The 72,089-nt window shown below is 42.4% G+C and overlaps 1 protein-coding gene across 1 annotated transcript; it reads right to left on the reverse strand.

The window, feature by feature from the left end:
- Window positions 1-17,980: 17,980 nt before the first annotated feature.
- On the reverse strand, window positions 17,981-48,107 carry slc6a20 (solute carrier family 6 member 20). Its single transcript, XM_019266838.2, has 11 exons — window positions 47,871-48,107; window positions 27,206-27,346; window positions 26,698-26,789; window positions 26,359-26,586; window positions 25,394-25,504; window positions 22,692-22,933; window positions 21,319-21,481; window positions 20,845-21,046; window positions 19,230-19,389; window positions 18,953-19,118; window positions 17,981-18,320 (listed from the first exon to the last, which is right to left on the reverse strand). Exons 1-11 carry the CDS (start codon window positions 47,992-47,994, stop codon window positions 18,150-18,152), a joined length of 1,800 nt encoding a protein of 599 aa, XP_019122383.1. The 5' UTR covers window positions 47,995-48,107; the 3' UTR covers window positions 17,981-18,149.
- Window positions 48,108-72,089: the final 23,982 nt, after the last annotated feature.

Raw genomic sequence — 72,089 nt, forward strand, 5'->3', positions numbered from 1 at the left:
GCTTATAGTCCAGTAGTATGAACTCAAAGGTTATTGAAAAATGGTCGGACAGAAGAGGATTCTGTGGAAAGACTATTAGATTATCAATTTCAATGCCATATGAAAGAACAAGATCAAGAGTTTGGTTCAGACAATGAGTCGGTTTATTTACACTTTGACAAAAGCCAATTGAGTCTAATAAAGAGATAAACGCAGTACTAAGACTATCATTGTGGTTGTCCACATGAATGTTAAAATCACCTACAATAATTACTTTATCTGTTTTAAGGATCAAGCCTGATGCAAATTCTGCAAATTCAGATAAAAATTCAGAATAAGGACCAGGAGCTCGATATACTGTAACAAATAAAATTGGCTGCGATGTTTTCCAGGTTGGGTGAGTGAGGCTAAGAAGAAGACTTTCAAATGAATTATAATTTACTTTAGGTTTAGGATTTATTAATAGACTTGAGTCAAATATAGCTCCAACTCCACCACCTCGACCAGTACTTCGAGGAACATGAGTATTATAATGACTCGGAGGAGTGGATTCATTTAAGCTAACATATTCATCCTCCTGCAGTCAGGTTTCAGTGAGACAAAACAAATCAATATCATAATCAGATATTAATTCATTGACTAAGACAGATTTAGATAACAAAGACCTGATATTCAGGAGTCCACATTTAATTCTCTTATTTTGGACTGTTGGAGATGTTGATTTCATTTTTATTAAGTTTTTATGATGAACTCCTCTTCTGTTTGTTTTATCTTTAAATAATGTAGGTGGACGGGGGACAGACACAGTCTCTATACTAAAGGACTGGGTGGGCAACTGCTCTAATGGAGGCGCAGAGAAGCGTGTAAGACTGCAGCTCTGCTTCCTGGTCTCAACTCTGGGTTGTCGACATGGTTTTGGTCAGCTAATAAACTTGGCCATATTTCTAGATATGAGAGCTGCTCCATCCAAAGTGGGATGGATGCCGTCTCTCCTAATCAGACCAGGTTTTCCCCAGAAAGGTGTCCAATTGTCTATGAAGCCCACATCGTTTGCTGGACACCACCTCGACAGCCAGCGGTGAAATGACGACATGCGGCTAAACATGTCATCACTCTATTGCTCGCTTAACTTATATTGCTCACTCGTTCAAGACGATCTGGCAATCAAAGACAGTGGCTGTAAATGCTGGCATCATTGCTATACAGCAATCTCAGTTCAGGAACTCTTGCAGGCCAAGAAAACCATCATCCATGCTGTTCAAGAGGAGACATATGCTTAACAGTACGCCTGTGTAACAAAGGGGAAAAGCTTCCTAAGTCCTCTGAAAACATTGGATCCTTTTATCGTTAATGGTCTTTTGAGAGTTGGAGGTCGTATCAGAGAAGCAGAACTCCAGCCAGGAGAGAAAAACCCTCTCATCATTCTAGGGAAGCATCATATAGCAACACTTTTGGTAAGATATTACCACCACAAAACGAAACACCAGGGACGATTGTTAATCGAAGGTGCCTTATGTGCTGCAGGTCTCTGGATAGTCCGCGGAAAAAGGAGAGTGAGCAGCGTTAGCTATCGGTGTGTCACATGTCGTAAGCTTCATGGCACACCTCAGACACAGAAGATGGCAGATCTTCCCGCGGATCGCCTTTCAACTGAACCTCTGTTCACTAATGTCTGAAAGTGGCCTTGCTCAAAGTAAACGGTGGGCGGTGTTATTTACTTGTTTGAGCATACGAGCCGTTCACATTAATAATAATAATAATACATTTTATTTAAAAGCCCTTTTTAAGGTACTCAAAGACACTTTACAGAGAAGAACATTAAATCATCAAAACAATATACCAAAAACACATTAGACATTAAACATTAAAAGCAATTTTAAAAAGGTGTGTTTTTGTTAGAGATTTGAAGGTGGGCAGGTCAGTACAGTCACGGATGTGTTTGGGGAGAGAGTTCCAGAGGGAGGGGGCAGCTGCAGAGAAGGCTCTGTCGCCCCAGGTTCGGTGCTTGGTCCTAGATGGAGGAGTCAGGAGGTTTGCATCAGATGAACGGAGGCTGCGGGATGGATTGTGGCGATGGAGCAAGTCAGTGAGGTAGGAAGGGGCCTGGTTATGGAGGGCTTTGTGTGTGAGGAGGAGGATTTTGAACTGAATACGCTGTGGAACTGGGAGCCAGTGGAGTTTCTGGAGGACTGGAGTGATGTGATCACGGGTGCGGGTGTGGGTGAGCAGACGAGCAGCAGAGTTTTGGATGTACTGTAGTTTTTTTTAAAGTTTTGGATGGTGTGCCATAGAGGATGCTGTTGCAGTAGTCAATTCTGGAAGTGATGAAGGCGTGAATGAGGGTTTCAGCAGCGGGGAAGGACAGTGATGGGCGAAGTCGGGCTATGTTCTTGAGATGGAAGAAGGCAGTTCTGGTGATTTGGTTGATGTGATGTTCAAAGGAGAGGTTATTGTCAAAGATGACTCCGAGGTTGCGACTGTGAAGACAGGGTGGAGTTGTCGATGTTGAGGCGGAAGCAGTCTGCGGTTTTGGTGAGGGATTTGGGGCCGATGATGATCATGTCTGATTTGTCACAGTTTAGTTTGAGAAAGTTGGTCTGTATCCAGGATTTGATGTCGGCAAGGCAGTTGGAGAGAGTGGAGTGAGTGGTGCCGCGGGGGGTGATGGAGCTGGTGGAGATATAAAGCTGGACGTCATCAGCATAACAGTGGAAATGAAGACCATGGTGGCAAATGATGTTGCCAAGAGGGAGTAGGTAGAGTATGAAGAGGAGAGGACCAAGCACCGAACCCTGGGGGACGCCTTGGGACAGAGGAACAGTGGAGGAGGTGCAGTTGTTGATGTGGATGAATTGTCGGTCTGTGAGGTATGATTTGAGCCAGAAGAGTGCAGTGCCAGTGATGCCGAGGGAGGACTCAAGGCAAGAGAGGAGAATGGTGTGGTTTATGGTGTCGAAAGCTGCAGTGAGGTCCAGGAGGATGAGGATGATGAGGTGGCCGGAGTCTGCGGAGAGGAGGATGTCATTGGTGACTTTGAGGAGGGCTGTTTCGGTGCTGTGTTGAGGACGGAAACCGGATTGAAATGGTTCGAGCAGGTCGTTTGAGCAGAGGTGGGCTTTGAGTTGAGTGGCGACAATACGCTCCAGTATTTTAGACAGAAAGGGGAGATTGGAGATGGGCCGGAAATTCAACATGATCTCAGGGTTGAGTCCAGGTTTCTGGGGGGTGAGAGCAGCCAGTTTGAGTGAGCGGGGAACTAAGCCAGACCTGAGGGAGGAGTTGATGATTTCTGTGATGAGTGTGGAGATGGCTGGTAAAGAGTCCTTGATAAGGTGGGATGGGATGGGATCCAGGACACAGGTAGAGGTCTTCATGCCTTTCATGGTTTTGGGCAGCTCCCCTGGTGACAAGGGAGAGAACTGGGACAGAGACTGAGAGGTGAGGAGGGGTGCAGCAGGTGAAGGAGTGCAGGCCGTGGGGGCAGGAGAGGTGGACAGGTCGTTATAAATGGTGTTGATTTTTGTTTGGAAAAATGAAAGAAAGGAGTTGCATTTGTCAGTGGTGAATGAGGTGGAGGTGTTGATATTTTACTAGTAAGGGAGCCACAAAGGGCTGAAGGGGGAGATGGATTTGAGGTTTCTGAAAAATATTGTCCGTTTATCCTTAGTAGTAGGAATGGGGATGTCATGATGCTACGGCCACAGGAGCCTGTGTTCCAGATTAGGAATAAAGTCCAGCAAAACCAGTTGCTTCGTAGTTTCATTGTTCCGGGTCACTACAATATTCTTTCCATTTACGCCATTTAGCCTATGGAATGGACGAAAATGAAAAGGAGTCATTCATGTTCATGAACACACTCAAATCACAAGGCTACTGTATAGTATGCAGTACTCAAACCAGCTGCATTCTCCGCTCTGTGATCTGTGACACTGGGAGACCAAAAAGCCCATTAAGTGCAAACAGTGAGATGCTAATGAGGTTTGTATGGTTTACCTGGCCTAAAGCGTGCACTACAGTAAATACCTGCATAACAAAGGGCTTCCAAAACGCTCGTCTCTGCAGCTCTATGTCGCACAACAACAACGAGCCCTCCCCTCCAAATAAACTGTTAATTAAAAATAAACCATCGCTTGTATCTGCAGGTCTGACACACAGGCCTGGCAGCCCTGAGACGTCCGAACCGTTTTTTGTAACTTTTTTAAGGGTTAGTTTGTTGTTTACATGCAGATAAGCGAGAGAGAGGCGCGAACACAAGAGAAGAGACGCTCCTGTAATTATGCAAAGACTAGTGGTGGCCATAGATTAATGCGCCAATCGAACAGCTGATTGCGCCAATGCCGGCCGGCATTAGCGCGATCAGCTGTTTCCCAGAGTAAACAAAGGCAGCTGTCCAGGTGGAAGCGGCATTTAAAAAACATCACCAAGAAAAACCATGAGAAAAACACGACAAAAGCACAAAACTCTCTAAACTGCTATAGAGATCAGGACTCCACGGAGTTACAGTGAAGAAAACAAAAACGAACAAAAGAGAAAAAAGTCAAAAAGTAAAAAAGCGACCTGAGAGGCTGGAACAGCTTTGCGAATAGATTAATGGTGATATTTTTTTTATCGCCTGATAAGAGTCTCACGTTAACGCAGATAACGGCCCACCACTAGTAAAGACAGAACAGACTAGATGTTGTTGATTTGGTGAATGCTGACATGTTAGATATAAACACCTTAAATTTAATTTCAATTCATGTACACGCTCAAATCATACGGCTACTGTACAGTATGCAGTAGTCAAACCAGCTGCATTTTCCGCTCTGTGATCTGTGACACTGGGAGACCAATAAGCCTGTTACTGTAAGCGCAAACAAAAGGTTGAGCAACGAGAATGCTAACGAGGTGTGTAAGCTACGTCATCTCCAGGTAGAACAACTGTAAATAAGTTCTGTGAGAGAAGCGCCATCTCCTGGTCATACCCTGTAATCACATGAGTGGGTGGAGTTACAGTAAAAAATAGACACGCCCAGGAGAAGGAGGGGGGTCTCTCCGTTCACAGGACTTGGCAGGGAGCCAGCTAAAACTCAGCTGGAAGACGGCTGCCATTCAGCTGGCGTTCAGCTTGAACGGGAACTTTTAAGTTGCTACTACTGTAGGGGTATCCGGTGGGTGTGGTCTGGTTGAGTGAAAAGTAGTCCAGAGGTTTGTGCCAGGTTTCAGTAATACAGAGGAAATCCAGGTTATTGTCAGTTATGATTTCATTCAGAATGAGACTTTTATTGTTAAGTGAGCAGGTGTTGAGCAGAGCCAGTTTCAGGTGACGTTGCTTCATGACAGGTTGTGAGGACTGAGGAAGGGGGCGGAGGTTTGATAGGTGCACATGTCGTTTGTTGTGATGACAAAATGAGGAAGTTGCGGTTCGTGAGCAGGACCAGATGGATGGGAAAGAGTCAGGAGTTGAAAAGTTGTACTTGAACATATGACCAGAGCCTCTGTGTGGAGGACGGCGAAGTAGACCCGTTTCTCTGAGGATGTCGATGCAGTCTGGGCGCAGGTGGTTGTTGAGTGAGTGGAGGTTGGAGGTGGAGGCGGCATGATCCAGGTGTGGAGCGCTAGCACGGAGCTAGGGCTAGCTTGTGACCAGGAGCCGGGTGTCTGTGGAAGGAGAAGTGACGCGTACCCCAGGAGCATCCACGGGATAATCCACAGCAGAACCGCAGTAGGCAAACAGTAATCCAATAATGAGGAGAGGGGCCACCGGCCTGATAGCCCGGCGGTCCTGGTGAAGAGACAATGTTGTCGGCCCGATGTGGTGGTGGCCAGTGGAGAGGACCAGCCAAAGCCCAGAAGAACCGACCACACCGGGACGGAAAGATCCCGGGCTGATAGAGGAAATAGCAGGGAGAGTTCGCAGGAATGGGCACCCCGGTGGTGGCCGACGAAGCTCTGCCAAGAGTTAGTCCCGGGAGTCCTGAGGCTAGCAGGAGCTAGCAGGATGTCGGTCTTCACAACAGGTGGGAGGCCGGTGAAGACAACAGTGAACAGGTTTGTTCTGATAGTTAGGAGTATTGGGAGTTGGAAAACTGTTGATCCGGACAACCTGGTGAGGTGAAGCGTAGTTCGAGAGACAAAAACTTTAACGGACACTTTGTCGGAGACGGAGTGACAGTCGGAGACGGAGCGACAGTGACGGTGTGGCAGCTAAGGTGCGCCAGTGACGGTCTGCTGGATACGCTCGTTACTTTTCCCAACTGTTCCCAACATTGAGGTCATCGAGTCTCTAGATACATTAAGTTTCATTAACGCTCTTAGGCGTTTCCTCGCCATTAGGAATCCAGTGAAACACATCCGTTCTGATCGAGGAACCAGCTTTATCAGTGCATGCAAGGAGCTCAGGATTCCTTACAACATCAACAATAGTTCTGTGGAAAAGTTTCTGTTGGACCAAAGCTGCACATGAATGTTCAATCCTCCCCATGCCTCTCACATGGGTGGTTCATGGGAAAGAATGATTGGTGTAGCAAGAAAGGTCTTGGATTCTATGTTCCTGCAGCTTGGGACATCGAAGCTGACTCACGAAGCTCTCTCCACACTGATGGCGGAAGTGACCGCTATCATAAATGCCAGACCTCTTGTACCTGTGTCCACCGATCCAGATAATCCTCTCATAATTACACCGGCAACTCTCTTAACTCAGAAAGTGAGCCTCCCTTCTGCGCCAGTTTGTGATCAGGTTAAAGACCTCTATAAAAATCAGTGGCGCCAAGTCCAACATCTGGCTCAAACTTTTTGGAATAAATGGAAGCAATATCTTTTGTCACTTCAGCCACGAAGGAAGTGGCAGTCTTCCCAGCCTGACCCTTAGCGTGGAAGCATCGTGCTTCTTAAGGACGACCAACTAAAGAGGAATGAATGGCCACTGGGACTTATCACTCAAGTCTTCCCTAGCAAAGACAGCAGAGTATGCAAGGTGGAGAGATGGGATTAAAATGTTATTGCAACCTATCACCGAGATAGTCCTGCTCTTAGCTCCTGAGATTAAGCCATAGTAAATGCCATGCACTGTTGAGTAGTGGCGGTCTAATTCCGCCAGGCGGTGAGTGTTCTGGTACTATAGGTTAGATCTGCAGGAGGCAACACAGAGAACAGCGCTGCATGCTGTTTGTTAACATGAACAAATAACTGTTTACATCCTATGCTATACGGAGCATCGTCGTTTCACCCTTTTTCAAGTCAGTAAACCTGTGGATAAACTGATGTCCGTCTTCAGAGTTTTGATGAGAAGAAGGCGTTTAACTTATTGCCAAGATATATTGAGGGCAGCACAGTCAGTAAAATCAAGAAACAAGGGAAGACCTGCAGCCCCCAATGGTATCAGTTGAGAATAAACGTTGTCAAACGTTCTTGAGCAGCCTGGTATCATTAGTTGCATTTGAATTTTAAATGTTCAAATTTTTTTAATTTAATACTGTCCTCAATTCAGAAATGACTTCCTGATTCATTCCATAGTAACTACTCGTAACTAGTAACCATGCTACCTCTAACCCAACAGCTGTGAACCATTCCTGACAAACTACTTTCACTTATAATGTGGTAGAACTGACTGACTGTGAAAACTCTGACATGTTTTTACTTGCACTTGTACATCATCTTTTTAATCCAGGTCTCTTTTATTATTAGTCTGTCTTGGTGTTAGTTGTTGTCCTCATGTAAATGGTAAATGGGCTGTACTACTTCTTCCGACCCCTCAAAGCGCTTCACAGTACATATCTCATTCACCCACATTCATATACTGATGGCATTAGGTGCCAACTGCTCATCAGTTTGATGATTTCACACACTGAACCCCAAATTGCTCCCAAAGGCTGTGCCATCGGAAGGCTGTGCCATCGGGTTCAGTATCTTGCCCAAGGACACGTCGACACGCAGCCTGGAGGAGATCGAACCAGGGATTGAACTGCCGATCTTTTGATTAGTGGACGACCCACTCTACCTCCGAGGCACAAACACCTCTTCACAGTGGTTACTGTTAGCGGTTTTAATCTGGTGTTCGCTGTCAATTACACTGCTCAAAAAAATTAAAGGAACACTTTTTAATCAGAGTATAGCATCAAGTCAATTCAACTTCTGAGATATTGCTCTAGGCAGGTAAGTAGTTGGGGGGATGGTTAATCATTTTCATCTGTTTTGGTGTTAATGAAATTAACAACAGGTACACTAGAGAGGCAGCAATGAGACGACCCCGAAAACAGGAATGGTTTTACAGGTGGAGGCTGCTGACATTTTTTCCCTGCTCATCTTTTCTGACCAATTACTCATTAGTTTTGCATTTGGCTAGGGTCAGTGTCACTACAGGTAGCATGGTGCAGTACCTAGACCCTACAGAGGTTGCACAGGTAGTTCAACTCCTCCAGGGTAGCACATCAATATGTGCCATTGCCAGAAGGTTTGCTGTGTCTCCCAGTACAGTCTCAAGAGCATGGAGGAGATTCCAGGAGACAGGCAGTCACTCTAGGAGAGCTGGACAGGGACGTAGACGGCCCTTAACCCACCAGCAGGACCAGTATCTGCTCTTTTGTACAAGGAGGAACAGGATGAGCACTGCCAGAGCCCTACAAAAGACCTCCAGGAGACCACAGGTGTGAATGTCTCTGACCAAACAATCAGAAACAGACTTTATGAGGGGGGCCTGAGGGCCCAACATCCTGTAGTTCACTTTGGCCTGTAGACCAGACTGAAGTCGTACTATTTAATATATAATGTATAATATATAATAATAAGTCAAAGTTTACTGCTTACAGTTTCAGTTACCCTATCATGGTCTGGATTAGAATTATCTTAGTACGTCTCAAACTTGGTGGTATGACAAACCTCTGTGTCTTGTTTCTGGTGTCAGATGTAAATGTATTCACAGTGGTTACTGTAAGCGGTTTTAATTATGGCTGTTCACTGACAATTATATTCCATTTGACATTCAATGCCATCTGTATTTGGTTAGAACTGGGGATCAAAGTGCAGTGACTAGTGATAGATATATATTTATGATAATATATATATATATATATATATATATATATATTATATATATATATATCTATATATATAACAAGTCTGAAAAAAAGTCCTGCCTAGCTTATTTGCACAATGAAATCTGATCAGGTGTGAAGCAAAGGCCCATGAACAACATAACCAGATACCAATGTTACCGACAAGGATAAATGTGGTCAGAATGTCTGTGAATGTTCCCCACAGCTCTTACATGTAATGTCATAGTGACCCCCCTCTCTTCCACACTTTCCATCACTCTTCAGCTGTTATCTATTAAACAAAGGCTCAAAAAATATTTAAGCGCACAAACACACACACACCCACACACACACACACACAGCTAGATGTCCATTATTACATTTTCAACATTTTTCTTTATGAATACAAAATTACAAATGGTTAGATCACTACAGACCAGATGTTATGTCATGTCATGTTTATAGCACTTGGATTTAATTTTTTGACACATCAATTCATTTTTATATGCAGTTCATTGTCTATTTTAGTTACTAAGCTCTCATTTAGCCAATGGCACAAGAAATCAAAAATTGCATATTTCTTGAGATTCTAATCATCACAACACAAACTATCTCAGTTAGTCCACATTTTACACTATGTGATGATTAACAGAGCAATACAGAATAACTGTGGCACAGAAGATTCATTACTGGTTCAATAAGGCACCCCTATTTGCTCTCTGTTTGACCACGCTTCATTTGTTAAAGAGATCTAGCTTGAGGATTGTAGCAAAAGCTGTTTCAAAGAGCTAGCTAGGGATGTATTTTAAGTTCCATTATATAATTGCATCATGATATAGCAATAAGTCAAATGCTCTGAAAAGTGAAACAACCACTACCTGTGGCTGTAAGTCTATTTCCCTGTGTAGCTAAGCTACACTCATTGTGCAGGAAAAATTGGAGGAGTTCTTTGGGAGAAGGCCTTAAAACAGGGTGATTTTTTCCGCTTTGATACTTTCTCATACTGTTTCTCCACTCTTACATAGCATAAACATATATGCTATTGATTGTAAACAATCTTTAACCGGTTGTGGTCGGTTTTTCCGGGCTTTGGTGGTCCTCTCTGCTGGCCACCACACATCGGGCTAACGACATTGTTTCTCACCAGGAGCGGAGCCGGGTCTAGAAGGCCGGCGTGGCCCCTCTCCTCATCATTGGATTATGTTTGCCTAACTGCGGTTATTGTGTGGATTATCCCGTGGACTGTCCTGCGGGTAAGCTCACTTCTCCTTCCACAGACAACCGGTCCTGGTCACAAGCTAGTAGCCAGCCATGAGCATAGCACGGTCAGCAGAAGCAAGACGACACCGTAGACCTGCCACTCGCTGGTCTGGCTGGCGAGGGTAACGATAAATGTGAACAACTTCAATGCAGGTTCCCAAGCGAGCGAGAACCGGAAATCCTCATTTGGTCACACAACAAACGACATGTGCACCTATCAAAACCTTCCGCCCCCTTCTCAGTTCCTCACAACCTGTCATGAAGCAACGTCCTATAAAACTGGCTGCTCAACACACCCGCATCACTACTATAACAATAAAAGTCTCATTCTGAATGAATTCATACCTGGATTTCCTCTGTATTACTGAAACCTGGCACAAACCCTCTGGAACTACTTTTCACTCACACCTGAACTAACACACACCATGGATACACCTATATGGACAGAGCCCAAGAACTGAGGGCGGGGGAGGTGGGGTGTAGCAGGATTCTACAGAAAGGACATTTTAAAACATCCCCATCTCCATCCCTGCTGCTCCTTCTTTAGCATTCACTTTCAAAACTCTCTGGTCCCACACTCTTGGATCATGCCATCATTTACCGCCCTCCCAAACAACAAACCTCCTTTCCCTCTGATTTTTCGGACTTCCTTACCCAGTTATCTTGCACATTACACTTCCGTTTTCTTCTGGGGGAGATTTCAACATCACCTGACACTGACGCAAATCTGCCGCCACTGAATTTCGGGAACTGCCTACACTTCTTCAAACTTCACTCAGCACGTCAACTTCCCACCACAGTCGTGGCCACATCCTGGACCTGGTCTGCTCCCTGGTGTCACACATACATCACCTCTCCAGCTTCAACCTCCAAACATCTCGCATAATGACAATCCCTCTGACCTCACCAAATACCTCAATGAAACACTCTTCTTGTCTCAATCAGCATAGCCCCCATCAAAACTTAAAACCCTTCTCCTTTCACCCACTCTGCCCCCGGGTACACTCCGAAAGTGCATAAAATGAAATCACGAAAACGACAACTTGAAAGACTCCACAAGAAACCGGTTTAACTGGTCATCTACAAGCGCCTATACAGTTACCTTCAGCACGTACAAGGATCTCAGTACTGGCCCGGCAACTTACTACCCCACCTCATACACTCTGGCTCCACCAACCCCAAGGTCGCCTTCTACGGTAAATAAACTCCCAGCCCGCAACAACACTTCAACTCATCACCAGACAAATGCAACTCCTTCGCTTTTTTCCAAACAAAAAAATCAAACCTCATAAACGACCTGTCCCTCCTCTCCGCCCCCACGAGCCTGCAAAGCTGCGAAAATCCTCACCTCTCAGTTCTCCTGTCCCAGTTCTCTCCCATGGTCACCAGGGGAAACATGCCCAAAATAATGGAAAGGCCTTAAAAAGCTTGTCTTTAATTTTCTGTGGCCTGTGGCAACAAGGAGTCCTTTTTCTCTAGAAAAAAAAATTCCTTCGGTTTTCCACCGTCTCTGGATGTTTTGCTTGCAGGGCTTCAAACTTTCGTTCTCCAGTTTGTCAAGGCAAAAAAACATTCAGCTCGAACTGTATCCCTTGCGTCTAGAAAAAAAAAGGATGTAAAAGGGAGGGGGAGCACGCGCTGGCTGGGGGGGACACATTCTCCGCACGGGCAGTAAAACGGAGGAGTAGTACCAGCTTTCCCATTACTAGAAGAAGTAAGTTGTAGGCCAATCGGCGACGGCACCGAGATTGGTTAGTTAGTTTTTAGTGACTGTGGTGAGATGCGAAAAATGAATGTTAGTCACTTTAGTTAGGCTACTTTAAACAGAATAAATGTTTAATGTTGTACTTCAATGTTGTTGCTTTTTCACATATTAATGAAATGCTTTGTCATTTATTTATTATGGTTATTAAATTATGGTTATTAAAAATTAAACCCCTCAAAATCAGGAGGGCTTCGCGACCCCCCGTGGATCTTTGGCGACCCCATTATGGGGTCGCAACCCATAGGTTGGGAACCACTGCCATAAACCACACCATTCTCCTCTCTTGCCTTGAGTCCTCCCTCGGCATCACTGGCACTGCACTCTCCTGGCTCAAATCATACCTCACAGACCGACAATTCATCCACATCAACAACTGCACCTCCTCCACTGTTCCTCTGTCCCAAGGCGTCCCCCAGGGTTCGGTGCTTGGTCCTCTCCTCTTCATACTCTACCTGCTCCCTCTTGGCAACATCATTTGCCACCATGGTCTTCATTAGTGACGAGTGCCTACGACACTCGTCAACTACTCACAGAGCTAGCAAGCTCTGGGAGTAGTTGACGAGTGCCGTAGGCTCTGCGTGTTTCATGGCATTATTATTCATTTTCCGCCCTTTTTCGAAAATTAATGCGGCCCGCAGCGGTGAGAGGACCCCAACAAATTATATATCAAAACGTGCGTCTTGATCCGGAATCGAGTGCTATTACTTTTCTAAGAGATTCGCGTGTTTTTCGCGAATTTATTCTGGAAAAACTGCGAAAAATTTCCCATAGGGAATGACTGGGGAGGCCTGAAAAAAAGTACATTTCAACAGACATTTTCAACAATGAACTGCTCTGGCATACTTTCACCGAGAGACTTCGTTTGAACTTTAAAACGCAGGTATGCTTCCCTTATCTTCAGGGATTCACTACACTCATCGACAGCTTTTACCGTTTTTAAACTATCAAGGCTCAAAGTTGAGCAGGTTTTTAGTCAAATTTCTGGGTTTATAATGGGTGTGTATGTGGCGGAATGTTTGTGCTAGAGTGGATGACATCATCAGCTAGAGTGAGGAGCAGGGAGAAAAATCAGTGAAAAAATAAAACGGATTCGACTACCGTGGCCTCAAATGCCCAGCTACAGACATGATTATCCCCTCAAATGTAGGAAAATTCGAGGTGATCGCAGCGATAACACTGTTGAAGCTGTCTCTTTTATAGTTTTGGCTCCATACAGGCTAACTGATCGAGTACTCCCATCCTCAGCCTCATTCACTGCCATGTTAAAAAAAGAGGGACATTTTCTCAAGGAAGGCAGAAGTAACGTTTCTCTCTCTTGCTCTTAAGGACACATTTCTTCATTTATTGACACAAAATAACTATGTAAAACGATCAGGAAGGGCACGCGATGCCCCCAGTTATGTCGGTTCAATGATTGGAATTACGGTTTGGCCAGAGAGCCCTCCTCTTCGAGGGGTGGTCTCAGCATTTACCCTCTCTCTCTGTCAGGATTTTCAACTGGCGTTCCAACTGACAACAGTTGCAGCAGCCCAGTGGCCATTTGAGCAGTTATTGGCTTCATTTGAACTTGTCTGTGTAAAATGGCCGACAGAGACAGCAGAGCAGCTAGCACATTAGCGCTAGCTGTAAAGACATGCTAACTACTAACATTAGCAGCCAATGCTAAAATTAGTGCAAATAGTAATTGCTAGCACGTCAACGCTAGCAATTAGCATTAGCCACTAATAACCAAATACATGCTACTTGTTAAGATGCTAATGTTAAGATGCTAATGTTAATTAACATTAGCCACTAAGAATTAAATACATGATCATTGCTAACATGTTAATGTTAACATGTTAATGTTAACATGCTAATGTTAATTAGCATTAGCCACTAAGAATTGAATACATGATCATTGCTAACATGTTAATGTTAACATGTTAATGTTAACAGGCTAAGGTTAATTAGCATTAGCCACTAAGAATTAAATACATGATCATTGCTAACATGTTAATGTTAACATGTTAATGTTAACATGCTAATGTTAATTAGCATTAGCCACTAGGGATGTAACGATGCATCGTGACACGATTAAAATCGGTACAAATGCGTGACGACTCGCATCGGTTGACAGAAAAAATGAATCGCGATTCTTGGCGAATGCGAGAGAAGTAGGATATGTTGTTTTTCGTCTTTTTTTTTAATTAGAAATAGGTTACGTTGTGGCTGCAGCTTCCACTGCCGCATCTGCCTTTCTGTGTCACACACACACACACACACACACACACACCCCTACACACATGCGCAGTAGTGGTAATTGGCGTCAGGCCTGACTGTACTGTAAATGATACCATAACACAGATCCTCCAGGAATTCACGATGTTGCAATTTGCAACTTCAACGCAACTTCAGTGAATCCCCGTGAATTCAGGGGTGTTGCAATCTTAACCAATCACCGCAACTTCCGCGCAGTCTGCACGGAGGATTAAAGTCGGGTCAGGGACGGCCGCACCGTGCGGGAGGATCCCTTCGTCGGACCTCTCCCCGGCGCTGGCTGGCCCCCGCCGGGCACATTTCCTCCGAGGTGGTGCGCCGCGACCGGCTCTGCGTTTACAGCGCCCGGACCTCGCCGTTTCCCGGGGCCGTGGACTCTCATTAAAGGGTAAATGAGCTATCATCTTGTTGTTTTTATTTTCAGTTAGCTCATACTTCAAGCTGAAAGGTAATGGTCAGATCAGCTGCTTGCTGGCAGCCCTAATAAGAACACAAACTGTTTGAGAGTTTCTGTAAAGAGAGATTTTTTTCCTACAAATAAAAAGATATTTTTATTTGGTCATAATTTGTCTGTAGCTCATTTTGATTTAAAAAACATAGTGAAAAAAACGTATCGTGAACAAAAAAGCGTGACTCGAATCGAGTCGTGAGTTGAGTGTATCGTTACATCCCTATTAGCCACTAAGAATTAAATACATGATCATTGTTAACATGTTAATGTTAACCTGCTAAAGCTAATTAGTATTAGCCACTAGGAATTAAATACCTGTTAATGTTAACATGCTAATGTTAATTGCTAGCACGTCAATGCTAGTCACTCATTTTCAGTCATTAAGAATACATGCTGATGTAAACATGCTAATGTTAACATGCTAATGTTAATTGCTAGTGCGTTGTCTGTCTGAAATGATAATGACAGCAGAGCAGCTAGCGTGTTAACAATTATCATTAGCCACTAAGTATTATATACATGCCAATGCTAACATGCTAATGTTAAACTGCTAATGGTAACCTGCTAATGCTTACTACTTACTATTAGCCACTAAGAATTAAATACATGCTCATTGCCAACATGCTAATGTTAACATGCTAATGTTAAGTGCTAGCACGTCAGTGCTAGCCCATAATTTTTAGTCACTAAGAATACATGCTAATGTTAATATGGTAATATTAATTGTTACTGCGCCAAAGACAGCAGAGCAGCTACCGCGTTAGCACTAGCTGTAAAGACATGCTAACTGCTAACATTAGCGGCCAAAGCTAAAATTACTGCAAATGGTAATTGCTAGCGTGTCAATGCTAGCAATTAATATTAGCCACTAAGAATTTATTACATGACAACTGCTAACATGCTAAGCTATTTGCTAGCACGTCAACGCTAGCAATTAGCCATAGCCACTAATAACCAAATACATGCTACTTGTTAACATGCTAAAGCTAACGTGCTAATGATAATTGCTAGCGCGTTGTCTGTCTAAAATGACAGACAATGACAGCAGAGCAGCTAGCGCGTTAACAATTAACATTAGCCATTAAGTATTAAATACATGTTAATATTAACATGGTAATGCTACGCTGGTAACGGTAACCTGCCAATGCTTATTGATTACTATTAGCCACTAAGAATTAAATACATGCTCATTGCTAACATGCTAATGCTAACATGCTAATGTTAATTGCTAGCAAGTTAAGGCTAGCCACTCATTTTCACTAAGAATACATGTTAATGCTAACATGCTAATATTAATTGTTAGCGCGTCAGAGACAGCAGAGAAGCTAGCGCGTTAGCGCTAGCTGTAAAGACATGCTAATTGGTAACATTAGCGGCCAATGCTAAAATTAATGCAAATGCTAATATACTAATTAACATTAGCCACTAAAAATTAAAGACATGGTAATTGCTAACATGACGCGCTAGCAATTATCATTAGCATGTTAGCAATTGCCATGTTTTTCATTTTTAGGGGCTTAGTGGCTAATGCTGATTTAGTGGATAATTAGCCACTAAGCCACTAAAAATTAAAGACATGGTAATTGCTCCTGTGTCTAAATAAACATGTTAAAAATGACTATTTGAGGTGTGCTTTTTGACTACAGACCCCCGGTAACAGCCCACTCGTCACTCTCAAAATTTCTGCGGGAATTTTCTAGTTTCCACTGTTATGCCGATGACGTCCAGCTTTATATCTCCACCAACTCCATCACCCCTGGCTGCGCCACTCACTCCACTCTCTCCAACTGCCTCGCCGACATCAAATCCTGGATGCAGACCAACTTTCTCAAACTAAACTGCAACAAATCAGACATGATCATCAACGGCCCCAAATCCCTCACCAAAACCGCAGACTGCTTCCGCCTCAACATCGACAACTCCACCCTGTCTCCATCCGCCCACAGTCCAACCTCGGAGTCATCTTTGACAATAACCTCTCCTTTGAACATCACATAAACCAAATCACCAGAACTGCCTTCTTCCATCTCAAGAACCGACTTCGCCCATCACTGTCCTTCCCCGCTGCTGAAACCCTCATTCACGCCTTCATCACTTCCAGAATTGACTACTGCAACACCATCCAAAACTTTAAAAAAACTACAGTACATCCAAAACTCTGCTGCTCGTCTGCTCACCCACACCCATACCCATGGTCACATCACTCCAGCCCTCCAGAAACTCCACTGGCTCCCAGTTCCACAGCGTATTCAGTTCAAAATCCTCCTCCTCACACACAAAGCCCTCCATAACCAGGCCCCTTCCTACCTCACTGACTTGCTCAATCGCCACAATCCATCCCGCAGCCTCCGTTCATCTGATGAAACCTCCTGACTCCTCCATCTAGGACCAAGCACCGAACCTGGGGCAACAGAGCCTTCTCTGCAGCTGCCCCCTCCCTCTGGAACTCTCTCCCCAAACACATCCGTGACTGTACTGACCTGCCCACCTTCAAATCTCTAACAAAAACACACCTTTTCAAAATTGCTTTTAAAGTTTAATGTCTTATGTGTTTTTAGTGTAGTATCTTATATTGTTTTGATGATTTGATGTTCTTCTTTGTAAAGTGTCTTTGAGTACCTTGAAAAGCGCTTTTAAATAAAATGTATTATTATTATTTATTATTAAAGGACACACATTACCGGACTGTTTGGAAGAACTACACCTTGATCAAGCAACATATCATAATAACATAATAACACAATAATAAAACAAGTAAAGTCAAATAGATTTTTCTACAGTCAAATGTTTTGGTACCAGTGATGTAAACTTCTTAACACACATAAAAAATCCTAAAACAAGGAAAGCACTTCCTTCTACGACCCTATAATACCATTGTGGAATTTTGTATTCTTACAAATAAATCCTAACACTGAATTACAAACAGTACATCTCATTACCCACTGAGCCATTGCTACATACAGTATTTACATACATTCATCATATTATGATCACTTAGTAAAACTAGCATCATACGAAATACAGAATTACAAGTTTATTTGCTGTGAATGTCACACTATCACACTGATAATCTACAATCCTAACATGTAGCACAGTTAAGTTGTGGAAATGACTACTTGAAACTGAGTGAACACGTTATTAAGTAAAGTAAAAGTACTGATTAGAATCTCGCTTAGAAGTCTCACTTCAATACTAAGAGACATTATACAAATACATATTCAGTAAAAAGGTTTAACATGATTTTCATCTTGCCTTTAGGTTCCCATGCCTCAATTTTTCTGTTTCCTGCCACAAGAGGGCATTGTTCACGTAATAGAAGAAGTTGTCTTGTGAGAAGAAAAACTCTGAAATGCTTTTAATAATATTAAATTTGGTGAATGTAACCACTGATCATAAGCATGGTCACTCTAATATCACCATCTGGTCACTAAGCAGATACTGTGCTGACTGTATGCTCCCTCTTCTCATGGTTTCCAAGTTTCCTCTTCTTGCAGAAGACATACAGAGCTGTGAGGGGAACACAGCTAATGGAGGACACCAAAAGCAGCCCGATGAAGAGTTGGCCAAAGACAGGATATTCTGTCACCACTGATGTACCCTTAAGACACAGCAGACACAGTTAATACTTTTTACTTACTGTTAAATACTACGAAATTTTACAAGAGTTCAGTTTTGTTGCTCATATTGGCACAAAACTGCATTTGCATCAACTCTTGCTCAGACAGCCTCTTATCACAGATGCAGGGCAATAACATTATTATATTATTACTGTTTTAATTCCATTACTACTTTGATAACTTTTTATCTACTTTTTTATTCACATTACTACACAAGTGTGTTATATTCACAAATAATTAGGCTCTGTTTTTCTGAATTAAAGACTTATGATCTCATATGTCAAACCAAACCCAGATTTCATGACAAGCTACCAACATGTTCCATTGGGGCCAGGCTTGGATCTGAGCCCTCAAAGTCGGACCCAAAACCCCAACACTGGCTCTCCAGCGAGTTCCACTGGGAAGTTTTCACCCCACCACTGCACCCCAGCCCACGTTCAAGACAAAATTGTTCATATTCCTGTCATAAAAGTCTGAATTTCACTTGGAGAATCAAAATATTCTTTCTGTCATGTCAAAAGGATATTTTTCCATTTTCCAGTCACACCTATCCATAATTTATAAATGTTATATATTGGTGTTGACAATATGTTTTTCTCCCCCAGGATCTCACCAGCTCTTTGTTCCATGCTTGGTAGGTGGGCGTCCCTCCGTTGATGTATTTGACAATATAGATGATGAAAAGGAAGATGAGGAGAAGGGGACTGGTTATTGACCACATGATCTTCCAGTACCAGTTGGGACGATGACCAAGCATGTCTTCAATGTCTTTTTCAAACCTAAAATGAGTAGACAACATATGAAAATCAACATTATTTGACAGCTTGTGGGAGTCAAAGCTGAACTGATGGAATACAAATGTGGGTACTACCGCACACAAATACACAAACCTTTTAAGTCCATAGATGTAACTGACAGTTATGACCTCAATGAGGACGATGAACAGCAGGGAGAATGTGGCTCCATAGTCGTTGAATATGGTAAACCAGTAATTTCCAGATGTAGTGGTGAAGCCCAGGCCAAGCAGCAAACAGAACACACACACTAAACCTGCAAGCAAAAGAGAAGAGCTGATAAAAATATTGCTATGCACAGCTAAGACAATGGCTTCAGTTATTACTTTGCACTCAAAGTAATGAGCCTACAGCAGTAGCAGGTGGAGTGTACAAGTGTTCTGTGAACTTTTCTTTGCTTTGGTTATAATGATATGCTCTACAGAGACACAATATAATACATCATTTGATATTAAATGAACGTTGTTCACGGGGAATCATTGCCTTTCCTGAATGTATATAACTTAGTGAACAATTTTAAATATTTGCAAAATTTCCCCAAAAAGGACAAATTGCAAACCCAGTGGAAAACATTACAACATTTTATGGATTTGTGGATTCTTTAAGGAATGTCTCAAAAATCAACAAGCAAATACTTATTTTCCCAAAAGAGCTGATTACAGACTTCAGGAAAAACAAAACAAACATTGAGCCCCTTGTCATCAGCGGGGACTGTGTGGAGGCGTCTAAGTCTTCAGGTTTCTGGGTGTGCATACAGAGGGACCTCAGCTGGAACCCTAACACCAAAGAGCTGGTTAAGGGAGCACAGCAGAGACTCTACTTCCTGAAAAGCTGCTTGTGTCCTTCTACCGTTGCTCCATATAGAGCATCCCGACATACTGTATTTATGTATGGTTTGCTAGCTGCACAGTTGTAGAGAGAAAAGTGCTCCAGAGGGTCATCAACACTGGCCAGAAAATCATCAGCTGCCCCCTTCCCTCCCTGGAAGAGCTTTACAGTTCCCACTGCCTCAAAAGAGCCCAGAACATCATCAAGAACCCATCTCAGCCCGGCCACATCCTGTTTGAACAGTTACCCTCAGGCAGGCGATACAGGACAATGGACCCACACAAACAGACTAAATAACATCACAGCCCTAAATAACCACATAAAATAACTCACTTTCCATGTTTTAACTCTTTTGTCTCTGTTTTTTTAAAAGCTGCTTGATTCTTCCCTGTTTTTGTGTACTGTACTTTCTGCACTGAAGATGGCACTTAAATTTCATTATGCATTACATCAGGAAATTTATATAATGACATAATGACAATAAAGACATTCTATTCTATTCTATTCTATTCTATTCTATTCTATTCTATTCTATTCTATTCTATTCTATTCTATTCTATTCTATTCTATTCTATATATGATGATATGATATATGTAAGTTCATTTGTGCTATATTCTGATGCAACTGGTTGTAAGAACCAGGTATCGTCTGTGTTACTGTTAAGCACCTTTTTCTGAGGTAATTACAAATAAAACAAAATGCAGCCATTGGATCTGTGAGTGCTTGGCCAGTGTGTCAGGTAGACTCCTCTACTAAGCTTTAGTTTCAGACAGTTGTCTATACTGGTATTACAGTAGAGACTTGGACTACATGAACCACTAACACAGGCTGAGAGCCATAAGGATGATGATGGAAACATTTTCCATAATTCCTGGAGCTTACCATTAAACAACTCGCTGCTCATGTGGGACATAACCTTGAAGTCTCTTAGTGGAGTGATGATAGCAGTGACATTGCCCAGCATGCTGCCCATTCCCAACATCAAGAGCATGAGAAAGTACAGCACTGACCACAGCTGAGGCAATGGCATATTTTTAATGGCTTCACTGTACACTATGAAGGCCAGACCTGCCCCCTCTACTGCCTGAAACAGACAAAAGAGAAAGACAGTTTATGACTCAAGTAGATTTATTCTGAACCATGGAGTCAGAACAGTCGCAGTATTAATGAAGCACAAAAGGATGCACAAATGTTTTGTTTTTAATAGAGAGCTATCTGTAGCCAATAAGATGTCTGGATCCAGAATGCTGCAACATTTTTGATAGCACTTATAGTTGGGCTGGTTTAGGTGAATCTTGAACCATCCCTTAGTTATAGTTTACCACTGTAAGATGAGTGCAATGTTTAGGTACATACACTGCTTAGTTCCGTCTCCAGATCACATTCTTCCAGTTTGTTATTGAGTTTGGCAAACTGTTCTGGGTAGGTTGTGTTCAACTTTTCAATCCACTCAAAGACATTGTCAATGTTGATATTGTCCTCTGCAATATTAAAAGTATTCAGCAGCAGTACACGTGTCCTGCAAGAGGAAAAAAAGAGTTGTTACATTAAGGGTACATCATCTATCTAACCCTGACATTCATCCAAAATATGAAGCCCCTCATCATCTGCTTAGTATAGTTCAGTGTCAAATCCGTACCCAGCATCAACCTTGTGTCCTACTGTACAAATTATGCTTATTGATAGTCCTTGGCTAATACTGTACATGTTTTGTTTAATTGGTGAAATATAAAAAATTTAAAGACATGACTTTGGCCAATAATCAAAGAAGCACTCATTAGACTGAAATCCCATTCAGACGATTGGTGTGTTTCTATCTTACTGTAATGCAAATTTTAACTGAATTTCAAGTTGCCAAAAGAAAATGTAAATGAATGTTTGTTTCCATCCACTACTGTTGTGTGAGTATTAAGAGCTGATCTTAAGATATATCTGAGATATGCAATAGGTGGCGCCAATTCTCCAGTCAGAAAACCAGTAGATGGCACAAAGAGATACATAATTAAACAAGCTCCAACTGAACCTCCAACTATAAAAAAAAAATTCAGAAAACAAGATGAAACTTGAAAAGGGTTTACATCTCCCATTAAGAGCATTATCTCTGTCTTTAACTCACTTTTAACATTTATCTACAGGGTGATGAATAAGTACTGTTGTGGTTCAATAATGATCTTGGGTCACTTAACAAAAGGGTATTTGGGGAAAACAGTGTTTACAATAGTTTTCTCCCCTGACATGCAACACTCCGAGGACTATAAATCAAATGGAAGTTGATTCTGATCCATTATGCTACTTCAAATGAAACCATCTTGTGGCACTACGTTACTACAAAATACAGTTTGGGTGAGACATGAACACATATACACCTGCTTCAACTGTAACAGGATCTCAGTGCGGCCTGCCTGCGAACTGCCTGTCCCGTTTCTCTCAGGTTACACTGCTAACTACTAAAAGTAAAAAAGCACTTTGTTTAACACTAAATAAATCTTTTAAGTTTGCACTGCTACACACATACACCATGATTTGACCTTAAACACAAACATGGGCAGAGAGAAACTTAAAGCTACCGCTTCACATTGTAACACGTGTTTTATCTACACACACACAAAAATGCAACCCTAGAGTATACATACACAGCGCTGTATACTGTTCAAAGGCACACACATGCAGATCCACAAGCATGTATACATGTCTAAGAGTGCACTCATGTGCATGCAAAACACACACACCTTTCCAGACAGCTCTCGTAGTTGACAGTGGCCTTGAACCCATAAATGGAAAAGGTGACAATGCTGGCAAAGATGGAGGTTCCACTGTTGATCAGGGAAACAACAATGGCCTGGCGCTCGAAGTTGTTGTTATAGTGGTTGTAGCTGGCAAAAGCTATGAGTGACCCAAAACCCAAACCCAGAGAGAAAAAGATCTGAGTGGCCGCATTGATCCATGTATTAGGGTCGGCAAGGTGTTCCATCTAAAAACAGACAAATGCAAATATGGGCACAGATACAGACATAAACATATACACATCACATGGCACAGCATGGAGAGAACCATAAACGCCTCAGGGATGTAGTGTACGATCGAACAGCCATGTTACAAAAACACCTTGGGAGGCATTAATATCAAACATGGGATTTTCCATTCTGGTGTGTTTCAGGCTACAATTGTCAGCTGGGCGAGCTTGACAAGGCGTTCATTGTAACCTCTCCGAAGTACAAAAAACATCACTGTCACCAGCATCAGTGGCATTACTGCATCACTGAAGTACCGGTCTCCATCTACCAGTCCACACTCCATACTGTGTGGTCTGTGCTGGACATGAAACGGTGACACTTTGGTTACTCAATCCAACTCCCTATGGACTGATCTACTGCTGCCCCCAGTAAGTTTGACCTGTGACCAGACAAACTTTTTCAAATTCATGTCTGTTTTGTTTTGTTACCACTCAATCCATACATGCACTATAACCCAATAAGATAATTTCCATTTTTATGGATAGTTCTGTGTTGTACATGCTGTATATAACAATAGCTCACTGGTACCAATAGCTTTGCATTCGTCCCTATTTGCCTTGCTGATGCTGCCCAGGAGGTGTCACTAACATATGTACTAGGGGTTGTACAGACTTCACTACGCCACAATGACGTTTAGAGCTTGACGTCGACTAGTCGCTAATCCATAGAGGGCTGGCTCAATTCGTGGCAGTGGCAGCTAGTAGTGGCATTTCCGGTGCCAGCTGCCACCGGAGCTGGTGGAACAGCTGATCCCGGTACTGCAGCCCTTGGGTTTTTTTGTCCCAGTCCGCGACTAGTCGACGTCGACTCGACTTTCATCATATTAGTGTCGACTTTAAAAAATCTGAAGTCGTGCAACCCCTAATATGTACGTTATAATATTATAGTATAATCATTACTTTTATTGTTGCTGTGCATCTCTCTCTATGATCTGTGTGTGTCTGCCAGTTACACATGCATAAAGGCTACAGGGGCTATCCATGAGTGTATGCAAATATAAAAGGATTAGATGATCATCTCAACTTATCAGATCTGATAACATAATTACCTCTATTGGAAGAGCTCTCACCTTTGATGCAGGTGACCTGAGTCTGCTTCCCAGAGGGAAATGTAGTTTTATAATGATTTCTATTTATTGCCTTGTTTGACAAGCACACTGCCTACTGATACAGACTGCTTGGATAAAGTTTCAAAATGTGTGTCAATTCCACATATTATATGTAAATACGTGTTTAAACACAGGCAAATATTTTGAAGAGTACAGCACAAACATAATTGATACCACCAGCCAATGAGAAGCAAGCAGGTGTTGACAGGCATCTCACCCACCAAAAAAAAATGAAAATTTGAGTGTAAAATTTGTGTTGTTAATAAAAATGGAAATTAATAAATTGAGCTGAATTTGTGTTTTTGGTTTTAAAAAACTCACAGGTCATCACAGGTTTCAGTCACACCACTGATATCTTCCCTGACAGTCTCCACACACTCAGTGGTCACCTTTGACTAGGTTAAGTACACCCAAATGCATACAATGAGTACATTTGGGTTACAATTATTCCCTTGCTTTCTGCGTGTCCTGCAAGAAGAAAAAAAGATTAAGGGTACATCATCAACTATCTAACCCTGACATTCATCCAAAATATTCTTACTGTACTTATACTATATAGTACTTATATATAGTGCCTTTCTAGTCTTCCAACCACTCAAAGCTCTTTTACACTACATATCTTATTCACCCATTCATACACAGATGGCACTGGATGCCATGCAAGGTTAGGGGCTAACCATTTACACACATTCGAGAGCAATTTGGGGTTCAGTATCTTGCCCAAGGACACTTCGACATGCAGACTGGAGGAGCTGGGGATCAAACCGGTGATCATCGATGGACGACCCACTCTACCTCTGAGCCACAGCCACTCCAGCCTATTTTCACATTACCCATGTGCTATTGACACTTTCATCCACAAGCAGATGACCGGCTGACAGTATAAAGAATGGACAGTGTAAGTGTGACGTCCCCCCACAGCTTTGTAAAGAGCTGTTCTGAAGCTCAGTGTGGTGGCTCTGGATGCTCCCTTCTTGGCTGTCCTGCCTTTGCCTCTTGAAGTTGGACATTTTTGTTTACAGAGTTTAAATTGTAGTGTAACCGGCCTCAAGTGGCCACTAGTTTTTGGCAATACACTACACTGGCTTCTCCTCCTTAGTTGCAATTATCGCCTGCTTGACACGCCTCCTGAGGGATGCTACATTTCTGAGGAGTTTTTGGTTCATTTGGGTTTCCATAAATAATCCAACAAATGTATATTTCAAAAAATCATAATACACTTGTTTTAATTTTACAGTTCAGCAGAGTCTTCTCACGTGAAAATATGTTTATATATACGCCTATTACCAAATCTCCAACTCAAACTTACATTGGGAGTGAACATGAATTTGACACCATTGATGGCACCATGAAGAGTGATGCCCCGGACCAGGTAGATCAAGAGGACCGCGTATGGAAAAGTGGCTGTGAAGTATACCACCTACAGATGGAGCCAAACAGCAAAGTTATAGTCAAAGTTCAAATATAGGCGAAACATGTTTCTCCAAACCTTTAAGTAAGTGATATTTAACTGTTATGTTTATTATTATGGTTGTAGTTTGTAGTAGTGTTAAACTGGACGGCATTATATTGAAAGGTGTTTCTAATATTTTGAACACTCTTCAATATACTGCACTTTGCATCCACTCGGACCTCAGTAATAAACATAAAGTAGAATTATTACCTTTCTGACAGTGTCAGTTTTGTAGAATTTATATCAGAACTGTTGTGTTGGATGTCACATTGGATTGTATAAGTGTACCTAATGATGGCCAGTTGGTGTATACATGACAGAAACAAAGGAAAAGTATCACAAAACAAATATTAATATCTTTGTTTTGATGTAATAGCTAACATTACATGCAGTATATGCAGTCATTGATTTTTAAGCATGTACCAAGGATGTACCAGGGACTCCCCTGTGTAGGATTAGTACCATCTAGTGGTGTAGTTGCTGATTGAACACCTCACTCTGTCCTTCCTAGGGTGAAGGAGAAACTACTTTGTGTAGTTTGTCCGTTTGGCGACTGTTAGAACATAATGCTTCAGCACGTTTGACTCTGAATTCTTATATAATCATATAAAAGGCTCAATAAAAATATAACAATCCTTACTTTCAAGTGGTTACACACTAATGAAAACATACCTATGAATATTCTCTTCCATTCCATGACACACTGGACCTTTAACAGCTGTGAGCTGCAATTGGCAGCAGACTACACTTGACCCGTAGGAATAACTCACTAAGTCAATAAGTCACTATGTATGCTCCAACTTGCAATTTAGCACTCTTACCTTTCCAGTTGACTTTACTCCTCGGACAATAAACAGGTAGGTAATCACCCAGGCAAGCAGGAGGCACAGTGCCTGGCCACCATGAATGCCTCCATTCTCTTCAATAGAGGGAGCGATGTTCAATGTTTCCCTGTAGAAGAAGTACTGGGTGGGTGTAGCCTTTTCACACTCCTCTGTCGGTCCTGTGCGGTTGGAATTGATAGGGCATTCTGCCCAGGGCAAGACTGACTGGGATAGGAGTGCACACAAAATACCGTGTTACCTTACTGTCCAAATGAGATCGAACATTTTGCATCTGCTACTGGAAAAATTATAGTAGTTTGTTAATCAGCAGCTCACTTGAAATGAATGAAAGAGGTACCAGAAACTCCATGCATTGATGATGTTGTAATACAGACACAGATACAGGGATGTCACAACACTAGCAAGACCTAAAATGAAAGAATAAAACAAAAAATTAAAAATCCTTACAGACACACACACACACACGCAGGCACACACACACACACACACACATGCCATCTTAAATAGTATATAATCAAATCAAATCAATTTTATTTGTATAGCCCAAATTCACAAAGTACATTTTCCTCGGAGGGCTTTACAATCTGTACAGGGAGTGACACCCTCTGTCCTTAGACCCTCGGTTCGAGTGAGGAAAAACTTGCCCACAAAAAACCTTTAACAGGGAAAAAAGGTGGAAGAAACCTCAGGAAGAGCCACAGAGGAGGGATCCCTCTCCCAGGACGGACAGACGTGCAATAGATGTCAATATAGGAAACATCACAATGTTCTCTTTATTCTCATTCCCTCATCAGAAGTTTATCTTGGCTTAGTCAGCACTTACCCACTCCTCCCAAATAAGGGCTGATGGCAGTCCATGCCCCAATACTGCCTAGACTCATCTTCTGACCGATGGCAAGCTCTAAGTAGAATAAGGGAACACCCTCCAGGAATAGCATGATGAGGTATGGAATCAAGAAGCCCCCTGAAGTTGAAAATGGATGAAAACGGTAGTTAGGTAACTCAGAAAAACACAGACAAACAAACAAAACAAAAAAGTCACGTTGCCAATACAGACATCCTGCAATAACCCTTTTTGAAGTTTATCTTCACAAAACTAGGTTATGGACTAGTTTGACCCTGGTATGGAGCAAACACAGGTCTCATAGGCTCCCGTTTTTTTCACTTATTTTACACATTTCTATGACAACAGTATGATTATTTTGAAGTAATACAGGTTCAAATTCATCGCCCAACTAACATCACTCAGATGCAGAGCTCTGGTCGCTAAAGAAATAAAACTAGAAAATGACGGAGTACCGGGAATGCAGCCTCATGTGCTTCACGGAGACGTGGATGACTGAACTTTCTCCGGACTCGAACATTAACCTGGACGGATTCCAACTCGTCCGGGCGGACCGGAAAGTACCGGAGAGCGGTAAGAAGAAGGGAGGGGGGATCGCTGTGTTTGTGAATGATAGATGGTGCCACCCGGGACACATCAGGGTGAAGGAGCAACTCTGCACCAGAGACCTGGAGCTGTTAGCGGTCAGGTCACCAGAGAGATGGGCGGCAGTCGGAGGCAGGGACCCTGGCGGTCCGACCCCCGGTTGCAGAAGCTGGCTCTGGGGACGTGGAACGTCACCTCTCTGGCGGGGAAGGAGCCTGAGCTGGTGCACGAGGTTGAGAGGTACCGGCTAGATATAGTCGGGCTCGCCTCGACGCACAGCGTGGGTTCCGGAACCAGTTTCCTTGAGAGGGGCTGGACGCTCTACCACTCTGGAGTTGCCCCCGGCGAGAGGCGCAGAGCGGGGGTGGGACTGCTTGTTTCCCCCCGGCTCGGCGCCTGTACGTTGGGGTTCACCCCGGTGGATGAGAGGGTAGCCTCCCTTCGCCTTCGGGTGGGGGGACGGGTCCTGACTGTCATCTGTGCTTATGCACCGAATGGCAGTTCAGAGTACCCACCCTTTTTGGAGTCTTTAGAGGGGGTGCTGGAGAGCGCTCCCTCTGGGGACTCCCTCGTCCTCCTGGGGGACTTCAATGCTCACGTGGGCGGCGACAGTGAGACCTGGAGGGGTGTGATTGGGAGGAACGGCCCCCCTGATCTGAACCCGAGTGGTGTTCTGTTATTGGACTTCTGTGCTCATCATGGATTGTCCATAACGAACACCATGTTCAAGCATAAGGGTGTCCACATGTGCACTTGGCACCAGGACGCCCTCGGCCGTAGTTCGATGATCGACTTTGTGGTCGTGTCGTCGGACTTGCGGCCATATGTTTTGGACACTCGGGTGAAGAGAGGGGCGGAGCTGTCAACTCACCTGGTGGTGAGTTGGCTCCGATGGTGGGGGAGGATGGTAGTCAGACCTGGCAGGCCCAAACGTTCTGTGCGGGTTCGCTGGGAACGTCTGGCTGAATCTCCTGTCAGAAAGAGTTTCAACTCCCACCTCCGGGAGAGCTTCGCACATGTCCCGGGGGAGGCGGGGGACATTGAGTCCGAGTGGACCTTGTTCCGTTCCTCTATTGTCGAGGCGGCCGACCGGAGCTGTGGCCGTAAGGTGGTCGGTGCCTGTCGTGGCGGTGGCCCCCGAACCCGCTGGTGGACACCGGCGGTGAGGGATGCCGTCAAGCTGAAGAAGGAGGCCTACAGAACCTTTCTGGCCTGTGGGAGTCCTGAAGCAGCTGACGGGTATCGACATGCCAAGCGGAATGCGGCCTCGGCGGTTGCAGAGGCAAAAACTCGGGCGTGGGAGGAGTTCGGTGAGGCCATGGAGAGCGACTTTCGAATGGCTTCGAGGAGGTTCTGGACCACCATCCGGCGGCTCAGGCGGGGGAAGCAGTGCACTATCAACACTGTGTTTAGTGGGGATGGTGTGCTGCTGACCTCGACTGGGGACGTCTTGGGTCGGTGGAGGGAATACTTCGAGGACCTCCTCAATCCCACCAGCACGTCTTCCTTTGAGGAGGCAGAGTCTGGGGACCCCGCGGTGGTCTCGCCCATCTCTGGGGCTGAGGTCACTGAGGTAGTCAAAAAACTCCTCGGTGGCAAGGCCCCGGGGGTGGATGAGGTCCGCCCGGAGTTCCTCAAGGCTCTGGATGTTGTGGGTCTTGGTTGACACGTCTCTGCAACATCGCGTGGACATCGGGGGCAGTGCCTCTGGACTGGCAGACCGGGGTGGTGGTTCCCCTCTTAAAAAAGGGGGACCGGAGGATGTGCTCCAACTATAGGGGGATCACACTCCTCAGCCTCCCCGGGAAGGTCTTTTCGGGGGTCCTGGAGAGGAGGGTCCGCAAGATTGTCGAACCTCGGATCCAGGAGGAGCAGTGTGGTTTTCGTCCTGGCCGTGGAACTGTGGACCAGCTCTATACCCTTAGCGCGGTCCTGGAGGGTGCATGGGAGTTCGCCCAACCAGTCTACATGTGTTTTGTGGACCTGGAGAAGGCGTTCGACCGTGTCCCTTGGGGGGTCCTGTGGGGGGTGCTCCGGGAGTATGGGGTTCCGGACCAATTGATACGGGCTATCCGGTCTCTGTACTCTCGGTGCATTGGTCCGCATTGGTCCGCATTGCCGGCAGTAAGTCGGACCTGTTTCCCGTGGGAGTTGGACTCCGCCAGGGCTGCCCTTTGTCACCGGTTCTGTTCATAACTTTTATGGACAGGATTTCTAGGCGCAGCCAGGGCGTCGAGGGGCTGCGATTCGGTGGCCTCAGGATTAGGTCGCTGCTTTTTGCGGACGATCTGGTCCTGTTGGCTTCATCGGATCATGACCTTGAGCTCTCTCTGGAGCGGTTTGCAGCCGAGTGCGAAGCGGCTGGGATGAGAATCAGCACCTCTAAATCCGAGGCCATGGTTCTCAGCCGGAAAAGGGTGGAGTGCAGTCTCCGGGTCGGGGATGAGATCCTGCCTCAAGTGGAGGAGTTCAAGTATCTCAGGGTCTTGTTCACGAGTGAGGGAAGGATGGAACGGGAGATCGACCGGCGGATCGGTGTGGCTTCTGCAGTGATGCGGACTCTGCACCGGTCCATCGTGGTGAAGAAGGAGCTGAGCTGAAAGGCAAAGCTCTCGATTTACCAGTCGATCTACGTTCCTACCCTCACCTATGGTCACGAGCTTTGGGTAGTGACCGAAAGAATAAGATCGCGAATACAAGTGGCCGAAATGAGCTTCCTTCGCAGGGTGGCTGGGCTCTCCATTAGAGATAGGGTGAGAAGCTCGGCCATCCGTGAGGAGCTCAGAGTAGAACCGCTGCTCCTCCGCATTGAGAGGAACCAGCTAAGGTGGCTCGAGCATCTCGTGAGGATGCCTCCTGGACGTCTCCCTGGTGAGATGTTCCGGGCACGTCCCTCCAGGAGGCGGCCCCGGGGAAGACCCAGGACACGCTGGAGGGACTACGTCTCTCGGCTGGCCTGGGAACGCCTTGGGGTCCCCCTGGGAGAGTTGGCAGAAGTGGCTGGGGAGAGGGAAGTCTGGGCTTCCCTGCTGAAGCTGCTGCCCCCGCGACCCGATCACGGATAAGCGGAAGAAAACGGAACGGAACGGAACGGACTTACTGTATGCAAACATCAAAGATGCATACACCTCATCCCCCCTCCCAGCGCTGGGTCGCTCTGATCACAACCTTGTTCACCTCATCACAGACTACACCCCTGTGGTGATCAAACAACGACCTTTGAAGAGGCGTGTAAAGTAGTGGTCTGAGGAGACCAGTGCCAGGCTCAGAGACTGCTTCGAGACAACGGACTGGGAAGCACTCTGCAGCCCCACGGCAGTGACATTGACAGCATGACCGACTGCATCACGGATTATATTAACTTCTGTGTGGAGAACACTGTGCCCTCCAAGTTGGTACGTTTTTTTTCCCAACAACAAACCCTGGGTGACCCCCGAGAATAAGGCCCTGCTGAATGAGAAGAAGAGGGTCTTCAGATCGGGGGACAAAGAGGAGCTGCGGAGAGTCCAGAGGGAACTCAGGATCAGGAAGGGGAAGGACAGCTACAGGAGGAAACTGGAGAAGCAGCTGGAGCAGAACAACGCCAGGGACGTCTGGAGAGGACTGCAGACCATCGCAGGCCATGGAAAAGGAGTGGGGAGGAACCCAGTAAGCGGGGACAAGGACTGGGCAGGTGAACTGAATCTGTTCTTCAACAGATTTGATTCTGCCCCCCCCCCTCTCTCACTCCCCCTGACCCCTATTCACACCTCCCCTGGCCGGCTCCCCCTCCCCCAGCCCCTCCACTCCTCAGCCTGACACCTTCAACACCTTCAACATCTAACCTCCACCCACTCACCAGTTCAACCCCTCCCCCTGAGACTCTCACAACTTATCACCCCCACTCCCCACCCCAGTCATCCTCCACCCCCCTTTCCATAACAGATGATCAGGTGAGGAGTCAACTAAAAAAGATCAAGGTGTTATGACTGTGGTCATATTTGTTTGTAGTCTGTGTGTGTTTCTTTGTGTGCCCTGTGCTTGTGCTGTCTATTTCGCATGCAAATAGGATGTGCCATCCCCAGGAGGTGATTGGTGGAATAATTTTCCGGTCCTGGCCTGTGATTGGCTGTACCTGAAAGCCCCTAAGATATAAGGAGCCAAGATGGCGGTTGGCAGGTGGACACCGGCACTTCCTCATCCTCCTCCTCTTCCAACTATAGCCACATGTCCTTTTGTGAAACAGTTTGTATGAACTTAGAAATAGCTTTTTGTTTGAAGAGTAGGGGTGGACTGCCGTTTTGTTTTGATCATGTTTTCTCCTGTTTTTTGTTAGTTTAGGAAGGTAAGTTTATTGTGATTTTGATTTTCTGAGGAAAGTGATTTATTTTTAAGATAGTTTGTTTTGGTTGTTGTTTTGGCCTGGGTCCACCCTGAAGTTGATTCCTTAGTTATAGTTTGTTTGAGATTTTGACTTTTGTAAATAAACAATTTTTTTTCGTTTGTACATAAAACTTGTGTAAGTCGCTACTTGGGACTCTGGGAAGATGGAGACACCTATTTCTTGTTATGCTCTAGGCCCCTAGACTGGGGCATAACAAAGGCAAGGAAGGCCCCAGGCCCGGACGGCATCAGCCCCAGGCTCCTTAAGGACTGTGCTAACCAGCTCTGTGGTGTCGTCAGGCACTTATTCAACCTGAGCCTGAGCCTGGAGAAGGTCCCAGCCCTGTGGAAGACCTCCTGTGTGGTCCCGGTACCAAAGACGCCGCACGCATAGGAGCCTAACCATTTCAGGCCTGTTGCCCTGACTTCTCACCTGATGAAGACTATGGAGAGGATCATCCTGAGACACTTAAGACCGCTGGTGGGCACACAGCTGGACCCCCTGCAGTTTGCTTACCAGCCTGGGATCGGGGTGGATGACGCAGTACTATACCTGCTGCACAGATTGCTGCTCCACCTGGAGGACAGCAGGAGCGCTGTGAGGGTCATGTTTTTTGACTTCTCCAGGGCTTTTAACACCATCCAGCCTTCACTGCTCAGAGTGAAGATGGAAAGTGTGGGAGTGGACCAACACCTGGCTGCGTGGACAACAGACTACCTCACCAACAGACCACAGTTTGTGAAGCTCCAGCACTGTGTGTCTGACGTGGTGCTCTGCAGCACAGGTGCCCCTCAGGGTACAGTGCTCTCCCCCTTCCTCTTCACCCTCTACACCTCGGACTTCACCCACAACACCGCCCACTGCCACATCCAGAAATTCTCCAATGACACAGCCGTTGTTGGATGTGTTTCAGAGGGGGACGATCTGGAATACAGGACGATCATCAGGGACTTTGTCAGATGGAGTGAGCTAAACCAGCTTCAGCTCAACACCAGCAAGACAAAGGAGATGATCATAAACTTCCAGAGGAAAGCATCCCACTTCCCACCGGTGAACATCTATGGGGTGCTGTTTGTAAAGCATCTCGCTCTGAAAATAACAGCAACATTTTGTCACATTTAGCTAAAAACAATGTTTAAAAAACTGGTTTGAATTTTTGAGAGTCACTTTTTTGCACATTTAGAACAATATTTGTGAACTTAGGGATATTTTAAATATTTGAATCCAAATGTTAAATGTAAAATCTAAATGCTAAATCTAAATCTAAATGCTAAATCTAAATGTTAAACATAAATCTAAATGTTAAATATAAATCTAAATCTAAATGTTAAATATAAATATAAATCTAAATGTTAAATCTAAATGTTAAATCTAAATCTAAATGTTAAATCTAAATCTAAATCTAAATGTTGAAGCTAAATATTTAGCTAAAATGCAAATTCAAATGCCGGTAACCGGACGTACCAAAATAAAAGCTCGAGGAGGCAAATAACGAATAAAACCCATCTTATCCGGGGAAATGGACTCTTGGACATGGATTATCGTGATAATAACTGCCTAGATGAACAAACACGTTTGGAGAAACTTTATTTGAAGAGTACTTTGAGTTTTTAGTGTCACTTTTATGAAGGGTGCGGGACTTATGACCTGTAGCCACTATAGCCAGCCACAAGGGGGCTCACTTTGACTGATCTGTCATTTATTGACATGTTTGCAGAGGTATGTCCGACAGTACAGTTTACCGGGGTGAAGGCGGGCGGGTGTAGACGATCCTACACCGCGAAAATTACAGATCAGTCAAAGTGTTAGTTAGTTATTATCACGATAATCCATGTCCAAGAGTCCATTTCCCCGGATAAGATGGTTTTTTTTCGTTATTTGCCACTATAAACACGCTCTGACCTCCTCGAGCTTTTATTTTGGCACTTCCAGTTACCGGCATTTGAATTTGCATTTTAGCTAAATATTTAGTTTCACCCAAAACATTTAGCTTCAAGATTTAGATTTAGATTTAACATTTATATTTATATTTAACATTTAGATTTATATTTATATTTAACATTTAGATTTATATTTAACATTTATATTTAACATTTAGATTTATGTTTAACATTTAGATTTATGTTTAACATTTAGATTTAGATTTAGCATTTAGAGTTTACATTTAACATTTGGATTTAAATATTTAAAATATCCCTAAGTTCACAAATATTGTTCTAAATGTGCAAAAAAGTGACTCTCAAAAATTCAAACCAGTTTTTTAAACATTGTTTTTAGCTAAATGTGACAAAATGTTGCTGTTATTTTCAGAGCGAGACGCTTTACAAACGGCACCCCATAAACATCAAGGGATCGGACATAGAGGTGGTGCAGAGCTACAGATTCCTGGGTGTTCACCTCAACAATAAACTGGACTGGACTGACAACACCCATGCTCTCTACAAGAAGGGCCAGAGTCGTCTCCACCTGCTGAGGAGGCTGAGGTCCTTCGGAGTATGCAGGGCTCTCCTCAGGACTTTTTATGACTCTGTGGTGGCCTCAACCCTCTTTTATGCTGTGGTCTGCTGGAGAGGGGGCAGCACGGACAGGGACAGGAGCAGACTCAATAGACGTATTAGAAGAGCGAGCTCTGTCCTGGACTGTCCTCTGGACTCCATAGAGGAAGTGGGTGAGAGGAGGATGTTAGCTAAGCTGACATCCATCATGGACAACCCCTCTCACCCCCTACATGACACTGTGGGGTCTCTGAGCAGCTCCTTCAGCAGCAGACTGCTACACCCACGGTGTAAGAAGGAGAGGTTCCGCAGGTCCTTCATCCCTGCTGCTGTGAGGCTTTACAACACCTGCACCTGATCATGTTGTAGTCTCCTGTTCATGTCCCATTGCTATTTTTTGTTCTTGTTTGTTTTGTTTTTGTTTTTTTAGTTTATGTTCTACCTAAGTACTTGTTTTGTAAATCTGCACATTCTTAAATCTGCACATTCTACTTTAGTACTTTTTGTAAATATGTACACTTGTGTTTTCCCTCCATGATTCTATTTTTCGCTGCTGTAAACAAGTGAATTTCCCCGTTGTGGGATAAATAAAGTATTATCTAATCTATCTAATCTAATCTAATCTAATCTAATCTAATCCTAGTAGTTGTCCAGTCGTTTGGAAGCACCTCCTGACCACCTGCCTGTCTCCACTCCTTCCTAAAAGTCATGCAACACTCTTCCTTTTTTAGCTTCCACCATTTCGTCCTCTGCTCTGCCTTTGCCCTCTTCATCTTCCTCACCACCAGCGTCATCCTACACACCACCATCCTATGCTGTCTGGCTACACTCTCACATACCACTACTTTGCAGTCACTGATCTCCTTCAGATTACACTGTCTACACAAGATGTAGTCTACCTGTGTGCTTCTTCCTCCACTCTTATAGATCACCCTATGTTCCTGCCTTACAGCCATTTCTATCCTTTTTGCAAAATCAACCACCATCTGTCCATCTGCGTTCCTCTCCTGGATACCAAACCTGCCCATCATCTCCTCATCATCTCTGTTTCCTGCACCAACATGTCCATTAAAGTCTGCACCAATGACAATGCTCTCACTTCTAGGGATGCTCTGCATCACTTCATCAAGGTCCAACCAGAATGTCTCCTTCTCCTCCAGCTCACATCCTACCTGTGGAGCATACCCACTAACAACATTGAATGTCACACCTTCGATTTCTAGCTTCAGACTCATCACTCTATCTGACACTCTTTTTACCTCCAGGACACTCCTAACAAACTCCTCCAAGATGACTCCTACTCCATTTCTCTTCCTATCTACACCACGATAGAACAACTTGAACCCTGCTCCTAAGCTTCTAGCCTTGCTACCTTTCCACCTGGTCTCCTGGACACACAGTATGTCTACTTTCCTCCTCTGCATCATGTCAACCAACTCTCTACCCTTTCCTGTCATAGTTCCAACATTCAAAGTCCCTACTCTCAGTCCTAGTCTCTTGGCTTTCCTCTTCTCCCTCTTCCTACGAACACGCCTTCCTCCTCTCCTTCTTCGACTAACAGTAGTCCAATTTCCACTGGCACTCTGTAGGTGAACGGCACTGATTGCGGTCATTGCGGTCATTGTTAACCCGAGCCTCGTCATAGATTCGATTTGCATGTTTGATTTGGCAAGTTTTACGTTGGATGCCCTTCCTGACACAACCCTCTGTATTTATCCGGGCTTGGGACCGGCACAATAAGACACTGGGTTGTGCCCCCTTGTGGCTACATTACCACTTCCATTTACATCATGAGGGGAAAAGAATATGAAAAACACCTCTTAATATAAGTCCATCAGTCCAACACCATTACAAACTATGACCTCAGAAATGACCATGAGTCCAGAGCTTGCCCAGGATTGCAATAAATAATATACTGTACAGATGTGAACCAGTGCTGGGTGCTGCAAAGTCTTGCTCTCTTGGACACAGGATAAAGTGGCCTATAGGATGCCCTTCCGGTGGATCCTGACTATCGTCCTCAATATACAGCTCATTCTCATGATGTGTGTCTTTGTACATAAATGTTAAAGACATAATAGTTCTGTGTGTTTATTGCATAGGTGGAGTAGGTACTCACACTGACATCATAAAATGACAATAAAAACGCAACTTTTTATTAATTTTTCTGCTACTGGTGTGACCTACAAGATATACTATATGTAGTACACTGAATCACATACAACTGATACAGTACCGGTACCACATTCCTGGGATTCAAGGGTTTGGGGTGTGATGTGGGTGTAGCAGAACTACAGCTTCAGTTCTATGGGCAATAAAATATTATTCAACTGTATGAAAAACATACCTGTCATGCTGGATGATGAGGAATGAACAGACAAACTGAAGGACAGGGCTGAGGCCTTTGACTCTACTATCATGACTGATGCCTTTTACAGACCATTTTTTATCAAAGTATACGACAAGAAATCAACAAGACCTTGCTGCTAAAAACCTGCTCACCAGAACTAAGTCTGATTTTTCAGCAGTTGAACCATGGCAGAGTACAGAGGATGGTGTCATTAGTGTTCACATCTAACAGGTAAGCACTTAGAGGCACCCAAGGCATATGAGCATGTTTTATTTGCATGCTTTAGTTCAACTTTTAATACAATTCAACCTCACCTACTAAATAACATGTATGTTAATTATTTTATTATCAAATGTTTTTTTTTTCTTTAACAAACAGGTCCCAGCATGTTAGAGACAACCTTCAAACACTGTAGTACAGGGGCACTCCAAGGCTGTGTAAGTTCCTCATCCTCTGAGAGTTAGGGAGTTAAGCTGAATAATTCCATCATCAATTTTAAGATGATACAATAATTTTAACAGCTGTCCCCTAGTGTACCATATGGAGACTGCCACCATTAAACTGTTGTGTGACAGACATTTTCTTATTTCTAAATACTGATTAAAGAAAAGAAATGATCTTTTACCCCAGGTAGAGCCCATGACCACTGGTGACAGTATAATTTAGCAGGTGTGCTCATAAGTATTTGGGCATATGGGAAATAAATTAAAATACAGTGCCCAATTTGTGTGGATGGCTTGCTCAAAGACTTCATTTCCTCCCCAGACTCAGACTGTTTGGTGTGGCAAGTGAGATCATGTTAACTATGTTAACCTACGTTCTGTGCAGGAAGGCATCATTAGATATGGCATGACACCGTGGTACAAAAAGTCTTGTGAAGGCATTTCTGAGATTTCTTTCAAAATACATTAAATATACTGTAAAATAGTTGCTGATAACATGTGCAAAGACTGTGAACAATATTGTAGCGTCCCTGCAGTAATGTGTTGTGTGTGTTCAATGTGAGTTCTGTGGTTTCCCATGTTCCGTGAATGCACCTGAAGGAGAGCAAGGGGGCGGGGGGAGCAGGGGAGAGAGGGAGAGCGCGCGTGTGTGAGCGTGTGTGAAGTGAGACGGCACGAGTGAGGCTGAAGAGTGGGACCTGTTATGTTCTTTTGCTGAAGAGTGGGACCTGTTATGTTCTTTTGGCGTGGTTATGGCCTACATTTACCGAGTTCTGTAATAAGACCAGTGGCGTCACTAGGCCTATTTTAGGGGGGCTTCTCAAGCCCCCCTAAAATTTTTTTTTTTTTCACAAAAAAATTCCTATTTATGCAATACAAAGTGGCCAGAATATGAGTTTAAACCAATAATCATATAAACTGTCATTATTCACTTAAATATGATCATAAATCTCATTTCATCTGGTACGGTAGAGAGCCCCTTCAGTGCGTCATTATACAATCCATTCCACTTTTTCATATAGAGAACGCCCACATCACTGAAATTCCAGTCCATGTTTTCCATGCGACCCTGCTCACTGCCGCTTGCGTGTTTACCTCTGAAGTACACAGAGCCGAACCTCACAGCGGCAAGAGCAGAGCGCGAACGCATGGGTGAAGGATGGACATTAGAGCCTTTTTCAAGAAAGTAAGCATTCATCACTGCTGGTAGTAACACTTAGCTAACAGCAGAAAACTTCCATGTAATTAATAAACCAAAATGTTCCGTGTTTGAATCCCAGCTGGCCAGCTCTGAAAGTTCTTAGCTGCTGCTAGCTAGTTGAGATGACTTCTGTTAACCATTCCCGCTATTCGTTTCCTGACCGTGGTCGGGAAACACAGGGGAGATCCGTCTTCTCCAGGGCCGAAGTAGTTTCTCCGGGGCAAACTCCCAAGATTCGACTCCACACTAGCGGGCACCCGCGGTCCGCCCGCGGGGCGGGACGGTGCGGGTAGAGAATGTTCCACTTTATTGGTGGGGCGGGCTGGGGCGGGTCGAATAATGTATATTGGGATTTTTTTTCCATTTTCTTTAGCCATAGTTACTAGTTACTCCTCCAAAAAAGTACCTGCGTTAGTAACGTAATTACTCTGTTGTAGAAATAACTCGTTACTGGTAACAGACGTGGATAAACGTTTTCCCCCAGCAACAATCTGCACTTCACATATACATTCTTATCTTTCATCTCAGTATAGGTGAAGTATTGCTTGTATCGACAATTTGTGAAAGACATCTTATTTTCTGATCGCTCGGGACTTGCTATCTCGTCTCTACTGTGTGTGTGTGTGTGGGTGTATGGAGGCGTCATCGTCTTAGATTAATCAATTGATTGACAAAGCTTTAATTGGTGCTCTGAAAAAATTTTGCGTGCGCAATAACTTTTCTCCTCTATGGGCTAAGCCACCCCAGTTTCTTAAACCTAGTGACGTCCCTGAATAAGACTGTTTGGCAATAAAAGCCGGTTTGCTAAATAACGTCTCTTTAACCGTGCTTCGGAGCATGTTGCCCACATAAGACAGTCGGCTAGGAAGTTGGCTAAGGAGGGTGGCCTTAGCTCGTGGGGCGCAGAGCAGCGCGCCGGCAGGAGGACGCCCACGGTCAGCGCCGCAGGGCTGGATGGTGGCGCCAGCTGTAACCAAGTTCAAATGAAGACGCCGAAATACTCCGGTAAGACGGACTGGGAGGCCTTCTACGCCCAATTTGAACTCATAGCACGGGCTGCAGGCTGGTCAGAGGACATTAAAGCGCTCCAGCTGGCCCTGTGCCTTACAGATGAGGCTTCGACATGCTTGCTGCTGCTTTGCCCGGCCGAAAGAGAGAACTATGGAGCTTTAGTGGGTGCTCTGCAGCGCCGGTTTGGACAATGCAACCAGCCTGGTGTTCTGCGCTCAGAACTGTCAAGCAGGAAGAGGCAGGCTGGGGAGCCACTCCCTGTGTTGGCTAATGACATTGAAACCCTGGCGAGGAGAGCGTATGCTCACATGTCACCTGACGTGCAGAATGAACTAGCCAGAGACCAGTTCATCCGGGCCATAACTCCTAGAGAGCTGCGCATACAAACACAACACATTACTGCAGGGTCGCTACAATATCAATAATGATATATCACTGAAATGTGGAGTTAGAGGTTAAAACGTTTTTTCACCAGTTTTCAGTCCAGGCTTTGTGGGCGGTCCTAAAGGGTGGCTCGATGACACGCTGAGGCCACCCTGAGCATACCCCTGCACCTCTAGCAGAGAGATAGAGATGAATTCATCTCACTCAGAGTGTTTCCCAGTTAGTCATGTCATTTTCTGAACTCATCTGACAATTTTCAGTCGCTTTAAAATGGCTGCTTGACTGCTCCCGTGAGTGGGCATGGCTTCAGCACATTTAGAGGACACGCCCCCACAGTCCTGGAGCTGAGAATTACATGTTGTTGTTTTTTTCACCTAATTTCATAGACTTGTCAATATTTTTACTGTTTCTTCTATGGTCTGACAAACTCAGAACATATATTTACTCTTACTTCACACAGACTTCGAAGTCCAGATAAAAATGAGAACTGACAACACATAAAAAGGACCGGAAAGTGATAGTAAAGAAAGAAAGAATGCCTGTCCCTTTACATGATCTACGAAATAGAATTTGGTGCTTCCTGCTCTGCTCACCTAAACAGATTTTCGTATATCTTTCACATGAGCAATTATCGACTTATCTCTGTACTATCCTTAGACTTCTGTTTGTGCACAAACAGGTCTCTTAACTTCAGTAACCTCTCTCCTCTCCTCCTCTCTTCTCTCCTGCTCTCTCCTCTCCTGCTCTCTCCTGCCCTGTGTGCCACATGTTCAGTTACTCCTCGTCCTCCTTTAGTGATAATGGTACTTGTAATAAATGTAGTTTATTTGTAGCTCTGGAGGCGAGGGTCAGTGAGTTAGAGGCACGGCACCACCGAACAGTCAGTAGCTCAGATAGTTAGCCAGTCCCCTGTAGCCGGTGCGGTACCGCCACAGGTAGCTTCAGCTAGCTTAAATGAATCCACTCCTCCCAGTCATTGTAATACTCGAAGTACCGGTTGAGGTGGTTGTCATAGGAGTCATATTTGACTCAAGTCTATTAATAAATCCTGAACCTAAAGTAAATTATAATTCATTTGAAAGTCTTGTTCTTAGCCTCACTCACCCAACCTGAAAAACATTGCAGCCAATTTTATTTGTTACAGTATATCGAGCTCCTGGTCCTTATTCTGAATTTTTATCTGAATTTGCATCAGGCTTGATCCTTAAAACAGATAAAATAATTACTGTAGGTGATTTTAATATTCATGTGGGCAACCACAATGATAGTCTTAGTACGTTTATCTCTTTATTAGATTCAATCGGCTTCTGTCAGAGTGTAAATAAACCGACTCACTGTCTGAACCACACTCTTGATCTTGTTCTTTCATATGGCATTGAAATTGATAATCTAATAGTCTTTCCACTGAATCCTCTTCTGTCTGACCATTTTTTAATAACCTTTGAGTTCATATTACTGGACTGTAAGCCTTTGTGTAGAAACTCCTAGAGCAGATGTTTATCTGATAGTGCTGTAGCCAAATTTAAGGAAGTGATTCCTTCAGCATTGAATTCAATGCCATGTCTAACTGTAACAGAGGACTTGTCTGCTTCCTTTAGCCCCTCACAAATAGATTATCTTGTTGATAGTAATACAGGCTCATGACGGACAACTCTAGACTCTATTGCACCTCTGAAAAAGAAGACAATTAAACAAAGAAGGCTAGCACCATGGTATAGCCAGCAGACTCGTAAATTAAAGCAAGAGGCACGTAAATCTGAACGCAAATGGTGTGCCACTAAACTGGAAGAATCTCATCTAGTCTGGCAAGATATCTCAAAACATACAGGAAGGCTCTCCGTAATGGCAGAGCAGCCTACTACTCTTTATTAATAGAGGAGAATAAGAACAACCCCAGGTTTCTCTTCAGCACTGTAGCCAGGCTAACAGAGAATCACAGCTCTACTGAACTATCTATTCCTTTAGGTCTAAGTAGCAATGACTTCATGAGCTTCTTTAATGATAAGATTATAACTATTAGAGACAAAATCCATCACCTCTTGCCCTCAACAGGCATTGATCTGCATTCTGATACAGCAAGTTTGGAAACAGCTGTAAAACCTGATATGTATTTAGACTCTTTTTCTCCCATCGACCTTCATCAAATAACTTTAATCATTTCTGCAGCTAAGCCGTCAACCTGTCTCTTAGACTCCATCCCAACCAGGTTGCTCAAGGATGTTTTACCTGTAGTTAGTAATTCGTTATTGGATATGATTAATCTGTCTTTATTATCAGGATATGTACCACAGTCCTTTAAGGTAGCTGTAATTAAACCTCTTCTTAAAAAGCCCACTCTAGACCCAGAGGTCTTAGCCAACTACAGACCGATATCAAACCTTCCCTTTCTGTCTAAGATACTTGAGAAAGCTGTAGCTAATCAGCTGTGTGACTTTCTCCATAACAATAGTCTATTTGAGGATTTTCAGTCAGGATTTAGAGTGCATCATAGCACAGAGACCGCATTAGTCAAAGTTACAAATGACCTCCTAATGGCATCAGACAAAGGACTCATCTCTGTACTTGTCCTGTTAGATCTTAGTGCTGCATTTGACACCATTGACCATCAAATTCTTTTACAGAGACTGGAACATCGAATTGGCATCAAAGGAACCGCCCTAAGCTGGTTTAAATCGTACTTTTTAGATCGATCTCAGTTTGTTCACGTCAATGATGAATCCTCCATGCAGACCAAAGTTTGTCATGGAGTCCCACAAGGTTCTGTACTTGGACCACTTCTATTCAGTTTATATATGCTTCCTTTAGGGAACATTATTAGGAATCACTCTATCAATTTTCATTGTTATGCTGACGACACCCAATTATATTTATCGATCAAGCCTGATGCAACCAATCAGTTAACTAAACTCCAAGCATGCCTTAAGGATATAAAAAGTTGGATGACCTACAATTTTTTGATGTTAAATTCAGACAAAACTGAAGTTCTTGTAATTGGACCCAAACACCTCAGAAACTCTCTTTCTAGAGACTTAGTTACTTTAGATGGGATCACCCTGGCCTCCAGCTCCACTGTAAAGAATCTTGGAGTTGTTTTTGATCAGGATTTGTCCTTTAACGTCCACATAAAACAAATTTCGAGGACTGCATTCTTCCACTTACGTAACATCGCTAAAATCAGACGCATTGTCTCTCAGGCGGATGCAGAAAAACTAGTCCACGCATTTGTTACTTCAAGGCTGGACTATTGTAACTCTTTGTTATCAGGCTGCTCTAATAAGTCTCTTAGGACTTTGCAGTTAATTCAGAATGCTGCTGCACGTGTTCTGACAGGAACCAAGATCAGAGATCACATCTCTCCCATTTTGGCTTCCTTGCATTGGCTACCTGTTAAATCTAGAATAGAATTTAAAATTCTTCTCCTTACTTACAAATCTCTTCATGGTCAAGCACCATCATATCTAAAAGAGCTCATAATACCTTACTACCCCTCTAGAACACTGCGCTCTCAGGACGCTGGGTTCCTTGTGGTTCCTATAGTCTCCAAAAGTAGATTGGGAGCCAGAGCTTTCAGCTATCAGGCTCCTCTTCTGTGGAACAAACTACCATTCTGGGTTCGGGAGGCAGACACGGTCATCACCTTTTAAGAGTAGACTTAAGACTTTCCTTTTTGATACTCATAGTGGCTGGCTCAGATCAGGTTCATTGTTTATTTCATCATTCATTGCAATTGTACAGTATGTTTGTGTTGATTTGTTCTGTACATGTGACATCTGTTGCACAACTGTCCGTCCTGGGAGAGGGATCCCTCCTCTGTGGCTCTTCCTGAGGTTTCTTCCACCTTTTTTCCCTGTTAAAGGTTTTTTGTGGGCAAGTCTTTCCTCACTCGAACCTAGGGTCTAAGGACAGAGGGTGTCACTCCCTGTACAGATTTTTAAGCCCTCCGAGGCAAATGTATTTTGTGACTATGGGCTATACAAATAAAATTTGATTTGATTTGATTTGATTTGAATTCTAAAGGACCTGTCAGACATTCTATGCTCTGAATATGAACTATTACTATCAAGTAGACATTACAGGGTCAGCCAATGTAATAACAACAGCTTTATTAGACTTTATTTCATTCCAATATCTATTTAGTTACTCAACAATCCAACAGCTTGAGTGTTCTTAAGTATAATGATGATTTTATGGCTTTATGACTTCTCATTTTCAAGGTCCATGTGTTTATATCTTTTATTTCACATGGCAGGTATAATATTTAACACATATTCTTATTCTGTTGCCAATTTTTTAGTGTGTTACAATTTTTATTTTTATTTGTTGCTTTGTGCAGCACTTTTTGCCCAAGCCAAACTCCCACAGGGACAATAAAGTATATCTAATCTAATCTAATTTAATCTAATCTAATGGACAGTGTAGCTACAATGGGCATTTGACTTGATTCTTGATTATAAAGGTGTCTTTGTCTCTAATTAGCTATTTGTGGTGGCTCACAATGAAAGAAAGTTGGCAATAATGAATTGCATTTAGCAGTCAGACTGATATGCTGAAATGCTAAAAAGAAAATGTTGAGAATACAAGTAGTTAAAAATGTACTGGTGTGCAGAAGTTCATTGGAAACTTGTTGTAAGTTAAACCAACAGTTCACTTGAATTTAGTGAGCTACTTATTAGGAAGAAACTAGTTGGAAGATAAGTCAATAATTCAGTAAAATGCTTGGTATTCTGAACTTCTGTATTTCTCTTAGATCAGGAACAAATGGTGTTCAGTGTCAGGCTGAGCTCAACCCTGAGCAACTCAAAGCAAACACCAAACCTAGACCTTTAGCTATTCCATTACTGGCAACAAGGCTATCGTATACAATTCTATTAATAAGTCGTTGAGTTGACTAATTTTACTGACTCGCAGCTGGTAAAAAGGCTTAGCAGCAATAACTGTATAATCTATGAAGGATCGTAAACAGGAACTTTATTCCCTCCCTGCAGCAGCAAACGTAATACATGACCTTCAAACCACCTTCACACACCACTGAACAGCTCATGTTCCTGGTCATTCTGTCGTCATTGCTGTCTCTCTTTACTGTTTTTCATTTCAGAAGTTCAGTTGCTTACCCACTCTTGCATATAACCACCAATGCTGGTTTCTTGATATTCAGCACTAGTGAACTTATATCAACCTTTAAATCCTGAGTGTCTTACAGGCCCTATTTTCATGACTAACACATGCAACATGTACAACATAACCTTCCCATTGTTAGATCTCGTAACCATGACAATAAATAACACATACCATCAAGCTGACCTTAGCAGAATTTGCTTTTTCTCTAAACTCCTAACTGAAGCTCTGGGCCTTGCATCCAACTATCTTCAAATAACTTCACTACTCAGAGTACATCTTTTCTTGCTGCCTTCCTCTTACCACTGACTTGCTGTATGTCCACACTATCTGCTCCAGATACAGCATCCCCAAGCTGTTCAAACACTTTATTTTATTATTTTATAATTGCTCAGAATTCACAGCTTCCTCTTTACTTTGACCCACTTTGTCACACCTGCATTTCTTAGTCATCGTATTAGTGACCATGGTATTCTAATTAAAGTGAACCAAAACCAAATCAAAACTGTCTCCTCAGTCTCCCTTGATAGTATCCCTGAACAGGACATATCATGGTTATTTGTCTTTAGAAGTGGATCAGATGGTTCAGATCTCAAAGATCTCAGCCCTGCTCCATTTGTCCTAAGTAACTGGAGGGTCCATCGTACTGGGTGCTATGGTTGATCCCCCACTGAAGCTTTACCACAACACAGCAAACAGAAGACGTACAGGAGTTCACACTTCACTCTCTTAGTTTTATGAATGAATCATTTCAACATATCTTGTTGATGGTGTCAGCTTTGCTAGTGAATGTCCATGTAAAAGAATTAGGCCTAATTACAAAGGTATATAATTCCCAAAGATCAAAATTATACCCACTATAATTAACTTTTTAATTTTATATTAAAAAGATCTATGGTCATTTATTAAAGTTAAAAGTTCTTTTAACAAACTTAATTAACAAATAACAAATTTACAATTAATAATGTTAATAAATCTTCATTTGTTTCAATGTCAAATCGGACCGCATATTAGTTTACTGCATTGTTAAGACATAAAGCTAAACAGTTTCTTTGAGTTTGATAACTGGACCTCCTATAGCACGTTTGTGTTGTCATAGCAAAAACATCCTAAACAAAGTTTTCATTGAAATTAACATCATTTAAAGGCTGACACTTAATGACAGTGGGCATAATCATTCATAAAGACTCAAGACTTCATGTTCATGGCAAGTGTCAAAATCATGGTTATGATAGTATTACATAAGTCTTGATAACTACTGCAACTTTATTACGGTCACTAAAATAATATTTATGGTATGCTTTGGAAAGCATTTATGATCTATTTACAGTTTTACAAACAACCGTTGCAACTTCATAATGTCCTTCCATATTACATTTACAGTTTATGTTTATAACTTATTACATGTTTACACACTTATTATGAACCAAAAAAGTGTTCCAATATCCATATCCGGTCCATCTTGCTGTGTAATGTTTTAGAAATGTTTTATTATGTTATTATTTTATTGATTGGTGAGATCTTCTTAAATCTCAACAATTAGAACAAAATACAGAGAATTGCTGTTGTTCACTTTCACTTTCTGTGCAGAAAAAATAAGTTTCAAATAAAACTTCATATTTTGGAGTTTTTGTTGTCCCCATTCATCCGTGAGAGTAGCCTGTCACATGTCTCCACTGGTTTGCTGCTTGGAACTTACATGTCCTGGGCCATAATTAAAGTAGATGTGTGCTCATTGTTCAGTGATCCATGCATAAGACCCATAAAGGCATAGCAGGTCTCATAATGTTCACTTCTGGACCCGTTTCATGAGAATATTCATTTATTCTTACTTGTACTGTTCCAGCACAGTTTGATCCTAACATCTTATTTATTTATTTATTTTTAAGATTATTTTTTTGGCCTTAGCTTTATTTGACAGAGACAGCTGAAGAGTTACAGGAATGTGGGGAAAGAGAGATTGGGAATGACATGTGGGAAAGAGCCACGGGTCGGATTCGAACCCTGGGCTTCCGCAGCGAGGACTGAGCCTAACTGAGCTAAATACCCCCCTAATCCTAACATCTTAAATAAGAGTAAATACACCTGACGCAAACACAGAGAATAAAAGGTTTATGATCAACAAGTAGTTAGCTACACCTAAGAAACATCATGTGACCACAGCAGCAGTTAGTGTAAAGTCTGTAGATAGGCGACATAAATCTCTACTAATTCATTCACAGGATGACTTCCTGGTTTATGACCTGCAATTAGTTTATTGCTACTTTCAACTTTGGGACAACTGACTGTTTAACAATAACTCATTCAGTGTGATAAGGGACATTTACCGCCAGAAACAGCCTGCATGACTCACATTATAGACAACAAGTCAATAAACTGGAGGTAATATGCTATCCTGAATCAGAAGAACTCTTTCTGCATCAATCCCACTCATTTATTTTATTTTTTGTTCTTGAAATCAAAAGAGAGTGAGAAGTTTAAACGAGGATGACACTGTACATTATTGACAATGACACAGCACACTGTATGATTACATAACACTGAACAGAGTACATAAGTCAGTGGAAAAGTGACTGTTAAATTTCATTCTTTCAAAAATGACCTTTTCTTTAAAACGTATGATGTGCAACATATATCATGATCTGAACTTTTCATTATTCAGCATGTGTGCTCTGCAGACAGGTATTAGTGACTTACCTCCACCGTGCATTTGACAGAGATATGGAAACCGCCACACGTTTCCCAGTCCAACTGCATATGATACACATGCCAGCACAAACTGCATGGGGCTGTCCCAGTTGGGTCTCGCATCTTGTCCCATGTCTGCGTCCTGTTAACGTGTCCAGTCAGCAGTCGAACCTTCACGCGTCAGTGAGAGTGGACGAGTGTGCGGTGAGGAGGAGGAGGACGTGAGTGAACCGTTCACTGTAAGCTCTTTATAAGGTCACTTTGATTGTTGTGTGCCCAATCTGAGGAGGAGGGTCTTCTTACAGGACAATACCACACCTCCCACGACCCTTTCATTTCAAAGCGCTGTCAAAGCTTCTCAGGATATGTAGTCATTAAGTTATATTAAAAACCTGTTCAAATCAAAAGGTGTTCAGTGTCAGGTTTAGTCGTAGGAATGTATTAAAGTCGGTGAGAGAGAGTGTTTCAGTCATGAGTCCTCACATAATGAGATGGAGCTTGTTGTCAGTCAAACTAAGCATGATGTGGGAGGGACATGGAAGATAACCAGGTCAATGTTTAGTTGTACAGGCTCTTTAACCCAACAGTGCTCTGTCGTCTGTGGAAAGCTTTTATGCTGATGTCTGGATTTTAGATTCTGGCTAAAGTTCCCTTTTTCAGGTCATATCCATAGTTTACATGTAATGGTTTGTTTTTATTGTGCTTTGAGATAATTAGGTTATGTAACCACCATGCTGTGCTGCCTGGAGTATGGGGTCACTGGGATCATAATTAATAACAATATATAATAATAAAAATAAAGATAACTATCCTACATTTACCAATAAATAACAACAGAACAGAGCATTTTGAAATTGATTAGCTTAACTATTTATTTATTTATTTTAAGAATACAAATTTTTACTTTTGCTTTTTTTGTTTATCATGTTCCATCTCACAATGAGTTTATTTTCTGCCTAAACATTTTTAGTTTTCATCATTCTTTAAGATCATTTTAAAGACAGACAAAGATATTTAATGTCAAGGCTTCATGAAGCGGTGTGGTAGGGTCCAACGCACAGACCTTCGAGAAGAGTTCAGTCTGGGTCAGCTGGACTTGGTTGAAGATCCATGAAGACACTTCAGTTCTCATCCTTCTGCAATTCTGACTGACTGGTAGGGAAACCAGGCATCAAGCCTTTAGCCTATTCGGCCACATTGTTTAACTGCTGTGACCTACAATTGCCCCAATGAGGGCAGTCTGTTTCCACAGAGTGCATTAACATTTACACACATACAACATAAACACATTACATGAAATTAAGATCTATAGCGCCCGATTCCGCCCGATGTACAAAGGCTCAGCAGCGGCCCAGGGTTCGAAGCCGACCTCCAGCTCTTTGCTGCATGTCGTTCCTCATCTCTCTCTCTCCTTCCTGTTAGTCTTCAGCTGTCTCTGTCAAAAATAAAGCTTGAAAAAAGCCAAAAATACCTTCTTTTTTTTTTTAAAGAAAGAAATTAAGACCTGCTATGAAAGAGGTGGTGGCAGGTAGATGACGGGGATGTGCATGATACTTTTTGGTAGGGCATTAGGATTTTATTTGAACCTTCACATGTCTGAAACAAATTTGTCAGTTCTGGTAAATGCTACAAGGTGCTTTTATGAAAGCACAATTTAAATTAAATACATTACACAATTTTACATTTTAAAAAACATTCTCACTACCCTCTTGTGGTATTTATACACCTATCTTTGTCTATCTATCTCTCTGGATGACAGATAGATCAACAGTGCTGAAAGCATCAGAAAAATCTAATCCAAATCTCAAATGAACCATATTTTTCTGTGTCCAGGTTGCTCTGGATAGTGAACAAAGCTCCCTGTGAAGTGTTTTCATTGAAACTTCTCTTTACTAAAGAATCTGTCCCAAAGAAAACTGTGATCCACTGCCATGCAAGTCACCACCACTCTCAGATGGAGCTGGTTGTGTAATGGCCCACGTGTGGTTTCTTGCTGTGTCCCACTTAATTTGTTGAGGCCACCCCCCACACACAATACCTTATTTTTCAGGGCCTGTGTGGGGTCAATGGCCTCAGCATCAGGGCTGTGTGGTGCATGACAAGACAGGATACCTATTACATGTAGAACAAATGAACAAACAAAATTAGTTATGCCAAAAAAAACTGTTCTCCTATTAATGAGCTTCTCCTTCACTGAGCACATAAGGAGCTCATCCTCAAACAATTCAGTTTGTCTGGGTTCCAGTAATCTCTCTTGACAGGCTCTTCATGCAGAATGAAGACTCTACCCCTACTGTTTGATTCCAGTTAAGACAAACAGGTCTTGACAGTCTAACACTATCTAACACTAAGCAGAGATAAAACAACAAAGCCGCATACAGTACATACAGTAAAAACTGTGGGGGGTCTGCAAAGCTGTGTGATATACTTAGTTGGTTCAGTAATATTATGCAGAGCCAAATGAATATGTGTTATATTATATAAAAAGTATCACCGGTTTAAACATTTATTTTTATATGTTTAGGAAAACTTACTTAAATAGTTTGTGTGTCCAGTGAGTTTTGTAATTGAATAATAATTCAATTCAATTAAATTTTATTTGTATAGCCCAAAGTCACAAAGTACATTTGCCTCAGAGGGCTTTACAATCTGTACAGGAAGTGACACCCTCTGTCCTTAGACCCTCGGTTCGAGTGAGGAAAAACTTGCCCACAAAAACCTTTAACAGGGAAAAAATGTGGAAGAAACCTCAGGAAGAGCCACAGAGGAGGGATCCCTCTCCCAGGCATAGACATATATACATAGACGCCGCATTGAGCGCTGAATCGTACGTCGACGGATCGGGCAGATCTGCCCGTAAACTAATACAAGGAAATGGACTGAACTTCATAAAGCGCCTTTCTACAAAGTTCTTCAAGTTAATGTCTCTTATACACCCATTCACACACACACTAATATATCTGGGAAACAAATAGGCACCAAGGGTTTTCTGAATAAGGACACACACACACACACACACACACACACACACACATAGAAAAACCCTCATGTCACATCTACATTTCAGGATCTGGTTATTATAGACACAGATTAAATGTTAAATATAAATATTTCAATATTTATCATCACAGTAACAGTGTTACACACATTAGTAGCTGTAAACACTCAGCATTAGAAAAATACATACGTTGGTTTGGTGCTTACATAAGGAGTAAACATTTATAATCATCACTTTAAAAGTTACATACATTGTTTTTGGTGCCTGTTTGTTTCCCAGATATATTAGTGTGTGTGTGAATGGGTGTATAAGAGACATTAACTTAAAGAACTTTGTAGAAAGGCGCTTTATGAAGTTCAGTCCATTTCCTTGTATTAGTTTACCGGCAGATCTGCCCGATCCAATATGGCGGACCCGTTGACGTATCGCGACCAACGACCAACCCACTGAATGCGGCGTCTATGTATATATGTCTATGTATATATATCTATGCTCCCAGGATGGACAGACGTGCAATAGATGTCACGTGTACAGGACAGATCAACACAAACAATTGTACAATTACAATGAATGATAAAATGAGAATGAATCACAATGAATGATAAAATGACAATATATTACAATGAATGATAAAATGAGAATGAATTACAATAATAAGTGTGAAAACGTGTAGAAATATCACCTACTGTATCTACAAGGCTGGACTGTTAGAGTACTGTCTCAGGCGAAAGTGACAATGACCTCTTGTAGTAATTATGACATGAATTTAGATGACAGTATTAGACAGTTGTTTTTCTTTTGATGCCTGAAGAAGAAGATGGTAAACTATATGTTTTGGTGTTACAGCAGAGATTTTAGAGTGTTGAATATTTTATGTAAGTGCTTTCCTCTTGTGATACCCTTAGGTTTGTTACACTTAGGTCACCTGAGTTAAGTTTGCTATTGCTATGTATATGATATTTTTACAATTACTTCCTAAGTGGCGTGCACACACACACACTTGCACGTAAATGACGTCTAATACTTTTAACTTACGAGACAAAGGAAACACTAGACACATTCTGTTGAAGTTCATTCTGTCACAAATTAAAATGAGATGGATACAAATTAATTGGGGGATTGCTTATAAGTGGTCTGTTGCTGGAGAAACGAATTTTGGAGCAGCCTTTGCCATACCTGTTCTCAAACTATGGTACACTATTTGGTGTTACGCCAGCTAGCTCTAGTGTTTAACAGAGGACTCTCCCCAATATATATGATCTAATTTAATAAGTTCATTTAAAAACTACTACTAATAATTTCCTCTAATATTTTATTTTAACACCATGCCGCAGAGTAATATTCATACATGATTTATTACATGCTAAAATGTGATTCATCTTCTTATTAGATATCAACCTGGCCCCTATGTAAACTGTCCATTGATGAATAGCATCAGCCTACGTTATATATTTTAATGTTGGTCGCCATGTATCGTACTCAGAGAGCTGATATTTATTAAGGTGGTGCAGTGTAAAAAGTTAGGGAAACATGCATTAGGTCAATGGGCGTAATATACTGGCTTTTAACACATGTAGAGGCAAGGCTGCCTGTGTACTTTGTGTGTCTTCACATTTAAGTATATTACTAGATGGGATCACCCTGGCCTCCAGCTCCATGCTAAAGAATCTTGAAGTTATCTTTGATCAGGATATGTCCACACATCCACATAAAACACATTTCAAGCACTGCCCTTTTCCACCTACATAGCTTTGCAAAAATCTGGTATATCCTCCAGGTGTATCCAGAAAAAAGACAACCCCTCCACATTTAAGAGTAGGCTTAAGACATTTCTTTTTGATAGAGCTTATAGTTAGGGCTGGCTCAGGTGAGTCCTGAACAGTCCCTTAGTTATGCTGCTATAGGACTAGACTGCCGGGGGAAGTCTGAGTGACACATCTCGTCAAGCCTCTTAAGGTTATGTGTTTTGTTTTCTGTTTTATTGTGAAACTTTATGATTTCTGTTTTATTGTGAAACTTACCCTTCCTCTCGTTTCAGACCGCCTCACTTCCTGCCCCTGTGTTTTTCCCTCCAGTTTTGATTGTCTGCCCCGCCCTCATTAGATTCACCTGTGTCTTGTTACCACTCCCCTCTCTTGTGTATTTAGTCTGTGTTTCTCCCCCTCTCTGTGCCAGTTCGTTTTGTACCCCAGTGCCTTAAGTCCCAGCTTTGTGAGTTTTTCTAGTGATCGGATTTTCCTGGTTTTTCGGATTTTGCCTGTTTACTGACCTCTGCCTTTGCCTAGCCCTTTTTGGATTTGTTTGCCTGATCTGACTGATTACCGTGTACCGAACCTTCCTTCTGACCAGTAAACGGATTACGTTTCAACCCCGAACTGTTTTCGAGTCGTGCTTCTGAGTCCTACCTTTTGGGAAATACCAGTCATAACACTGAGCTCTTCTCTTCCTTTCTCTTTCTACATGTGTATCTGAGATTCATCTGAGGTTGGCGTCTCCTGGTGACGTCCAGTATGAATACTATTTGTTACTATCATTATTACTACTTATTATTATTATTATTATTATTATTATTATTATTAGTCATCTACTATTCGTATTTATATTAAAGCGCTTAGTAATACAGTAGTTGTCATTATTATTGCTGCTGCTTCTTTGTCTTCTGTTATGATTTGGTGCTATAAAATAAAACTGATAATTGAATTGATTTAAAAAGAAACATTGACCTTTCTTTCTTGAGTTTGTCTGGCTGTCAAGGCTGATTTTAAAATAACTAGAATCAAATAGACAGGGCTCTTCTAACTTTAAATAAGTGTTTGACTGCATTGTAGGTCCTGGGGCCTCATGTACGAATACTTGCGTGGATTTCCTACTAAAACTTGCCGTACGCCAAAACCCGGAAACTGTCGTACGCACAAAAATATTCAGATGTATCAAAGTGTGCGTTCGCATGGATCCAAGCATGTTTCTTTTGTACATGCCAGTCAACGTGGAATTGAGCGCACGTGCAACTCCTCCCTGTCCACGCCCCCATTTACATATGCAAATCTATTTAAATAGGCCCTGGACCTGAGATTCACCTCTTTGTCCGATCAGATAACACGACGAACAAAGGAAAGAAAATGAATTTCACAGAGTCTGAGCTAAAGATTCTAGTGAATGAAGTGGAGATTCTGTTTGGTTCCCTGTCAACAGGGATAAATATGACCAAAAAAAAGACGTGAGTGGGAGCGTGTGTGTGAGGCTGGAAATGCCGTGGGATCAGAGCAGCGCACACACAGGTGTGGACAGGTGTGGCGCTGCGGCTGACATTTTACGCCCGCTTTTACTGGCAAGAATACTGAACACAGGGAGACAATCAGGGGCTTGTTAGAAAGCTCTGCAGCTCTAATTTCACCAGCAGAAAAAAAACCCCCAAAACATGATATTTGAATGCGCACATGCCCAAATATGCACTGGCACGGCTTCTGGGTGAGTAAAGAGTTTATTCGTTTAATTGTCCCATATGTAAAGCAGCGTTACATACGGGACAATTAAACGAATAGAAGCCACCCATCGCGCATCGTGCCAGCCTCCAGCCTGTTCCCAACCATGCTGTTAGTCATAATGAATGAGTCATGCGTTGAACCAGGCCACCTTGCCACGATGTTAGTTAGCTGCATTCGCGCATCACATATGATTTGAACATTGATGGAATGAAAATGTTTCCTACTAACATAAACAAATTCATCCTGTGATGGCGCTTTTATAGCAATGTGTGTGCAGTCAATAGCTCCGATTACATCAGGGAAACCGGCTCTCGCTGCAAACTGCGCTTTAATGTCGGCCTGTTCAACAGCATTGTACGGGAATCTGATGTACCAGGAAGACATTCGGATGATTCCGTCCCACACAGCTGGCATGGCTCGGCTCAGGGTTAACTGGCACACTCCTGACCGATCGGCCAGCTCCCGCTGGAATGCCCCTGTTGCCGGGAACCCCAGCGTAGTCAGGCAGCCGGCCCGCCGGCCCCCGTTGCGCTCTCGGGCCGGCCGCAGCTCTGCGCACAACTCCAGTAACACTGGTCTTGGTAACTGAAATCGGCTTATGAGCCAATTATCATGGTTTGCAAGTAAATCCATGCATTCCTTAAATCGCTCACGGCGGATTGCACCATTTGCAAGGTCCTCTAACAACCCTAACGCTGCCATTGTTAATACCATTTTCTTAATCACATTGCGCATGTTTTTATATCCACCTATATAATTGCAAACATGTGGGTGTGTTAATTGTTCATAAGTGTGTCTCTGATGTGCACATCACTCTAATGACTACTTGGTTTCACATTATTAACAGTTTCCCAGCGTCACCTCTAAGTGTCGCCAAAGGAACAATAGCTGTAGAAAGTGTGTACGACAGCCATGAAATTGGCGTGGGGCACGCACATTTCTACGATTGTTTCACGTTTGATACATTTGAACGTGAGCGTGGAAAAGGACGTACGCCCCTTTTTTGTGCGTACGCATGCTTTGTACATGAGGCCCCTGGTCTGTATGGCAGAAACCCGGTGGGAGTCTCCAGTGTTTAGCCTTTTGCTCTGCCCTGCTGGAGACTATGAGATGCTATGAACACACGCTGCAGCTGCACGGCAGAGAAGAATCTGTTTTGCCTTGTTCCCCATAGACAGGACAACTTTCTGTCCTAGATACAGCTCTCTGTTTTAGATGCTATGTTTGTTTGGGATTTCGTCACAGCTCTGCTTGGGTGGTTAAAAAAAGGAAAATGTGTGAAGTAATAATGAGCATTTCTGGAGAGGGATGCAATAGAGCAGCCGGGTTCACAGAGGGGGGTGGAGGGGACATGTTTTGTCAACAGACATGGAATTCAATTCTACTCACAAGGAGGTCAATGCTGTGTACCCCTCTGCTGTATAGTGAGGCCCAACCCACGTAAATCTGTATGGAATTTTTGATCAAATGTAATATGCTATAATATAAAAGGGTTTGACTACTGAAGAGCTGATGGCAGAGCAACAACAATACAGAATATCTCCATAATCACAAAGGCACAACCTTTGAAGGAAGTTGAAGGAAGGCATATAACCATTAATCGTATACAATTTACCCAGTTTAATTATTAAATGAATCTTGAAAGATAGTCTGCTGTATAAAGCCAGATCTCTAAATATTTATATATACCATGGGTGCTGTTGAAAAGCCTGGCAGTGACTCCAGGTGGACAAAAAGTGAGTAACACATTCAGAGTGTCTGTGGCCTCACTCACAGTAGCACCATGAAGAGTGGACACACAATTATGTGGATCTTTCCATGTGCTGGAGAGTACTACGCACTGCTTCTTTACTAGTTACAGACATCTCCTGTTCAACCATATGTTAATTAAAACTTGTTGATTTGCCTCTTGGTGTAAATTGACATGGGCATATAGAATAGAAATCAGAGGAGAAATGGACATTTGAAGTACTGATTAGAAATAACTTACTTATGTACAAAGTAAATAGCAGTGGCTTGACTGGATACCATCATCAACAACAGTCTGAGATATCTCTCTGTAAGGTAAGAGTGCAGCGAGAATCCTGGTGGGCTGCTTCACCTTCACTTTGGGCTGTTTGAGGAAAAAAATATTGACTTTTGTCACGTTAGTCTATCTTCTCTTACACATGTTCTGCATGCTATGCCTGACACCACAGCCTCATATGGCCTTTCTTTTCCTATAAGGTTTCTCAGATAGCTATCGATAGCCAGCCCTATTATAGCAAGAATCATCAGGGAGAAGAAAGAAAGGCATTAGAGGAGGATGCTGCCAAATATGCCAAGCTGCCAAACTTTTTTTAAGAGGACAACTGGTAATGAGAGATAGACCTAATGATTAGCAACTTAATTATTGGGCTAATATTGGATGTTGTAGTGTTATCAACTTATTCACAAGCAAAATATTGAGTTAATTAAAATATTCATAGACTTTGCAAATTATACAAATATTGATAACAAAACTCAAGCTTGTTATTCGTAGGCTATACAGTAAAAAATGACAGCAGATAAACCAGTCCATTGCTGAAATTGCTGATGAGCCGAAAAATTAGCCATGAGGAGGTCATGAGTACAGGGACAGGTAGAGAGGATAACTGTCAGGGAGCTGGTACTGGCAAGGAGAACCCAAAAGCATGACTCAGAGGCAGACAAATTTATGGAAAAAATCAATCAGTTTAGTCAGTCCAAGGTACAGGCAGGGTCAAAACCAGGAGATCAAAAAGGCAAACAAATCCGACAAGGGGCAGGCAGGTATCCGAAGTGCAGAACAGGCAAAACAGGGTCAGAATGAGAAGACAAAACTGGAACTGCTGGAGAGCTTGGCAAAAACAACACAAGACAATCTGGCACGGATGAAGTGGAAATGGACCAGTGTATATATGCTAAGGGCTAATGAGCAAACGGACTGCAGGTGAGGAGATAGGCGGGGAAAACCAGGTGAGGGAAATGAGCTGACTGAAAAGTGGGATCTGAAATGACAGGTGAATTAGTAGACACATGGAACCAATTAAGATAAGCTAAGTGTAACTATGTTACAATAACAGAGTAAACAGTATGAATTAAATTTATTTAATGTAAGAAATTGTTATGGAATTTTCTATCCTTAGGTTGCCACCATATCTCAACACTGTGGTGGCCAGGGTCGAAGAGACCTGTTGCTGCCTTCCTAGACATAATAGATAGCTTAACATTAACGTTCCAATCTGCGTAAACAGACATCTGTGTCTCCAGACTAGAATATGTTGACAATAACACCTCCATGGGTAAAGACATTCTCATTGACTAATTCTGGGCGTGTAGTATTTGGGGTGTGATCTTTGGGTTTAAAGTTTATCCACCATCAGAGTTCGTCAGAATGCGAGACCGACTCAAGCACTTCAGGTGTACTTCAGTGTCTCTAATTCTCCTTGGCCAAGCGTCAATAAATAATACAGCATAAGACATCAGAGGCTCCTGAACACTTTCTTCCCTCCTGACCTCACCATTGACCTTTGACTTCAGCAATTTCTCCACAACAATTGGCGTCACGAACAGGATTTCAACAGAACAAAGACGTGGTAAGTGCAAAGTTTTATTACTATGCCTTACCATGTCTGCGTTTGACGAAATCATAAAAAACTATGTGCTTATTTAATCTGCCTGGAATATAAAAACATCTAAGACCCACCAGGGGGTCAGGAGCTTCAGTGTCTTGGGGACAATGTCCTGGCTGAAACCTCTGGCGTTGTTTGGAACGTATGTGTCATACAAACATCCCAGTTAGATGTTCAATTCGGCATATTGATTAAAGTGAGAAATCAAGAAAGCTGACAATGGTGTAAAAAAACGACTTTAAAAATAAATGGAGCTGTAACAATAATTGATTACAGAGCAGTGTACAGTGTGTGGATCTGAAGGGGGGCAGGTTGGGTTTATGACCCACTGCATTGCCACTACGTGGCTGTTTGTTTCCGGGGCAGTTTCGGGCTGCACTCGGCACAGAGAGACCCACCTGAGGTTTAAACTTTAGAAAAGACATTTTCGGGGGGAGTTTAAATACACCCTCGTTTGAATCAAGATTGGGGATCTACTCTGTGTCCTTTGGGAAACGTTGATTTTAAATGTGTATACACTGGGAGAGAAAAAGAAGTACATTTTTCATCCTTTCACCTCAGATCACCACTGCTGTAGTTAGAAAGGTGTGGAGACTGACCTTTGATGCTGCTGTATTGTGGTTTGAAATCTGTTTGACTGTATGTGTAATGTCCTACTGCGCAAGCGAAAATGGGTAATGATCTGTCCAAAGCAGTAGAGAAACCTGAAATCATGCAAACTGACTCAGCGAAAGCTAAGTCAAAGACAAAACATCTTTCTGTAGAAGATCAAAGAACTAACGTGAAGTTAGATGGTCAACCTGTCATTGATACGCAGCATGCCGGAGCAGGCACACACACATACACATCTGACCAGATATCACAATTCAAAGCAATGTTTTCGCCGCATGTGCCAGCTGGACTCATCGGTAGACTGAAAGGATGGGATTTCGTGTTTCCGTTCACTTCTCTTATGTGTGAATGGACGAATGGCATGTGGCCGTATGAGGGAGCATTCGAGAGAGAGAAGCTGCAAATGGCTGAGATGAATGTTAACTCTAGTGTTGGAAATCCATCCTGGGACTTCAGATACATGAATGAGTGTATGCAAGTGTGGTTGACTGTGGCCCGTGAAAGATGTGGTGTGAGAGTGCGTGACAAAAGCTGCGAGATTGGACCGGATGATTTAAGAAAGATGATTGATCTGACTGCTAAATGTGTTACTGCCTCTCATATGCCTGTACTAGAAGCTAAGTTGCAAACTAGAGCTTTAGAAATGGCTAAGATAAAGCAGCAACATGTTGATAATTTGGAAAATTGTGCAAAAGCTATGATGTATGGCTGGGCAAAGCGCCAAGCCAAGATTCCCGCTTCTCGTGATTTGTTGAATATTTTAGCCGAGATCGGGATAACATTGCCGGAACAACAAAACAATGAAAAAGCGATCTCCGTCTTTCTGCAACTTTCAAATACAAGGCCCTCTTGCAATGCTGAGATAGATGAACAACCAAGCACATCACAAACTAAAGCAGATGATGAGTTTATCCTAATAGCAGCTGCAGTAGAAGAAGAAAGGGTCAGAAAGGCCACTGAACAAAGGAACAGACAGAGACAGGCCGCTGAAGAGAGGGCAAGGCAGGCTCAGGCAGCCGAAAATAGGGCGAGAAAGCAACAGGAAGAGATGGAGAGACAGCTCAGAGAAAAAGAGAGAATCAGGCAAGAAAAGAGAGATAAAGATGAGAGGGACAGAGAGACGGCAGACTTAGAAAAACTAGTCAAGGTCAGACAGAGACAGGAGAAGGAAGAGAGCAGACAGTCGAGTGAATCAGACTCGGAAGGAGAACGAGCCAGGCCCAGAGAGGAGGAGCCTAACACAGACCTTAGTGACGAGGAGGTCCAGGCTGTGAAACCAAAAACAAAGCAGGCTGTTTCTGAAACAGACACGAGACGAGGGAGAGGCACAATGAGAGGGTATCTGACTAGGAGTAGCAGAGTTACAGAAACCCACAGAAAAATAACATCAGAGACCCCTATCTCAGAAGAATCACAAGCTTCTCCAATAAATGCTCCTAAAATAATGATTGGCAGCACAGCAGTCTGTAAACCATGGACTCATTCTGAAATCATAGATATGACAAGCAGAGCTCCCAATCCAATTACAAGCCCAGATGAATATTGGATTTGGCTAGAACAAGTATGTACGGTTTATAGTCTGATACCTGATGTTCAACAATTGGTCCGATTTACATACAAAACCAAATGGATCATGTGTAAAGATGAGTTTGTTTTCCCTGAAGCTGTTGAGGGTGGCCAGTGACCCCCAAACAAAACCTTGACTGATTGGTTAAATGTTGAAGCAAAAAATGCAATGCAATGTACACTGGTCCATTTCCACGTACTGACTTTTTAAAGGTAATTCACTGCATTCAAGAAGCAAGAGAGTCAGTACCAGAATTTATTCAGAGATTCATACACTGTAAATTGTAACATGTCGTTTCAACTTAAAAATATGAGTGAAAGGGCTGCCTTCAAAATCTAAGTCAAGTGAAAAATAATTATTTGTCATCTTCATTAAATATTCCTTGTGTAAACATCTGCATTAGTTTAGTTGATTTAGGTTTCAGAATTGACTTAACTCCTTCAGGTAGTTGTTTGAACCTGCAAATCTATCTCAGTTCACTTAAAATGGTCAGTTGTGTAAACCTTTTGTTTTCGGTTAAGTTGAATTGGATTTGTTAGTTGGTTGAACTACTTAAGGTAGTTGTCTGAACTTGTAAATGTATTTTAGCTTAATTAAAGTATTAAGTTGAGTAAACTTTTTTTTTCAGTTAAGTTGACTTGGACTTAATTGACTGAACTGTTTAGGGTTGTTATTTTAATTTGCAAATCTATTTTATCTTAATTAAAAGTGTCAGGTCATTTAAATTAAATTAATTAATCTATTTAACATATCCAAGATTTCTTGGAACTTAAATTTCCATTTTAACATAACTAATGTTGCCTGTTGGAAAAACTTTTTTTTAGTACAATAGATGTAATTGACTTAAGAGAAATATGACAAACAACAATTAACATGCAACAAGATGAGCATTTATTGGTGCATGACATTGCATGACATTGCCAACCCAAGAACAGGCGTTATGGATGAACGAGAAGTGAACACTTTTAATCAAGTGTGTTCGTCCAACCCCCTGCCCCCCTCTGCCTTGACATCAAGCACAGGGAACGGATGTGGATGATACATTTCAAGACAACAAAGTGTGAAGTTACAATACACAGCTGGAGAACTGGGCATTTACTCAGAGGGGCAGTAAATGAGGAAGCAAAGGACTGTGGGTAAGTAACAGTTGAGCCTCTACATGGGACTACTGAATATGAAAATGGTTTGTCACAAAAGTCAAAAAACAGTACTTCGGATTTTCACTTTTCCCCGCGCCCCTCCCGAAAAACCTTGGGACACAGAAACAATAACACACTTAAAAACACAGCTCTTCGTACAACAGGTTGTGGGAAAGGATGCAACAGTTGAACCTGGTCATCTTAATTAAATGTTGGAGGTCCAACAGTTTCAGAGTAGATCTGAAATGTGGAATGACTCATTTTCTTTTTCTGTTCATCTGTCCCCATTGTAACCTCATATTCCGCACTGGTAAATGGAACAGCATGCCATTTAAGTGTCCTCTGCGGCCTGACAAGGTCTAAATAGTAAACATGTCTAAACGGAACATCTGTGAAATGGAAGAAATGTCCGAGTGTGTGGACGGAGTACACAGGAGCGTCTCCTTTGAGCGCTAAATAATTACAATTACTACAATGCGAATTTAAGTGAAATTGGAATATTTGCGTTAGCAAAACCTATGATAGACAAAATAAGAACTTGACATGAAAAACTAAGTTTTAACATTCAGGCATGAGATGAGTTCTGATACCATCTCAGATGGTTTTCCGCAGCAGCATGTTACATAACCCATGTACAAGTGAGGAACACTGTCCCCCACCTATGTTCATCAGGACCTTTTGAATCATTTCGAACGTGTACTTTAGTTTATTTGGATAGTCTATGTTCAGAGAAAAAAGAAGACCCATCAGCAAGGCAATCGCACGTGGGAGGTCATGCTGATTGTTCATGATCACTGCTTCCTCAAGGACCACTGCTGTGTCAGTGATGTCTTCTCCATCCTTCACCATGAACACACCAACTTTCATTCCCCATGTGAACGTCTCCTCATCATCTGTGGCCTACACAAGATTTCAAAGTAGGCAGAAAATTACCATCTTTACTTGTTCTGTTAGCAATGTATACATGTTGATATCTACAAAAAACAAAAACAAGATTACCATTTGAGACATGTTAATAACAATCATCACCCAACTAAAAGGGCCACTGAACAAAATGTTCCATTTGCTGATTTAGGCCAAACTTGGTGAATAAACTTGAATTTGACGATCTAAGCTGGACAGATCTTTTTTTAGGCATTTTTGTAAAGGAATGGAGTGTGGTGTTTGCCACTGATTTTCAGGAAAATTCATTTAAATTTCTCATTGCCACCAGCTCAGGAGTCAGTGTTTTTCTTTTTGTTTGTTTTTGCTTTTTTAAAAGCAAAGCATGCTTATTTTTGTCTAACACCTACAGAAAGCACATGTTTATTACAAATATTTTAGTAGGTATCACTATGCAGGCACAACAACACATTTTAACTCAACTTATCCTTTACCACTGCAATAAAGAAATTAAACATGCTTGCCTCGACAGTCTTCAAAAAACTGGAGGGATCCTCCTTGAGAAAGTGAGGAAGGCCCAGCAGAAGAACTGTCCTCTTGTGGTGTATGGAGCTCTGTTCAAAAAGAAAAAAACTGTACTCCTCAACAACTGGTATTTGTATCTGCTTGTAAACAGTTATTTAAGACCTCACAAGTAAAAACAAGACATCAAGACAAGCCTCACATTTTTAAAATCAAATGTATTACTGTAAGACTTTAATGATCCACTGTGCATATTAGTGTTTGCTTCATTCTTTGACATCTAGGGGCCTGCACTACGAAGCAGGTTCAACACACCCAGGGTATCTTTCAGTTAGAAAGTTTCACAAATATGATGTGGAAGATGCTAACAAGTGTGAGAGGCACTGATGAAAAAAAATCATTCCTTTACACTTACCTTATCATCGAGACATCTCGTCAGCCTGGCTAGGTCCACTATGCCACTCTTTCCTTTGTACAGCTCCAGAAACCTTGTCATATACTGGTCCAGCCCTTCAGGTCAACTGATGTAAGGTGAGCAAATTCTGCTTCAATCTGTGGATGTGGATAAAAATAAACAATTAAAAAACAACAGTCAAAAAGTATGCTTTTAATTAGTTCTCAATCTAAACACTTTAAGTTTAAACTCTTTCAGGACCTTTGACAAGTAACTCGTCACAGAGTGCCCAACGTTTAGGACCGTTCACGAGTTAACTTGTCAAAACTGTTTTTTTTCTCCAGATTACGATAATAGACACTATCAAGTACCTTCTTCTGTGTGAATGTGAGGTCCTGAAAGAGTTCAAAAGTAACACCATAAAAAAACACAAAAAAAAAACACTTCACCTTGCCACCAGACGGCCTTTTCTGATGGGAAAACACACAAGTCACACAAAGGTAAAGTGGCTTCTGATACCAGCACAGTACTGTATGCAACACAGTGACTATGGATACATATTTCATACAACCACACTTCAAATAATCCATCTATCCCTTTAAGAGCAAAATTTGAGAAAAACACTCAAAAACACTTTACCTGCCGTTCAGAGAACAAGGCTGGCCACCTGTCTTTGACTTGTGCCACAAGGGGTTCATCTTCAACAATCTCCTTCCTTTGTAGAGCGAATGTGCCACTCATCATTTCACCAATTTGCTTCCAGTCAACCTTTCTTTTCTTCATCTCACTGATCATGGCCAATCTCTCTTTGTCAAGGACACTTTGGGTTTTCCCTTCTGGAAAATCTGGCAGGAAGTTCACTTCCGATTTTCTGGCCCTCTTCAGTCTTTTTGCGCTTTCTGAGGCACGTGCATTGACTCTGAGCTCAGAGGATCCCGCCACTCGCATCTTCTGCCGGAAGTTGCCCATTTTGAACTTTAAACTGAACTTCCAGCAATACCACTCACTGACAGACCCTGGTTCCTTCAAACAAGGATGTTTTTGGATGAGAGCTTGAGCCACATAATCATACTCATCACGTGATGGATAGGGATTGTGAGCATAGATGGCTTCTGCCAACTTGTCCAAGATGTCTGATTTCATGTCTTTTGAAATGTCAAGAAGGGTCCCATCTCTGTGGAAGGCTTAATTTCCTTGCCTCAGTTTCAACTCAACATCAAATGAAAAGGCAGGAATGACAAATGGTTGAGGCAGCTGACGAGTTTGGGTACCACTGGGGGAGTCCTCAAGGGAAGATGACAGGCTTGCTGTGTCCAGCGTTGAATCTGTGTGGTATGATTCAGAAGACTTGGTGTGCACTTTCAAAGTTGCTTTATCTTTAGGAAGCTCTGCATGCAAGACATGCTACTTAAATTACACAGTTCATTATCAAATTCGGGGTCTTTATACTGAATCACAAGGTCCCCCTCCAGTCCCAATTTCATCTTCAGGATTGAGCAGAAGTCATCAATAGTCTCAGGCAAGTCGTCGATGGTAAGCTTCCTAATGTCATTTTCACACAGGATGATGCGCAGCAGCGTGATGAAACTGTCTGAAAATGAAAAGAAAAAAATCCATGAGCAAGACTGTTTAGTCTGTAAAATAAAATATAATATAAATGTCACAGTTTCGGGTAAACTCTGGACTATATCGCTTCAGGACACCTGGGTCAGTATGCACAGCCATCTGGAGGTATTGTGTTTTGGTGTGTGCCCCAGGTGTATGTCATTCCATGAATTTCAATTACTGAACTGTAACAAACTCATACCTTTATCGGTACAGATGAAATGCTGTAAGATGATGCTCCGGCTCCAAAACTGATGCTCCAAACCCGATGCTCAAAACTCCAACTGTGAAAAAATAGAAATTACATTTTTAACAAACTTAAAACTTTGGTGCACAAGTGGCAAATGTGGTGCAAAAATACCTTAATGAACAAGAAACGCCTTTGGTGACACCACAACTCGGCCCTGGACAGTGTACGCTGACAATGGAATGTAGTGGTTCAGGTCTTCAGGTTCGGCTACCATCATTTGAGCAGAGTCTCTCTTAACAACTTCGTAACATCTCAGGTGTTCCAAATACCAAGCTGAGAAAGGTTCAAGAACAAAGAATAGCTTGTTGCACACAAGCAACACATGGACAATTTTACAAAAATCAGGAAGTCCACTTGTGCTGCCCACTGACACGAACATTCCCTTGGTGTATCTTGTTCCATGTATGTAGTTGTGGCCAGAGATACACTGCTCAGAGTTCTACATTTCTTCTCAATCACTTGCTTGACAGAGGCAGCCAAAATGTCAAAGGAAACATTTGAGGTTCCTTGTACTTCCACTGTTGGTTTGAAAAGGTTGGGCATGTCCAAGTAGTATGCCAACATAAGCTCATGTCTGAGGGACAGAGTCAATAGAATGTTTTTGAAATTGTTAACATCACGAACCACTTTCTTGAAAAAGCTATGTTTAGCCCCGGAAACACAGTCAGTAACAGTTTTCTGTGCTCACTTATTTTGGCATCAAGGTAACACAAGCTTTCATCCGTAAAACTGGAGAATGCCAAAATTTCCACAGTGTCTTTAAGTTTGAGAATTACAGACCATGCGTCATCATCTTCAGGAACAACATCACCTATGAGCAGAGGCAAAAACCTCAAAAGAGTCCAATTCTCATGGCCGTTGCCTCCGATAGTTTCACTCACAAGTGCTTTTTCTGGAATTCTCTGTGGACGGTTAACTCTGTCAGAAAATTTATAGGGGAAGCACTGTATGGCAGTGTTCAAATAATCCAATGTAAAGTACTTTTGTCCAATTAATTTTTTCAAATACAAACAGATTTCAAAAGGAACAATGCCTTCTAGGAGGTCATGTAAAAAGTCAGGCAGAAATCCTGTTATACAATGAAAGTAAGATAATTTGTTCAATACACAGTCTCGTTTCACTCCTTCAACACTTTTCAAGTGCTCAATCTCCATCAGCCTGGAAAGATTCTCATTGAAGGACTCTTTGGTTCTCAATAAAAATGAATTTCTTTGCACTGAACAACTTTGAATGTTGCTACGACTGGCTGAACAAAAACGATAAAACTTATCAACATTAAAGGACTCTTGAAAACCAGAAAATGCATGTGCTCCCAAATTATCAGATGATACATACAACACTGTACCTGTACCTCTAATACTGGTTCCTAACCTGCTAATGTAGATCCCTTCGTTTTCCAGCAGTTGAAGATCCCTCAAAAGTGGTTCTACAAGCCTGTCAAATCCAAATGTTTTAGTGTCAACACTTTTACACAAAAGAGCAAGATATATACTAGACAAGGATGTTCTGTATTTAACATAAATTTGCTATTACCCAGTATATTGCGCACAACTTGTGTTTTTTTCTCGAGGTGCCTAAAGGCTTACAGACCTCGAAATCGTCAATATACAGACCTAAAGAAATTGTCTGATCTTCCCCAGTCAGTAATGGGTTCTCTTTGAAATATGATCCATCAAATGTTGTCTTGTACTGACCAGGTAGTGATTCTGTATCTTTTGAAACTTTATCAATGACATCACCCCGATTTAACAATTTTTGCAGTGTTTTAAGAACTGGGACATAAACAAAGGTTTTCTTTAATGGCAAGTCTAAAACATACTCAACAGGGTCTATGACACCAAATTTTTCTTTGAAATAGGACAACCTTTTTTGATCTGATCCTAGACACCCCCTCTGGGAAATGGAGCTGAGTGGATTGATGCTGTGGAAGGCTTCTGTTACCAAAGTTACAGTGTTTTCATCAATGTTACAACTGTGCTGCCTTAAGACCTTTTTTACTGTATACTCATTTAATTCACCAATCAAAACACCAATGTCATGAAATTCACTGACTATTTCTTAAATGGCAAATTTGGAAACATGAAGGACTGCTTGCATTCGCAGAAGTAATGATGCAAGCCTTTCCTGAATTTTGTCAGTGGTGTCATGGTACTCTGGTTCATTATCAGAATTATCGTCAAGTGGTACATGAAAATCGTTTTCAGTGCCATGGGACTCTGATTCAGCTGTTTCACTTTCTGACAATTCACATTCTTGTACAGTGATCTCCTTCTTAAAGTCTTTTAAAGTACAATGTGGGTGACAACGAGATTTATGTGATGTAAAACTAGAGAAAACGTTTGATTTGAAAAGACAGTAATTAAAAGGACAGGTGACAGTCTCCCTATTCCTCAGGTGCTTCCAAAGATGAGCAATATATTGTTTTAGGCTGACAGCATCTTCAAAGTCACACAACAAGCATTTTACTTTAAAGCCAACTAGTCCACTACTCCATTCTATGAGCCGATGATCTCTCAAGTGGACCTGCAAGGATTTTTTAGATCTGAAATACTGTGCACAGTCTTTGTATATGCAGGGTAGTGGACAGTTTCTTCCATAATGTCTGTGGCTACTTTGGTAATGTTCAATGATTCTCTTACGATTTCCACAAAAAAAAAGTACAAAGTTTACAAGTCCACTTCATTCAACATAAAAAAAGGGTAGAAGAAAAAGGCACAGTTGTCATCATTGTAGACCTATGGAAAAAAGATTATACAAAAAAAAAGAAGAAGAAAAAAAGTCAGTTATGAATTCCATTAGAATACCCCTGCCAAAATTTCCAGTTATTACTACTCAAAGAGAATTCAGATTATCTGAAATGTGGTTGGATCAGTGTATTACCTTACACGGCTCCTGCCGCGAGGTTTACAGTGCCCGCCCACCCAGACCTCGCCGCTTCCCGGGGCCGTGGACTTAGTGTCGCTGCGCCCTCACCGGGCCCCCCTCACCCCCCTGCAAGACAGTTGAATCGCAACTTTCACTTCCTCCCACAACAAAAATGTAAAAAGCACTGCAACTTTCACCGCATTTTTTTTTTTGAAAACCTCATGCAACATCAGGCATTTTTAGGCCGCAAGTATTTCAAAAAAGGCCTGAAAAATTCAAAAAAGGCCCGCAAAATCCTGGTGGGACTGGTTAGCTTGTATGAGCTTAATATGCTGCTGGACGCTATTTATTTTATGAGGCGTTGGTAGAGCCCAAATTGGGCTCCACTCGGGTTTAAGAAAAAAAAATCATACTTTAAGAAAAGTCTATTTTTAACAAACTCAGTGAGTTACACGACACAGAAATTATCACATGCGACTTGCCAACTTGCTAACATTGCCTATACAGTTTTAGTAGCAGCAAGCTAATTTAATTGCAGTGACACACGGTCATTGAACGGCTAACGTTTATCTAACACCATTATAGCCTACCTTTAGCATGATATTAAAAAATATCTACCATTAAAATATCAAACTTACCGTTCGGAGCCAAAGTCAACAGGCAGGCATAACCGCTTCCAAAACACACGACTGTCCATGGACTGAGCAGCACATGACCTCCTCCCGCGGCTACCTATAATGCATTTCACTCAAACGTGATGATGCAAGCATTTTATCCCGACACTGCCTCCAAAGTCAGGTTGACATACACTATTCATTCAGCTGGACTTCAATTTTTAATTTAGCATTTATTTTGTAGTTGAAACATTTTCAACTAGAAACATTTCTAAAGAAATACCCACGCGTTATTCTTTTTATTCTTACGCCCTTTTTTTGTCACGCTACTCCTCCCCAGAGTTTTTGTCGCACATACACAAAACGGGTATCAAAACGAGCGGCTCGGCCGGGAATCGATTGCTATGACTTTTCTAAGAGTTTCGCATGTTTTTCGCAAATTTATTGCGAATTTATTGCGAAAAATTTCCCATAGGGAATGAATGGGGAGGCCCGAAAAAAAATACATTTCAACAGACATTTTCAACAATGAACTGCTCTGGCATACTTTCACCGAGAGACTTCGTTTGAACTTTAAAACGTAGGTATGCTTACCTTATCTTCAGGGATTCACTACACTCATCGACAGCTTTTACCGTTTTTAAACTATCAAGGCTCAAAGTTGAGCAGGTTTTTAGTCAAATTTCTGGGTTTATAATGGGTGTGTATGTGGCGGAATGTTTGTGCTAGAGTGGATGACATCATCAGCTAGAGTGAGGAGCAGGGAGAAAAATCAGTGAAAAAATAAACGGATTGACTACCGTGGCCTCAAATGCCCCACTACAGACACGATTTATACATAGAAACCTAGCAAAATTTGTTGTATCACTCACATTCGCCTGCCAAAGCTGTCGGACATATAGTTTTGGCTCCGTAGGCGCTCATTGAGTGTGCGTGCAAGGCGCACACTATATGTTATCCACCGTGCTTATTATTATTGAGTGTGCGTGCAAGGCACACACTATATGTTATCCACCGCGCTTATTATTGAGTGTGCATGAAAGCACACACTATATGTTATCCACCGCGCTTATTCTTCTTATTATTATTATTGAGTGTGCGTGCAAGGCGCACACTATATATTATCCACCGCGCTTATTGAGTGTGCGTGCAAGGCGCACACTATATGTTATCCACCGCGCTTATTGAGTGTGCGTGCAAGGCGCACACTATATGTTATCCACCGCGCTTATTATTATTGAGTGTGCGTGCAAGGCGCACACTATATGTTATCCACCGCGCTTATTGAGTGTGCGTGCAAGGCGCACACTATATGTTATCCACCGCGCTTATTATTATTGAGTGTGCCTGAAGGAGCACACTCTTTATTATCTCTCGGGCTTATTCTTATTATTCGTCTTCCGTTTCTTCCGTGTTTTTTTCGGTTCGCTTCTCCTCCCAGAGTTTTTGTCGCCAATACACAAAACGGGTATCAAACGCCGGCTCGGCCGGGAATCGATGGCTTTGACTTTTCTAAGAGTTTCGCATGTTTTTCGCGAATTTATTGCGAATTTATTGCGAAAAATTTCCCATAGGGAATGAATGGGGAGGCCCGAAAAAAAATACATTTCAACAGATATTTTCAACAATGAACTGCTCTGGCATACTTTCACCGAGAGACTTTATTTAAACTTTAAAACGTAGCTATACTTGCCTTCTCTTCAGGGATTCACTACACTCATCGACAGCTTTTACCGTTTTTAAACTATCAAGGTTCAAAGTTGAGCAGGTTTTTAGTCAAATTTCTGGGTTTATAATGGGTGTGTATGTGGCGGAATGTTTGTGCTAGAGTGGATGACATCATCAGCTAGAGTGAGGAGCAGGGAGAAAAATCAGTGAAAAAATAAAACGTATTTGACTACCGTGGCCTCAAATGCCCAGCTACAGACATGATTATCCCTCAAATGTAGGAAAATTCGAGGTGATCGCAGTGATACACTGTTGAAGCTGTCTCTTTTATAGTTTTGGCTCCATACAGGTTAATTGATCGACTACTCCCCTCCACAGCCTCATTCACTCCCATGTTAAAAAGGAGGGTAATTTTCTTAAGGAAGGCAGAAGTAACGTTTCTCTCTCTTGCTCCTGAGGGCACATTTCTTCATTTATCGACACAAAACGAATATGTAAAACGATCAGGAAGGGCACGTGATGCCCCCAGTTATGTCGGTTCAATGATTGGAAATACGGTTTGGTCAGAAGTCCTTCCTTTTCGAGAGCAGTCCTCACCATTTTCTCTCAGTCTCTAACTGACATTCTAACAGGTGCAAACTTCTCCCCTGATTACAGTTGGTCCTGGTTGCTTGGCAACCTCAGGCTGCTTGAAGGAGAGAGGGGGAGGGGCCACCAGAAGCCGAGCGGCAGCCATTTTAGTAGTTCTTGGCACTTAATTTGAACTTGTCTGTCTAAAATGGCAGACAGAGACAGCAGAGCAGCTAGCTCGTTAACATGCTAATGATAATTACCATTAGCCACTAGGAATTAAATACATGCTAATGTTAACATGGTAATGTTAATTGCTAGTGCATCAGCGTTAACATGCTAATGTTAACATGTTAATGTTATCATGCTAATGGTAATTGCTAGCGCATCAGCGTTAACATGCTAATGTTAACATGCTAATGTTAACATTTGCTAATGTTAACATGCTAATGTTAACATGCTAATGGTAACTGCTAGAGCATCAGCGTTACCATGCTAATGCTAACATGCTAATGTTAACATGCTAATGCAAACTGCTAGCGCATCAGCGTTAACATGATAATGTTAACATGCTAATGCTAACATGATAATGCTAACTGCTAGCCCATCAGCGCTAACATGTTAATGCTAACATGCTAATGCTAACTGCTAGTCCATCATCGTTAACATGCTAATGCTAACATGCTAATGCTAACTGCTAGGTAAAAATGCTAACTGTAATTGCTAGCACGTAAGCGCTAGCTGCTCCTGTGTCTAAATAAACATGTTAAAAATGACTGTTTGAGGTGTGCTTTTTGAATACAGACCCCCAGCAACAGCCCACTCGTCACTCTCAAAATTTCTTTTCTAGTACTGAATTTGCTGAGCAGTGTCAGTAATAATGTATGGGGACAACGGGGCCAGAGTCAGGCACACTCAAAATTTCTTTATGAATGTTTCTAGTGAAAATGTTCAACTACAAATAAATGTAAATTAAACAATTGAGTCCAGCTGAATGATAGTATGTATGTCAACCTGACTTTGGCGGAGGGCGATGTGTCCCGGGATAATTCTTGCATCATCCGTTTGAGTGACAATGATTGCATTATAGGTAGCCGCGGGAGGAGGTCAGTGGTGCTCATCCATGGACAGTCCCGTTGTTTTGGAAGCGGTTATGCCTGCCTGTTGACTTTGGCTCCCGAACGTAAGTTTGCTATTATTTTAATGGTAGATTATTTTTGAATATCCATGCTAAAGTGTATGGCATAATGGTGTTGTTAGTAAACGGTTAAGCCGTTCAATTGCACCGTGGGTCACTGCCATGTAGATAGCTTGCTGCTACTATAAAACTGTAGTAGGAATGTTGCACAGTGGGAAGTCCGCAGTGTGGATAATTTCTGTGTCCGTGTAAAGCACGAGTACTCGTGTTTAAATAATAAGACTTTT

Source organism: Larimichthys crocea, chromosome XIV (genome assembly GCF_000972845.2).
Source record: "Larimichthys crocea isolate SSNF chromosome XIV, L_crocea_2.0, whole genome shotgun sequence".
Classification (NCBI taxonomy): domain Eukaryota; kingdom Metazoa; phylum Chordata; class Actinopteri; family Sciaenidae; genus Larimichthys; species Larimichthys crocea.

Coding starts and splice junctions, on each gene's coding strand:
- slc6a20 (XM_019266838.2), bottom strand. CDS start 47,994: ATGGGACAAGATGCGAGACCCAACTGGGACAGCCCCATGCAGTTTGTG. Junction 27,347..47,870: donor CTGTCAAATGCACGGTGGAG/GTAAGTCACTAA, acceptor TTTCAACTTCAG/GGGGCTTCTTGATTCCATAC. Junction 19,390..20,844: donor GAGCAGCGAGTTGTTTAATG/GTAAGCTCCAGG, acceptor TTTTGCTTGCAG/GTTTAGTGTGTGTGTTCTGT.